The following is a 72089-nucleotide window of genomic DNA, read 5'->3' as shown; positions in this document are numbered from 1 at the left end:
TAATTAGGTTAAAGTGTTACAATATTAGTTGCTTTAATTTCTTTTAGTTATTTTTTTTTTAATTCATTTTAGTTTAAAACTAGAAAACAAAAGAAAGAGTGCTGAAATCGTTTTGGGCCAAAAGAAATAGGCCCAAGTCCAGGACACCAATCCAGCCCAAACACAGGCTGCCCGGACACGGTCCAAACGGCGTCGTTTTTGTCCCATCTAAGCTGGGCCGTTGATCTCAAACGAATCAACGGCCAGGATCACATCCCCTAAACCCGTCAAATTTTGACCCGATCCAGCCTTACCCGGTCTCACCCACCATCACACCCAAACGACACCGTCTTTCCTAAGTGAATAGATCCTGGCCATAGATCTCGTTTGATCCAACAGCCAGGATCTAAACCTCCAATGCATATATAAACCTAACCCTTTTACCCCACCCCCCTATCCAAACACCCACCCCCGTTCCTTCGTCTCTCTCAGAAGGGATCCCAAACCCCTGAAACCCTAGCAGCCGCCATGGCTTCCCTTTCACCAGAACCCGGCGGCAAGGATGCCGGCGACCACCCCCTTAACACCCCTGATGCACCTCACTGCCCTGAACATGGATCTGCTATCCTTGTGCTTCGAATCAGTCCCTAGTTTCTCGAATCTTCATTTGAAGATTCGAGTCGAACTCTGACCTACACCAAACCACACCATATTCGTACCAGACACTCCCCTGACCTCCCTCATGACCAAACCAAGCTTGGTTTGGTCCGAATCTACCCACAACTCCTAGAATCTCAAATCTGAAGATCCAAACCCTAGAACACCAGAACCTGGGGAATCTGACTTGTTTCATAGAGGGTTTGGGGTCTAATAGACTTCAATCAGGGTGTTCTCGGTTGAGAATACCCCGATTAAAGTTTATTCGGCTTCAAAAGGCCAAATCTGATTCGGACCTGGGTCGACTTTTTCTTAAAAAGTTTTCAGTAAGTTTTTCTTTTCTTTTTATGTTTTATTTGCATGCTGATTAAGTTTGTTAGCATGTTTCTGTTGTGATTGTTTGGTAATTTCTGATATTTTTTCTGTCAAAGTTCTTCCATCTCTGTCAAAGACCTTTTATTTGGTTGTTTGTTCTTCTGTATGTGTGAATACATCTGGTGATATACATGCTCGTCGATTAGATTAATCGTCAAATTAGTTAATTCATATAGGTTCCCAGTAATTGAACAAAAGTTGTCTGAAGTCATTCGGGACCCTGTACGTGTTGTTTATATGAACGACTGATTATTACCTGTTATATTTAGTATAGTCGACTTGATAAACGTCGTCGATTAGTTTCCTATAACTGAAGGGTCAAATATTCTAATTCATACAACTTCACGTAAGTAAACGAACCTGTTGATTGTTAGTTGGATGCTCTACATTGCCTGAAATTAGCCTATAACTGTATTACAAAACAACTGAAAGATTCAGTCTAGGAAGGCTTCGATTTTAAACCTTCAGAAGTTCAAAATGCCCCATTGTTGCAGAGGGTTAGTGCAATAATAACCAAGGATTAACAGGGGTAGTCTGGGGTTTGAAAAGAACAGAAAAAGCTTGGTTTAAGTGAGCTGACAAATAGGGTACTGAATTAGGATTAAATTAATGCCAATGGGGAACAAGACATAAGAGTATGGGAATTAAATGAATAATTAACTAAACCCATAACTCTTGATTAGATCAAGAGGACAGACATGGGGGCTGATAAGTTACTTCAAGAAAGATGCCTTTAGGCATGGGGGATCAAGGGGTATGGGCAGACTGCGACTTGGAGGAACCAAGACAGTTGGAATAACCTGGGGCTTGGCTTATAAATAAGTTGTTTTAGAACATAAAAGGGGTTGGACATTCTTTAGTCTTCATAGAGATTCGGTGAGTAAGAAAACTGAAAAGGAAAAAACAGAAACAAATTTCAGAATACTGTGAATGAGTATAGTCTGAAAACTGTATAAGAGTTCAAGGTGGTCAAGCTGTCTTTGTTGTTTGCTGTTGGTTGTTTGCCGGGCTTTTGTGGTTATTGGATTTCTGTTGCTGTTACATTCGATATCCTGGGCTTCCTGCTGTCTCTCTACTCTGTTTTCTAGGGTTGTCTGTTCATTGCTCGATCACTTGTTGAGCTTCATCACTGTGGCTGTTTGGTTATTGCTGTGTTGTGTTGTTTATCTGCTGCTGATGTGCTTGTTGTGTACCACTCAGTTGATCATTTTCCTTCTTCTTTTGTTTCTCTATACCAGGTACACGACTAATACTGTCCATGTAACTTGAAAGTTGAGCATGAATACGAAAGAGAAGATTTGAAGACGTCTATGTCCCCATGTAGTTGTTATATCGAGTATCATGTAGTGTGTAATGGTTTACAATCTTGCTTGGGTATTGGAGTTGGTCCTTTCATATAGTGAATGTAAATGTAGGATAATTTAATATCATATGGTGGGTAGGTTGACAGACAAGAGGATTGGCAGTATAATAAGCTACATCTTGGAAATTAGTTGTGTTTTTGTGATTATCATGTCCTTAAATGCATGTCAAAGAATAAAACTATCCATGTTAGTTAATTTCATTCCCCTTTGATAAACTGCCTCATTATAATTGTCGAACCACACCCTTATAACAAATAGCACAAGTCTGCGTTCCCCAACCTCATGAAGGTCGAGCCCAGGTCGAAACAGACCAAGCAGGCCCGCATCGGATAAACAGTGGCCCAGGTCTAGCCCATCCCGCATGAGCTGGATTTGGGCCCATAATGTTCGATCAGCTGTCCGTGTGCGCAGTCATGTTTTCTTATTCTGTAAAAGCATTTTGAATCCTGCTATAAATAACCTGCAAGCATGTAATTAACTAGGACTATCTCTGTTTTCAATTAGTAGAGACAAACGCGACAAGAAACGTAGTTGCTATAGGATATCCTTTTAAAATAAGGACGAGATGAGCCTCGACAAATAAAAACGCACAAGCTGCGGGGCCCTCGTTAAATGTATATATCGAAGCATTCAGTTTCCAAGGTGGGTCGTTTAGCAAATCTCACGACCCTCCCGGAATAATAACGCGATAGTCTCTTTAAGCGCGTATTTAATAATCTTACCTTCTTAAATTCAGGTGCACATTTATGTGACCCAAATCCAAATCTCGACGGATTAGAGATGTGTTTCTAATCACGGGTACATTGATTGTGACGTGGTTCGAGATGCGTGTCCATGACGTTGCAAATTCCTTTTAAAAATAAGAATGAGACGAGCCTCGACAAACAAAAATGTACAAAGCTGCGGGGCCCTCTAAATGTATGTATATATTAAAATATTTAGAATTCGGGATGTGCCGTTTAGCAAATTTTTACGACCTTCCCCAAAATAACAAGACGCTAGTTGCTTTAGGCGCGTCTTTAATAATTTAATTTTCTTAAACTCGGGTGTGCATTTCATGCGACCCAAATCCAAATTCTAAAACATCAAATAAAATATGTTTCGGATTGTGGGTGCATTTCATGTGACACAGTCCAAAGATATGTTTTAAGCGATGTTCACATTTCTTAATAATAATAATTAATAAAGCGGTTAAAAGATAAAATTTGCACATGGTTCATAATTGTATTAAAAATCAGATAAATAAGCCGAATATAACAGTTGAGCGACCGTGCTAGAACCACGGAACTCGGGAATGCCTAACACCTTCTCCCGGGTTAACAGAATTCCTTATCCGGATTTCTGGTACGCAGACTGTAATATGGAGTCATTCTTTTCCTCGATTCGGGATTAAAATTGGTGACTTGGGACACCCTAAATCTCCCAAGTGGCGACTCTGAAATAAATAAACCAATCCCGTTTCGATTGTCCTTTAATTGGAAAAAACTCCCTTGCACCCTCGCGGGTGCGGAAAAAGGAGGTGTGACAGCTCTGGCGATTCTGCTGGGGATTTTTGTTGTAGCCTTCACTGTTGACCCAGAACCACTGATTCAGGGTTAAGAATTCGAGCTTAAAATAATTGTTATTATTTGGCTTTATTTATTATCTGATTTTTACATGTTTTGAGCCTAATGTGCTAAATGCTGCTTTTACCGCTTTGATACTATTTGAACTGTATATAAATTGTGCTGAAACCTTTCTCTTCTTACCTCCGGGGATGTGCTTACTGGTTGAGACTCCCTATTCTGTTAGTGTCATACCCTAAATAAAAGAGGCTCGGAAAGTTTCTAAGTCGGCTGGCCTTTTGGTTCCCGGAAAGGAGCTCCTTCCTCAGCTCGAGTTGTTCGCTCGGGTACACTGTCTAGAACACTGACCCAGGTTTTGAACATAGAATAACGTGACTTCATGTCGGATCCCTAGTAGGAACGCTTGTCTGCATCATGTGCATTTTTGACTTAGGGGGCTCAATACAGGGGTTGGGTCCATCTAGGAATAGCAACCTGAAACAGAGAAGACCATCCTGATGCATCTTACTTGCTGCGTACATATATTTGTTTCAAACCTGCATGTTGACTGGTTCCTGAATCTTGGGAATGTTGATAAAAGGAAAAAAAGAGGAAACAAAAAGAGACCTAACAGTTAAGGTATTAATTGATTCGTTTATTTTGGAAAATCGTTTGTCGAAAAGAAAATGAAAAAAGAGTCTTTATTTTGGTTTGGAAAAATAGGTTATTTTATCTTTTTGAAAAATGAAGAGTTATTTTACCTTGTTTTCAAAAATGGTTTGTCTTGCAATAAAAAATGAAAAAAGAGATGCTTGTTCATTTAAATTGCCCGAACTACGCAGGTTTGATTCTCATAGGGTGTGAGATACGTATGCAACCTCCGCCGGGTCCAACCTCCCATTTTTGATAATCAATAAAAGTAGCAAAAACGCCAAGTACATTTTTCTGTCACAGGGTCGGGTGATGCCGCTTATATCAAAAATAGCCAAATGTTCCCAAAAGGAACTCCGGAAGGCTGCCTTGGTACAGACGGCCACCTCGTTTTTTTTACCACACAACCTTAAAAAATCTTCGTTCATGAAGTGCTGAGAGGTCGTGTTCAGAAATCCTTTTGAGAAAAATCGCGTATGTTTTTGTTTTTGTCAGAATAAGTTTCATTTGTTAAAATCTTATTAATAAATGTGCAGAATGAGCACGACTCCAAATGAACCCTTTTCAATCATGAATAAAATCCCCTTCCAATTGCGGCTCTGGTGGAATGATTTAGGCAAAGAAGGGCATGACGAAATCAAGAAGTATCTGAAAGGTCTCACAAGTTTGTTGGATATCAGGCCGCGGGGAGATATCATAAGGGCACTAGTCCCCCACTGGGATCCTGCGCACAATGTCTTCCATTTCTCGGACTTTGAACTTACCCCAACTTTAGAAGAAATAGCAGGGTATATCGGCAGCGCTGAGACTCCTTTGAGGCACAAATATCTGATTGCTCCAAGAGCTGTAGCAATACACCGGTTTCTGGACTCCTTAAAGATAGTCAGAACAATTCATAACCCTGACTTGGCAAAAGGTTTTTGCAGCATGAGTTTCATATATCAAAGATATGGTCACATAGGAGGATTCGACAAGCCAGAAAACCAGTTGTGCAGCAAAAGTAATCGTCAAAAGTGGGAAGAACATAGACGGATTGCTTTCATGATAACTTTCTTAGGACTCTTAGTATTCCCAAGAAAAGACGGGAATATTGACATAAAGATAGCAGGGGTCGTCAGTACGTTGCTCACACAGAGAGATAGTACGTTGGCGCCCATGATAGTATCTGATATGTTCCGGGCTCTCACGTCTTGCAAAGCCGGAGGAAGCTTTTTCGAGGGTTGCAATTTGTTGTTGCAAATGTGGATGACCGAACACCTATGTCACCGAGCCCAGTTTCTGAGCCATGGGTCCATTGAAAAGACTTGCATAGGGGAGTTCTATACCAGAGTTAATGAGACCTACCTACCTGAAGGAGTCGCGGCATGGACCTCATATTTCCGTACCCTCGACGCCAGTCAAATATAGTGGACGCTAGGATGGTTACCGATCGACGAAGTCATATACATGCCAGCAGCCAGGCCCCATTTTCTCCTAATGGGACTTAAGAGCATTCAACCATATGCGCCGCATCGGGTTTTAAGGCAACTTGGGAGGTGTCAGATAGTACCGAAAGACGAGGATCTAAGCACCCAGGTGATTGAGATCAGTCCCTATGGCCAGTTTTCTGAAGCAAGGGTTCGCCAAATTTGGAGTCAATGTCAATACTTAGAAGCGAATACCTGTGTAGCGAATCCGGCAAAAGGGGAAGTTTCACCCGGGTATCAGGCCTGGTACAAAGGGGAGACATCATCTGGAAGGCCGGCCAAAAGACCTCACCTGCAGGAATTTGCCAAGTCTTCACAAGAGCAGTGGGGCTGGTTGGCCAAAGAGCGGGAATATCTTGCCGAAACAGGCAAACTAAAGCAACAAGTTCAGGATATGAAGTTTGAATACCAATTACAGTCTGCCTCCCACAAGGGAGAAAAGAATAGATTAATCAGAGAAGGCGAGATCCTCAAAGCTCAGATCCGGAAGATGAAAAGGGAGGCCGACAATCAGCTGAGGAGCCGGGCGGATAAAAGATTGATAGCGGGGTTAAAGGATCAGGTTGCGGAATGCCAGAAAGATTTGGAAAGATCCAAGGCTAGCACAGCAAGATTGCGGACCAAGTGGGCAAAAGGTACAATGGCCCGGAGGCAGCGCCTGCAGCAAGTCATAAGGGATTATGAACTGAGCATCGGAACGTTAAAGGAAACGAATTCCGCTCTTCAAGAGCGGATCTTCAAGCAAACACGAGATGCCCAAGCCGACAGAAGGCGCTGTTATAATGCAATGACCAGAATGGAAAGGCAAATGGAGATGTTCCAGGATCAACTTGCCACCAATGCGCAAACACTAGGATTAAAGAACCGACAGATAAGGCAGTTGTTCACGGAAAGGGACAACATTCGAGGAAGGATCGACGAGATTGGGCATTACATCTACATGAGATGCCTGGCATGCGAGCAAATGCCTCGGAAGACCCTCCTTGTTTCCATCATGGGCTGCGTCCACCAGATCATGAATGAATTGAAAAGCTTGCAGAGAGACCTCACACCTAGAGCCGCGAAAAGGCCGAATGATGCCTCGCGGGCCCTTAAGTTGGAGAATTAATCTTTGGTCAAGTCCTGTTTATTTGGCTTTGTTGTTTTCCCATATGTTGTTTTAGTCAAACCGAGTTAAAAACTGTGGGGTCTGTACTATTGTTATTTCTTGTTTGAAGTAATTTGTAATAGTAAAATTTTGAGAATGAATTTAATGATTTCACAAGAATTTTGTGTGTCCTTACTTTAAGGCAGAACTACGCCTGGTCTGATTCGCGCGGGGACGTGATACGTAGGCAATCCCCATAAGATTCGACCGTTTTTAATAAAGAAAGAAAGAAAATACAATAAAACACAGGGTTTCCCAAAGTACTTTAAAAAGGGATAAATGAGCAAGCCGGGATGACGCATGTTGTTCGAAGCAAAGCATGTAGAAACGGTTAACTGCCTAGGAGCATTGCATCCTCTATGTGTTATGATCAAATCTATTAAGCTCTAACGCTAACAAAGTTTGTTGTTGTCTGAATCCAGACAGTTAGTTGTTAAAGAATTCTGGCAACACACTCTTACCAAACCAGATCCAAAGGACCAGTAGCAACAAGCATGACTACTTCAGAGAATAGTAACGAGAAAGAAAGGCCGATGAGCCAGTTGTTAAAAGAAGCAATGGAAAAGATTGAAAGGATGGGACTAGAGATGAATGCAATGCAGCTGGCTCTAGCCAAAGCACAAAAGAGCCCTGAGCCACTGGGGCACATGCCGGAATACTCTCACTCCGGCCCTTCAACAAGCCTCCCGAATCCCCGTTATCATCAGGAAAGAAGCCCACATGATTCCCAAGATCCACCACCCCATCAACCTCTCCCAACACCAAATATTCCCACTTTTGTGGGACCCACATCAGCCACCCTACAAAGAACGACCAGTAAGCCATTGTTTCAGGCTCACGATACGCAATACTATCCCCCTAAGAATACATTCCATGCCCCCGAACCACAGGCCTACAATCCGCACTTTGAGGTACCGGTAGAGACTGAAAAGCCTATTAAAGCCCATGAACAGGATGAGGTATTGAGAAGGTTCAAAATCCTGGAGCAATCCTTTAGGAACCTGCACGGATTGGGCAACCAAGTCAGCGTAGCTTACAAAGATCTGTGCCCTTTCCCGGACGTCCAACTCCCGGCTGGGTTCAAGATGCCTAAGTTTGATTTATATGAAGGGCACGGTGATCCCATGGCACATTTGCGGGGATTCTGTAGCAAAATGAGAGGGGCAGGCGGCAAAGATGAGCTGCTAATAGCTTATTTCGGCCAAAGTCTGAGCAGATCTGCACTAGAATGGTATACCAGGCAGGATTCCAGTAGGTGGTACACTTGGGATGATCTGGCGCAGGCTTTCGCAGGTCATTTCCAGTACAATCTCGAGATAGTCCCTGACCGTCTCACATTATTGAGAACTGGGAAGAAACCCGGGGAAAGCTTTCATGAGTTTGGGTTCCGCTGGAGAGAGCAAGCGGCCAGAGTCGATCCTCCCATGAGAGAGGGAGAGATGGTGGACTATTTCTTACAAACATTGGACCCAGCCTACTTTGGTCACTTGGTGACAACGGTTGGAAAATCCTTCAACGAGGTGGTCAAGATAGGGGTTATGATAGAAAAGGGTCTGAGGTCTGACAAAATCCTGAACTATTCGGCACTCAAGGCAACGACCCAGGCTATTCAGAACGGCACGGGAGGTGCGCTGAGAAGAAAGAAAGAAGAAGTTGCCACGATCGAGGCAGGCAGTTGGTCCGGGTCTGGCAGGCCACACTACAACCAAACCAGACCTCACAGGACAAATTACCCATATAACCCACCACATCACTACTATCCACCCCGAGAACCGCATTTCACCGTCCATCAAGCCCAGACATACACCAAACCTCCAGTTCGCCCACAATGGCGCGCGCCAGCTCTACACAATACATACCCAGCTCCACATAATACCTACCCACCACCACAAAATACTTACCCTCCACCCAGAGCATACAGGAACCCCCCTAGGGACAGGTTTTCGAGGGAGTCAAGCTGCTAAAAATGATAGGCTACAGAAACATAGAGCCTTTACCGAGCTGGGAGAGTCCTATACCACCGTATTCCACAAATTGAGACGGTTGGGTTTGGTAAGTCCGGTCGAACCCAGAGAGCAAAACCCCCCGCCTCAAAATGTGAACAGGACGATAAGCTGTGAATATTGCTCAGGGATGCTGGGACATGAAACTGAAAAATGTTGGAGACTGAAGCAGGCGATACAAGACCTCATTGATACTAACAAAATCGAGGTCCAGACACCGGAGGCACCTAACATCAATCAGAACCCACTGCCAGCGCACCAAGAGACGCACATGATCGAGTTGGTGTATGAGGGAGGAGAGTTGAGAAAAACCTCGCAAACAGTGATGATGATCCAGGCCGCTCTGAGAGAAGGATCGACCAGTGGAGGAGTGGGGGTACAGTCGCAGAAAGAAGGTGTCAAGCCAGTAGTGATATTGGGAAAGAGCCCGTCTGCCATAACAAGCAAGCCCGAGCCAAACAAGTTGGTAATAACAGGGACTGCACCCACGCCTGCAGTTGTGTTGAAAGGGGTGTGCAGGGAACTGGTCACTATAAAGCCTGTAGTCCAGCTGCCGATGATTGATAGCAAGGCTGTGCCTTGGAAATACGAGAAGGCAGTGGTGATGTACAAAGGAAAACAGGTGGAAGAAGTTAGTTGTGAAGCGCAAGGGCTGACTCGATCAGGTCGGTGTTTTGCTCCGGTGGAGCTAAGAAGAACCAACCCGGCTGCAACCAAGAAACCTGTGTCCGAAGAAGAGGCTGAGGAGTTCCTGAGAAAGATGAAAGTGCAGGACTACTCTGTGGTCGAACAGCTGAGGAAAACACCGGCCCAGATCTTGCTGCTGTCATTACTGATCCATTCTGAGGAGCATCGCCGGGCCCTGATAAAGATATTGAACGAAGCTCATGTGCCCAACGAGATTTCTGTAAACCACCTGGAAACCATTGCCAACAAGATTTTCGAGGTGAACAGGGTGACATTCTCAGATGATGATCTGCCGGTGGAAGGTACGGAGCATAATAAAGCTCTATACCTAGCTATCAAATGTGAAGACTCGGTGGTAACTCGAGTATTGGTGGATAACGGCTCAAGTGCCAATATTTGTCCACTATCTACCCTGAACCAGTTAAAGATCGACAACGGAAGAATCCACAAGAACAGCATTTGTGTCCGAGGGTTCGACGGAAACGGAACAGCCACTGTAGGGGATGTTGTACTTGAATTGACCATCGGTCCAGTCCTGTTTACCATGGAGTTCCAGGTGTTAGATGCCACAGTATCTTATAACCTTCTGTTGGGACGATCGTGGATTCATGCAGCCAAAGCAGTGCCCTCCACCCTACATCAGATGGTGAAGTTCGAGTGGGAAAGAGAAGAGGTCGTGCTACACGACGAGGACACGGCGTGCACCATGGGTGGCGCCATTGTACCTTTCATAGAGACCGATGATGGCAAAGGTCCTTGGGTCTACCAGATTTTCGATACAGTGTCGGCCAACAAAATTTCTGAAGGAGAAATCATCCCGCACCCTAGGGTAGCTGCCGCGACAGTCATGATGGTCTCGGAAATGCTGGGTAATGGATTTATGCCGGGAAAGGGCCTGGGAGTCGAGCTTCAGGGGATTGTCCAACCTGTCACCCTGCCTAAAAATCTGGAAACCTTCGGATTGGGGTTCAAACCGACCGCAGCAGATAGGAAGCAGGCGCGAAAAATAAAGAAGAGGGTCTGATTTCTGCCCAAACCGGTGCCACGTCTCTCAAGATCTTTTGTCAGAGCAAGCGCCAAAGGGCCACCAGTCCCAAAGATTCTAGGACCATTGATTGGTATGAATGGGGACCTGAATCAGAGTTTCGAGAGGCTATTCGCTGATGTCAGTATGGTAGAAGCTGGAGAAGGTTCCAGCAGAACAGAGATACAGTTTGTGGGGCCTGAGGCCAAAACCAACAATTGGGCAGTTACTCCTCTTCCTGTCCGAGGGGAGTCTTGGTAGTAGGCTTTGATTTATGTTTTGTGTGTTTTGTTTTGTTCGGATTATTCCAGGGTGTAATCCAAATTTTACTTTTGTTTTGAAAAAGTGTGAACCCTTTTATCCCGCAAGTTTAATAAAGTTCTCTTCTTTTGTCCCATTTTAATTTTGTTTTGTTCTTTTTTTTCTCTGAACAGTTCTCTTTTTACTGGTTCTAATGACATGGCATGCACAGCGGATCTTCGACCTAGTCTAATAAATCAATCTGAATCCGACTCAATGATGCAAGAGGTCGTTTGTGACGATGAATCTGAATATGACGAAGATAAAGCCTTCGAAGAGATAAACCGAGAACTGTGCCAATTTGAAGAAAAACCCAAACCTAACCTAAATGACACTGAGGCTGTGAATCTAGGAGACGCTGATAATGTCCGAGAAACCAAAATCAGCATCCATATTGAGCCGAATGTCAGGGAAGAATTGATCAAAACCCTCGTGGAATTCAAAGATGTTTTTGCATGGTCATACGACGATATGCCGGGATTAAGCACCAATTTAGTGGTTCACAAATTGCCCACTGACCCGGCATACCCTCCGGTCAAGAAAAAGCTAAGGAAATTTAAAACAGAAATGAGTGTAAAGATCAAAGAAGAGGTGATTAAGCAGTTGCAGGCGAAGGTCATTCGGGTCACTCGATATCCCGAGTGGTTGTCCAATGTGGTACCAGTTCCAAAGAAGGATGGAAAAATCAGGGTGTGCGTCGACTACCGCAACCTCAACAAAGCAAGTCCCAAGGACAATTTTCCGTTGCCCAACATTCATATCCTGATCGATAATTGCGCTGGGCGCGAGATCGGATCCTTTGTGGATTGCTATGCGGGATATCATCAGATCCTAATGGACGAGGAAGATGCGGAAAAGACAGCATTTATCACGCCATGGGGAACTTACTGCTACCGGGTAATGCCGTTCGGACTGAAGAATGCTGGGGCAACGTACATGCGAGCAATGACTGCTGTGTTTCATGACATGATACACAAAGAAATTGAGGTGTACGTCGATGATGTGATCATAAAATCTTGGTACCAGAAAGACCATGTCGCAGACCTAAGGAGATTCTTCCAAAGACTCCGAAGGTATGATATCAAGCTTAACCCGGCCAAATGCGCATTCGGGGTTCCATCAGGAAAGCTGTTAGGATTCATCGTCAGTCGACGGGGTATTGAGCTGGACCCATCAAAGATCAAATCCATCCGAGATTTGCCACCGCCAAAGAACAAGACAGAGGTAATGAGTTTGCTGGGTAGACTCAATTACATCAGCAGGTTCATCGCTCAACTCACAGCAACTTGTGAGCCCATATTTCGGCTTCTGAAAAAAGATGTTGCGGTAAGTTGGACGGCAGAATGTCAAGAGGCTTTCGACCAAATCAAAGGGTATTTGTCTAATCCACCCGTATTGGTCCCGCCTAAGCCAGGGAAGCCCTTAATTCTTTATCTGACGGTCCTGGAAAATTCATTTGGTTGTGTACTGGGGCAACATGATGACACGGGAAGGAAGGAGCAGGCCATCTACTATCTTATCAAGAAATTCACAATATACGAGGTCAAGTACACTCAACTCGAGAAAACATGCTGCGCCCTAACTTGGGTAGCTCAGAAGTTGAAGCACTACCTGTCCTCGTATACTACTTACCTCATATCCCGTTTGGACCCATTGAAGTATATCTTTCAGAAACCTATGCCCACAGGGAGGTTGGCAAAATGGCAAATTCTGCTCACAGAGTTCGATATCGTCTATGTGATGAGGACAGCCATGAAAGCCCAGGCGCTGGCCGACCATTTGGCAGAGAATCCCGTTGATGAAAAATACGAGCCTTTAAGAACGTATTTTCCCGACGAAGAGGTAATGCATACAAATGAGCTGGAGTTACCCGAGGAACTGGGTTGGAAGCTTTTCTTCGATGGAGCTGCAAACGCGAAAGGGGTTGGAATAGGAGCAGTGCTCATTTCCGAAACAGGACGCCATTATCCTGTTACGGCTCAACTACGCTTCTATTGCACCAACAATATGGCCGAATATGAAGCTTGCATTCTGGGTCTGCGTTTGGCTGCGGACATGGATGTCCAAGACGTCTTGGTCTTGGGAGACTCAGACCTCTTGGTACATCAGATTCAGGGTGAATGGGAAACGCGGGATCTAAAGCTCATACCATATCGACAATGCCTGCATGATCTGAGCAAGCGATTTCGATCGGTGAAGTTCAAACATATCCCGAGAGTTCATAACGAGGTTGCGGATGCATTGGCCACCTTAGCATCAATGTTGCACCACCCTGACAAAATGTATGTTGATCCTCTATACATCCAGGTCCGTGATCAGCACGCTTATTGCAACGCCGTAGAAGAGGAAGCAGATGGCGAGCCCTAGTTTCATGATATCAAAGAATACCTCAGAATGGGGACATATTCGGAACAGGCTATTGGAGACCAAAAAAGAGCCCTTCGGCGTTTGTCAAATGGTTTCTTCCTCAGCGCAGGAGTTTTGTACAAAAGAACCCCGGATTTGGGATTGTTGAGATGCATAGATGCCGGTCAAGCCACGACGGTTATGGCAGAGGTACACGCTGGAGTTTGCGGGCCACATATAAGCGGATATGTATTGGCAAGGAAGATCCTTCGAGCAGGGTATTATTGGCTTACCATGGAGCATGACTGTATCTCTTTCGTAAGAAAGTGCCATCAGTGTCAGATACATGGAGATCTGATTCATTCCCCGCCAACAGAGTTACACACGATGTCAGCACCCTGGCCGTTTGTGGCATGGGGCATGGATGTCATTGGACCTATCGAGCCAGCAGCATCCAACGGTCATAGGTTCATTCTAGTAACCATTGACTACTTCACCAAATGGGTTGAGGCTAAAACCTTCAAGTCGGTAACTAAAAAGGCAGTGGTGGATTTTGTGCACTCCCATATCATCTGCAGATTTGGGATCTCAAAAGTGATCATCACGGATAACGATGCGAATCTGAACAGCAGCCTGATGAGAGAAGTATGCCAACAATTCAAGATTACACACCGCAATTCCACCCCATATCGTCCCAAGGCGAATGGAGCGGTCGAAGCAGCCAATAAGAACATCAAGAAGATACTGTGAAAGATGGTGGAAGGATCTAGACAATGGCATGAGAGATTACCCTTTGCTTTGTTGGGTTACCGCACTACCGTCCGGACTTCCGTAGGTGCAACGCCTTATTTGTTGGTGTACAGAACTGAGGCTGTAATACCAGCGGAGGTCGAAATTCCATCCCTCCGGATTGTCACTAAAGCCGAGATTGATGACAATGAATGGGTCAAAGCTCGATTGGAACAATTGAGCTTGATAGACGAGAAAAGATTGGCAGCAGTGTGCCATGGTTAGCTGTATCAGAAGAGAATGGCGAGAACATATAATAAGAAGGTACGCCCCAGGAAGTTTGAAGTAGGGCAGCAGGTGTTAAAGAGAATCCTCCCGCATCAGGTTGAGGCAAAAGGCAAGTTCGCCCCAAATTGGCAAGGGCCTTATATTGTGACCAGAGTGTTGTCCAACGGTGCTTTGTGTTTGACAGATGTCGAGGAGAGATGTGTCGACATGGCTATCAATTCTGATGCAGTCAAGAGATATTATGCGTAATTTCTTTAATTATGGCAATTATTGGTTCGTTTGTTTGTATTTGGTATTTATTGGATAATGAGATGACGGAGGCAATTCTTTCTTCTATCCAAACACTTTTTACCCTTGTTTCCCCCTTTTGAGTCTTAAGTTATTCTTTCATACCCCTTTTTTGGAATCACTAAAAAGATATGAAGAGAGAAAGAAGAAAAAGAGAAAATTTTTAAGAGAAAATGGAAAAAAAAAGAAGGAAAAAAAAAAGAAAAAAAGAAGAAGATAAAAATCACAAACCGTGGGAACTACGTTTGACCTGATTCCTCAAAGAGGATACGTAGGCGCCTCACAGCTCGGTCATAGTGTGCCTAATGTCCATAAGTGGGCGTAATAGGCTGCGTAATGCATATATCTCAACATAGAGTAAAAAATAAAATCCCCCAGGCAAGAAAACTGGGGCAGAGGTTATGTTTTAAAATTTCAACAAAAGTTTGATTCCAAAAGTTGTAGCGGGTCACCCATCAAAGTTATTTCATTTTTGATAGCCTTTCTTTTTAACCCCGATCAAAACCCGCATCGACGTCCAAAAGACCTCCCGATCAATACCCAGGAGGTGCCAAGTCAGGCAAATAAAGCCGAGAATAGTACACTGATCCCCGGTGAAGAAGAGGATCATAAAACTGGAAATGAATTGATAGTCCACAGGAATCTCCACAAGAGAGGATCATATCGGCAGCACTCCAATCCTCCGTTGAAGAAATAAAATGAGAGAGCCTTGGCGGTGAAAACCTTCGCAGGCACCACAAAGCAACGAAAGATGAGGGATATAAAACGAGAGAGTCTTATCGGTGAAAACCTTCTTAGTTTAAATAGGCGCCCACCTGTATAACGAGAGGAATACTTTTCAGTCTTAGTTTAAATAGGCGCCCACCTGTATAACGAGAGGAATACTTTTCAGTCTTAGTTTAAATAGGCGCCCACCTGTATAACGAGAGGAATACTTTTCAGTCTTAGTTTAAATAGGCGCCCACCTGTATAACGAGAGGAATACTTTTCAGTCTTAGTTTAAATAGGCGCCCACCTGTATAACGAGAGGAATACTTTTCAGTCTTAGTTTAAATAGGCGCCCACCTGTATAACGAGAGGAATACTTTTCAGTCTTAGTTTAAATAGGCGCCCACCTGTATAACGAGAGGAATACTTTTCAGTCTTAGTTTAAATAGGCGCCCACCTGTATAACGAGAGGAATACTTTTCAGTCTTAGTTTAAATAGGCGCCCACCTGTATAACGAGAGGAATACTTTTCAGTCTTAGTTTAAATAGGCGCCCACCTGTATAACGAGAGGAATACTTTTCAGTCTTAGTTTAAATAGGCGCCCACCTGTATAACGAGAGGAATACTTTTCAGTCTTAGTTTAAATAGGCGCCCACCTGTATAACGAGAGGAATACTTTTCAGTCTTAGTTTAAATAGGCGCCCACCTGTATAACGAGAGGAATACTTTTCAGTCTTAGTTTAAATAGGCGCCCACCTGTATAACGAGAGGAATACTTTTCAGTCTTAGTTTAAATAGGCGCCCACCTGTATAACGAGAGGAATACTTTTCAGTCTTAGTTTAAATAGGCGCCCACCTGTATAACGAGAGGAATACTTTTCAGTCTTAGTTTAAATAGGCGCCCACCTGTATAACGAGAGGAATACTTTTCAGTCTTAGTTTAAATAGGCGCCCACCTGTATAACGAGAGGAATACTTTTCAGTCTTAGTTTAAATAGGCGCCCACCTGTATAACGAGAGGAATACTTTTCAGTCTTAGTTTAAATAGGCGCCCACCTGTATAACGAGAGGAATACTTTTCAGTCTTAGTTTAAATAGGCGCCCACCTGTATAACGAGAGGAATACTTTTCAGTCTTAGTTTAAATAGGCGCCCACCTGTATAACGAGAGGAATACTTTTCAGTCTTAGTTTAAATAGGCGCCCACCTGTATAACGAGAGGAATACTTTTCAGTCTTAGTTTAAATAGGCGCCCACCTGTATAACGAGAGGAATACTTTTCAGTCTTAGTTTAAATAGGCGCCCACCTGTATAACGAGAGGAATACTTTTCAGTCTTAGTTTAAATAGGCGCCCACCTGTATAACGAGAGGAATACTTTTCAGTCTTAGTTTAAATAGGCGCCCACCTGTATAACGAGAGGAATACTTTTCAGTCTTAGTTTAAATAGGCGCCCACCTGTATAACGAGAGGAATACTTTTCAGTCTTAGTTTAAATAGGCGCCCACCTGTATAACGAGAGGAATACTTTTCATGTTTTAGGTTTAAATATTTTAGATTTTGAGAGCAGCAACCCCACCGGAAGGCCGAAGGTTACAGCAGGAATATCCAGCAGGAAACAGCAAAAATCCCCCACACCGGGAAGCAGAAGGTTGCAAACTCAGGCGCACGAGTTGAAAGGACGCGTTTTGAAAGAAGCGGCTTGTGAACATTAGACCATGCCCAGCACAACAAATCTGATGAAGAAAGATGTACCACCGAAGGAATCATTGAAAAGCTTAATGAAGAAGGCCATATCCCCAGCGGACCAAGAAAAATGATGAAAACTGGTACTCGAAAGAGGAAAAGGCCAGTACCATACCTCAAGTTCACAAAATAAAAGCATCGGAGGAAAACGCAAGCCGACAAAAAAGCAAGGCGACAAGAACAATTTGAAGATAGAGGAGATCTTATGATCCACAGTCTAGCCTAGCTTTTTGTTTTTTCTTTTAGAACAATGTAACAAGGAGATCGGTAAGCGGTAACATCCTACAGCAGCATGTAGGCAGCACACAACAGCGGCAAACACTACAGTCACACGGTAGTCGCAGCTACCAAAATTTCCCGAACTACATTGATCTGATTCCTGTTCAGCCCAGGATATGTAGGAAACCTCTGAAGCAAAGGTTCGGTCAAATCTTTTTCAAAAAATGCTTCACACGGAGTACTCGGACGAGCAAAAATCGCTCGCTTTATCTTTGTGCGAAAACCCTTCGTGTCTTCGGGCAAAGAGGGGCAGCTGTAAGCACGTGATTTTTGCTTCACGGACAATCACTCCAAAAGAAATCAAAAATAATGGCAAATGGCCTCGCTGTACAATTTTTCGATTTTCACGTGACACGTGTTGGTAGTCATTTGTGGTTCTGTCCATTTTTCGTTTAATCTTATCAAACAAAATACAAAATATGTATGTCATTAAACCATAATTCGGTCATTAAAAGAAAATTCAAAAAATATATATATGCATCTTTTATTCTAGGTTGGGATTTAACCTACTTAAATATTTCCATATGTGTGTGATAATTAGGTTAAAGTGTTACAATATTAGTTGCTTTAATTTCTTTTAGTTATTTTTTTATTATTTTAGTTCATTTTAGTTTAAAACTAGAAAACAAAAGAAAGAGTGCTGAAATCGTTTTGGGCCAAAAGAAATAGGCCCAAGTCCAGGACACCGATCCAGCCCAAACACAGGCTGCCCGGACACGATCCAAACAGCGTCGTTTTTGTCCCATCTAAGCTGGGCCGTTGATCTCAAACGAATCAACGGCCAGGATCACATCCCCTAAACCCGTCAAATTTTGACCCGATCCAGCCTTACCCGGTCTTACCCACCATCACACCCAAACGACACCGTCTTTCCTAAGTGAATAGATCCTGGCCACAGATCTCGTTTGATCCAACGGCCAGGATCTAAACCTCCAATGCATATATAAACCTAACCCTTTTACCCCGCCCCCCTATCCAAACACCCACCCCAGTTCCTTCGTCTCTCTCAGAAGGGATCCTAAACCCCCGAAACCCTAGCAGCCGCCATGGCTTCCCTTTCACCAGAACCCGGCGGCAAGGACGCCGGCGACCACCCCCTTAACACCCCTAATGCACCTCACTGCCCTGAACATGGATCTGCTATCCTTGTGCTTCGACTCAGTCCCTAGTTTCTCGAATCTTCATTTGAAGATTCGAGTCGAACTATGACCTACACCAAACCACACCATATTCGTACCAGACACTCCCCTGACCTCCCTCGTGACCAAACCAAGCTTGGTTTGGTCCGAATCTACCCACAACTCCTAGAATCTCAAATCTGAAGATCCAAACCCTAGAACACCAGAACATGGGGAATCTGACTTGTTTCATAGAGGGTTTGGGGTCTAATAGACTTCAATCAGGGTGTTCTCGGTTGAGAATACCCCGATTAAAGTTTATTCGGCTTCAAAAGGCCAAATCTGATTCGGACCTGGGTCGACTTTTTCTTAAAAAAATTTCAGTAAGTTTTCTTTTCTTTTTATGTTTTATTTGCGTGCTGATTAAGTTTGTTAGCATGTTTCTGTTGTGATTGTTTGGTAATTTCTGATATTTTTTCTGTCAAAGTTCTTCCATCTCTGTCAAAGACCTTTTATTTGGTCGTTTGTTCTTCTATATGTGTGAATACATCTGGTGATATACATGCTCGTCGATTAGATTAATCTTCAAATAGTTAATTCATATAGGTTCCCAGTAATTGAACAAAAGTTGTCTGAAGTCATTCGAGACCCTGTACGTGTTGTTTATATGAACGACTGATTATTACCTGTTATATTTAGTATAGTCGACTTGATAAACGTCGTCGATTAGTTTCCTATAACTGAAGTTCAAAATGCCCCATTGTTGCAGAGGGTTAGTGCAGTAATAACCAAGGATTAACACGGGTAGTCTGGGGTTTGAAAAGAACAGAAAAAGCTTGGTTTAAGTGAGCTGACAAATAGGGTACTGAATTAGGATTAAATTAATGCCAATGGGGAACAAGACATAAGAGTATGGGAATTAAATGAATAATTAACTAAACCCATAACTCTTGATTAGAGCAATAGGACAGGCATGGGGGCTGATAAGTTAATTCAAGAAAGATGCCTTTAGGCATGGGGGATCAAGGGGTATGGGCAGACTGCGACTTAGAGGAACCAAGACAGTTGGAATAACCTGGGGCTTGGCTTATAAATAAGTTGTTTTAGAACATAAAAGGGGTTGGACATTCTTTAGTCTTCAGAGAGATTCGGTGAGTAAGAAAACTGAAAAGGAAAAAATAGAAACAAATTTCAGAATACTGTGAATGAGTATAGTCTGAAAACTGTGTAAGAGTTCAAGGTGGTCAAGCTGTCTTTGTTGTTTGTTGTTGGTTGTTTGCCGGGCTTTTGTGGTTATTGGATTTCTGTTGCTGTTACATTCGATATCCTGGGCTTCCTGCTGTCTCTCTACTCTGTTTTCTGGGGTTGTCTGTTCATTGCTCGATCACTTGTTGAGCTTCATCACTGTGGTTGTTTGGTTGTTGCTGTGTTGTGCTGTTTATCTGCTGCTGCTGTGCTTGCTGTGTACCACTCAGTTGATCATTTTCCTTCTTCTTTTGTTTCTCTAAACCAGGTACACGACTAATACTGTCCATGTAACTTGAAAGTTGAGCATGAATACGAAAGAGAAGATTTGAAGACGTCTATGTCCACATGTAGTTGTTATATCAAGTATCATGTAGTGTGTAATGGTTTACAATCTTGCTTGGGTATTGGAGTTGGTCCTTTCATATAGTGAATGTAAATGTAGGATAATTTAATATCATATGGTGGGTAGGTTGACAGACAAGAGGATTGGCAGTATAATAGGCTACATCTTGGAAATTAGTTGTGTTTTTGTGATTATCATGTCCTTAAATGCATGTCAAAGAATAAAACTATCCATGTTAGTTAATTTCATTCCCCTTTGATAAACTGCCTCATTATAATTGTCGAACCACACCTTTATAACAAATAGCACAAGTCTGCGTTCCCCAACCTCATGAAGGTCGAGCCCAGGTCGAAACAGACCAAGCAGGCCCGCATCGGATAAACAGTGGCCCAGGTCTGGCCCATCCCGCATGAGCTGGATTTGGGCCCATAATGTTCGATCAGCTGTCCGTGTGCGCAGTCACGTTTTCTTATTCTGTAAAAGCATTTTGAATCCTGCAATAAATAACCTGCAAGCATGTAATTAACTAGGACTATCTCTGTTTTCAATTAGTAGAGACAAACGCGACAAGAAACGTAGTTGCTATAGGATATCCTTTTAAAATAAGGACGAGATGAGCCTCGACAAATAAAAAACGCACAAGCTGCGGGGCCCTCGTTAAATGTATATATCGAAGCATTCAGTTTCCAAGGTGGGTCGTTTAGCAAATCTCACGACCCTCCCGGAATAATAACGCGATAGTCTTTTTAAGTGCGTATTTAATAATCTTACCTTCTTAAATTCGGGTGCACATTTATGTGACCCAAATCCAAATCTCGACGGATTCGAGATGTGTTTCTAATCACGGGTACATTGATTGTGACGTGGTTCGAGATGCGTGTCCATGACGTTGCAAATTCCTTTTAAAAATAAGAATGAGACGAGCCTCGACAAACAAAAATGTACAAAGCTGCGGGGCCCTCTAAATGTATGTATATATTAAAATATTTAGAATTCGGGATGTGCCGTTTAGCAAATTTTTACGACCTTCCCCAAAATAACAAGACGCTAGTTGTTTTAGGCGTGCCTTTAATAATCTATCTTCTTAAACTCGGGTGTGCATTTCATGCGACCCAAATCCAAAATCCCAAAACGTCGAATAAACTATGTTCCGGATTGTGGGTGCATTTCATGTGACGCAGTCCAAAGACATGTTTTAAGCGAGGTTCACATTCTTAATAATAATAATTATGAAAGCGGTTAAAAGATAAAATTTGCACATAAGTTAATATTTGTATAAAATCAGATAAATAAGCCGAATATGACAGTTGAGCGACCGTGCTAGAACCACGGAACTCGGGAATGCCTAACACCTTCTCCCGGGTTAACAGAATTCCTTATCCGGATTTCTGGTACGCAGACTGTAATACGGAGTCATTCTTTTCCTCGATTCGGGATTAAAATTGGTGACTTGGGACACCCTAAATCTCCCAAGTGGCGACTCTGAAATAAATAAACCAATCCCGTTTCGATTGTCCTTTAATTGGAAAAAACTCCCTTGCACCCTCGCGGGTGTGGAAAAAGGAGGTGTGACAATCTCTTCTTGTAAAACTGTTCAAATCTCTTTTTCATGAATTTCTGCCTTCTCTACTTATCTTTGAAAATTTTCAACTTGGTCGCAATCTTATGTGTGAATCCTTATTTAAGCCTTGATTGTTTACTTGTAAAGTCACAATTGCAACATGGCCAGGAATCACACTAGTAGATCTTGAGGGGTGCCTAACACCTTCCCCTCGGGATAATTTCTCGCCCTTACCCTAATATCTGGTCTCTTCATCTCAAACCCTTCTTAAAGTGTCCTAATGCACTATAATCATTAGGTGGCAACTTTTCAACTTCCAAACCCAATTCTCGAAAGGTAATAGAGTTGTCCTCCCAATGTCGTATACCCGATTTCTGACCCCACGGTTAGAGGAAAAGGGGGCATCGACAGTAGGTTCCTCTCAAACCGATCAGTATCAGAAATAGTGCGTCCCTAGATCAGGCGATGAAATCTTCAGTAGGGAACCACTCGAACATCCATTGTATTTGATCCTCAATTATATTTTCAAACAGCTCCACCCACCCCTTGGCATCTTCTGGATGAGCAAACATGTTGGGCATGTAGTTCATTCGCCTTGGTTGATGGAAGGCTATATGATCATCCCAGTATCTACGCTGAATCTCTTGCCGATATTCACCCCTTTGAAGATGCTCCATGAGCCAGAGCTGGAGTAGCAAGTTGCAGCCCTCGAAGTGTGGGGCTCCTTGTTGACACTTTTCCAAGGCTCGGTATATCTCTGCGATGATCATGGGCACTATGCTAAATGATTGTCCACCAATTCACTCCATCAAAGTTTTGGTGACCATGGCTAGCCTGGTATGGATCCTTGCTTTCTTCATTGGAAACACTATCATCCCCAAGAAGCAGAACATGAAGACAAAGACCCTTCGGTGAATATGCCCCAATGATGTAAGGGCGAACTCATCCGGATATGTACGGTAGGATTTGTTGTGACCGTATCTCTCGTACAAATAATCAAAGGGAATGTAGGACTCCTTCAAACATGTCAAGTCTGGATTCTTCTTTAGGCCCATCATTTTGAGAAAACCTCTACCCTTGCGATTTTCCGGCATTAACAAACCCGGGGTCTCCCATGGTACACCAGCCAATCCTCCTATTTCCTCTAGCAGGGGTGTCATCTCAATCTCTCTGAAGTGAAACACAGACCTATCACAATCCCAGAACAGAGTAGCAGCTTCTTATGATTTTGTTGTTGGGTTGGTCCTCCAGGAGGGAAGGTAGATTTCCTAGGTATTTCCGGACAAGAGTCTGATCACTATAATGAAGATCCTCTCACCAGCTTAGCAACCTTGGGTGGATATTTGTGACCATGCCGAATCTGGGGACTTCGTGCCTCATGTTTCTGCAAGACAAAAGGGTTAGGCCCTTACCCCCACCAGACTCGACTATTAAATACCAATAATTGGCATAAAAGCATTTAGTTCTCCAAATAAATGCACAAAACGTGACAGTGTCCATTTGGGTTTTTGGGAAACCTAGTGGACTTTGGACAAGGCTATCTTAAAGAGTCATTATGCGGACAACATAACTGACTCGGCTAGGTTTGACCATGATGCATGCACAGTTTAAACAGAGTAAGGTTTCTACGGGGTTTTAGACTGGTACCCTTGAGCGGACAACTCAAGAGGAAAAGGCACAGAACCGTCGACTACACCATTGATCGACTGGTTTTACCGCAAATACGCCTTTGCCGGATTTAAAAGGTGATAATAGGAAGAGCGCAACCACTCATTATAAGCGTTGCTATGGTATTTCTTTGGTACGAGTGGAATATGATGTTGGAAACATGCATATGCAATAACTAAAACAAGTCATCACGTATTTGCACATTTATAAAGTAATAATTACAATAATTTAAAACAGTAATAAATGAGTACAGTAAAGGAAAGCAGTGAAAGAAACAAGGGAAAGAAACAAGAGACAAGTTAGTTTTTTGCAGTAGAAGAGGGAATTAAATGCTTAAAGATTTTAAACAAATAAGGCACATAAGAAATGTAAAGTCACAGTAATAGCTTGAAATGGTAGAAGCCTAAAAGATATCCCCAGCAGAGTCACCATGTCGTGGCGACCCCTTTTATTCGCGAAATCGGGTTTATGACATTTGGGAGACAACTCGTTCCCGTTCGGGAACTGGGTTTTGAATTGAAGAGTCGCCACCTAATGATTAAAGTGCATTAGGACACTAGGAGAGGTTTGTTTTGAGTAACCAGAGATTGGGTAAGGGCTTGAAATTATCCCAAGGGGAAGGTGTTAGGCACCCCTCAGGATCCACTAGTGTGGTTCCCGGTCAAATTATTATTGTGACTTAAGTGCAAATAACACAGGCAAATAAAGGCTTCAAATAAGAGGGGATTTTGACGTAATGGTTACAAATAAACAAAAGTAAGAAAAAGGAACTAAAAAGAGTTGATTCTCTTAAAAGAAATGGTTTAAAAAGATTTAAAAGAAACAAAGAAAACAAAGGGAAGGGGGTCCTACGTTTATTAATAATATGGATCACCCCACACAACATCCGATACTCACTCCTTAGTGAGGGGCTACACGTGATATTATCGCGTGGTCATCATATCCATGTCTACCCTTTCCCACCCCATTAAAGTATTAAAACGCGGAATCGTCTCGTTTACTTATTGCATGCTATTACCCGCCCCAATCCTATTAGCCCCAGAGGCACTTGGGACTACTAATCCTAGAGGGAGGAGGTATTGGGATTATTTGTGGTTTCAAAAGGTAAAATACTAAGGTGACAAACAAAACACATATAACAAGTTTGTGGAAGCATATAAACAAATAAAAGGGCTCAAACAGACCTCCTTTAAACCAAAAAAAGCACATAATGTAGCATGACTTGCATGTACTTAGGATTTGATTAAAACTTAAATGGTGGGGGCAGATTGATTTGTTACATAGCTCAGATAAGAAGCCCGAATCAGGCCTGCCTGCTGGTTGTAGCTGATAAAAGTCTGATTCAGTTTATAAACTTTCACTCTATGGCTTGCCTAAATGTTAGACGAAGACCCTTATAGGCATGATATCCACTGATTCCAGAAACAATAAAACAAACATGAATACATACTAATTTGAGAAAATCATCTGTTATTAAAGAAAGGCGAGTTTTAACAAAAGAGCATGCGTCATTGTTACTGGTTTTAGACCTAAAGCGAGTGAAATGATTCAGATTCGATTAAGGCTCCTATAGGCATTCTTTCTATGTGTTGTCGATTTTGGACACTCTTATAAACGTAGTAAAAAATGCAGAAACCTTATACGCATGCCATCTAGATGCTGAATTTTGTTTAAAGCCTATGAACATGATATCTAATTGCAGTTGGTTATTTAAGACCTACGAACATGTTTGCCTGATGAGGAATGCATATGCAAGATTTAGAAAGAACTTATAGGCAGGATATCTACATGATGTGCAGAAATTCAAAAATTCCTATAGGCAGAATATCTATACGCTATGCAGAAGTTCAAAAATAAACTATAGACATGGTACCTATATGAGAATGCAAGATTCCTATAAACATGGTATCTATGCAGAAATTCTTATAGACATGGTATCTAGACGCGAATGCAAGATTCCTATAAACATGGTATCTATGCAAAAATTCTTATAGACATGGTATCTAGACGCGAATGCAAGATTCCTATAGACATGGTATCTATATGAGAATGCAGAAATTCATAAACTCCTATAGGCAGGTATCTACCCCTTTTTGCATACATAGTTACCCTACCTCTTCACTGACCATCCCCGAGAGTTTTATTACAAAATTATTACAACCTAGAAAAAGTAAAGTAAAGGAAAAATACATCACAAATTTAAAAGTACAACCAAGGAGAGCCTGATTCAGATTTCCTGTCTAAAGTATGAAGTAAATCAACTCCAAGAGATCATATTTCAAAGCCTTTCTCCTATTTGGGGTGCGTCAGAGTTCCCTAAGAGTCTTATATGAATTCCGGGCAGTTCTTACACCCAAATGTATCATGGATTAAGCCATGGTACAGTGTGGAAGGGTCATCCCTCAGGTGTCCAGGTTCAGAAGGAGCTCGAGGTCCCAAGGCAAGGCTCACTAAAGGGGGGCAGAACTTAGGGACTAAGAGAGAGTGCAAGTGTAGAAGTAGGATTCTGAAAGGGGAAAAGGGAAAAGGGAAGCAGCTCACATCATTACACATAAGGGTATAGGGGAATGGGAAGTTCTAAGAGGCAACAGAAAAGCGGGCTGAATGACATACCCAGCAATGGGAGATGCTGTCACACCCTCTAGCCTGTTTGCTTAGAGGTCAAGACCCCAGTGGTTCAAACTTAATTCATAAACAACAACTTACATTGCCATGCCTTAAGTCACCACTCAAAACACATAGGGGTGATAGAGGAATGGGGGTTCATAACAAAACACACATAAGGAAATCAGCATACTAATTTAAGTGCTGAGATATACAGAAATAGTACATGAACATGGATACAAAAACAGTAATTACACATTGTTGTGGTGCTAAGAATTAAATCAGGACATACAAGTTTTTCAGGGAAACAAGTAAAGGAAAGCAGTAAGTCTTGTAAAACAAGCCACAGTGCAGTCAAGAAGAGAATATTATTATGAGAGAGTGTGAGTTCAGAAGGATTTTGATGTTGTGGTATGTGAAGAGGGTCGTGCCTTCTATAGTGTAAAAATCAGGCAGAAATAAGGCAAGAAAAACAGTTAAGGAACTGATTGTCAATCAATTACATAAGGCTTCCCTTAATTAAGGGATTCAGATTCAAACGTGTGAACACCATTTAAGGAAAGAAATTGAGTAAGCACTTAGTGCACATCATGCAATTAGGGGCAAATACATAAAAAGTTATTTAAGGACAAGGTTTTAAAATACACGGTTTGTGCAAATAAGGTAAGCAAATCAATTAACAAACAGTATATCAAAAGAGTCTGAGATTTTGCATGAATGAACCGAGTCAGAAAAGGTGAAGAAGGGTTTAAACTTAGGCAGAGTAATAGGGAGAATCAGCAAACAACGGAAAGAAATCAATCAAGCCATATTCAGAAGGAAGTTTGAACTAATTGCAAATTTGAAAAACCATTTAGAGGAAAATTCATCATATATAAGGAGCATGTGAGCATGAAAGAAGACTGCCGTGTAAATCAGTAGAAAAATCCAGTGTAGAAGATTTTAGCAAAAAGTTCAGCATTGTATGAAAACAAAGATGTCCAAACTCAGTTCAGAGACTCAAAGTCAGTCTGAAAGAGTTAAGGGTTCTAAAATAAAACCCTAGTTCAATCAAACCTCTGCAGAACCCCCAAATTCTAGGGTTTCCACCTTGAATCAAGTACAGAGATGGGGAGGCAAGTAGTCGAATCGAAACATGTTTAGAGGTTTCAGAAAAGAACTAAGACTTCTAACATGCTTCTTCCAGCAACAGAACTCATGAATAGCATGTAAATACAGTAGAGGGGTTCAAGTCAAACAGAGTAAAGAAACTAATTCGAAACATGATGAGAAAAGACTGATAAGAACAGTAGAAGAAAGCATGCTTAAGAAAATCCTTTTAAAAGAAACTTAAACAAAGTTCAATAGAAGAAAAATAGTAAGAACACTTAAGAACACGGTAGAAGAATACAGTAGGCGAAACATACCAGAATATAGTAGAAGAAAATAGCAGGACATAGTAGAAAAGCATACAAGAGCATAGTATAAAAAGCACAATAGAAGAACATACAAGAACGGAACATAAAGCACAGTAGAAGAACATACATGGTATAAGGAAAACATAGAACACAGTAGAGGCAAATACACACAAAAGAAAAGGAAAAGAAAGTCAGAGAAACACTTACGCATTTTTAGAAAACCCTAAATCGTAAAAGAAAGACTTTGAAAAGTTATTTTCAAAAGAAAAGTTAGGGAGATTGTTTGAAAACTCAAAGAGAGCGCAGATACACAACAGATCTAAAGAGATCGGAGAAAACCTCGAAGGGTTAGGGTTTTAGAAGAACCTTAGAAATGAGAAAGGCTTTGAAAAGGTCACCGATCTGAGTCGGAGAGGTCAGAACCAGGCTCAAAACACCATGGTACGCTGGAGCAAGGCCGGCGATGACTCTGGAACCTTGAATCGGCAGAGGTCTGGGTGCAAAGCTTCAAGGTCAGGCCTTGAATCTTCAGAGATCAAGCGTGTAAGAGTAATATGAGGTAGGTATAAGACTAGTATAGCCCTGGAAACCATGGATTGAGGTGGCTTTCAGGGTGGAAGCGGTGAGAGGCGGTTAGGGTTCTGAGAAGATTCGAGAGAGTTTGAGAGAGTGCATGGTTTCAAAGGTGACTGGGGTTGTGAAATGGTTAGGGTTAGGGGTAAGTCGGGATTAAAAAAGGAAAGGGTATTTGGTGGTCGTTGATCATTTTGATCAACGACCTGGATTAATTGAGTAGGTGGGGTGGTTTAACAGGGTTGGGTTTGGGTCGGTTCAAACAGGGATTGGGTCAGGGTAATTAGGTTTAAAATTGGGTTCAATTGGAGGTTCAAATAAGGCTAAAATTGAAATGAACGGGGCTAACATTTAAATAGCCATTTGTTCCTTATTTATTTTATACAAAATAGTAAAATAATTTCTGAAAATAAATTAAAGGTACTAAAATAATTAATAATACAAATTATCAAATTAAAAATAGTGTAGTTAATTTTATAATTATGAAAACAATTAAATCTTAAAATAGGCTAATATCGCAATTATACGCAATTTAGCTTTAAAAATACTAAACAAATTTGTAAAAATATGCAAAAATTATGCCAGCTATATTTTAATATAAATATGAGAATCCAATAAGTGAATCACCCAAAATGATAATTTTGGGGATAATTATTGGGGTTTTCTTGATAAAATAGGGCAATAAATAGATTTAAAAATCTATAAAAATCAAGAGAAAAATAGTAAAACCTTGGGACATACTTATATATGTGTATACCTGCTTTTTTGAAAGTATTTTGCATGTTAAAATATACAGGAAAAAATTGGGTATCAACACTCGTCTTACATGGCTGTAATCCAATCTGCATCTTTCAAGGCTTCCTTGATATTCTTGGGTTTTATCTGGGAGAGAAAAGCTGAGAAGGCAAGTGAATTTCTGGCTCTTGACCTGGTTTGTACTCCGAAATCTAAAGTAGTAATAATATTGTCCATCGGATGAGAGCTTTGGTGTCTCCAGTTAGAAGTCTGAGGTTCATTTTAAGAGGATGTGGGTGCGTTTGACTGGTTTTCCTGCGTTCTTCTGTCAAGTACTAATGGAGTTCCCTGAACTACATCAACCACTCTTTCATCGGATTCAGTGGTTGTAATTGAAGTATTTGGTTCCATTGGAGATGAGGCATTATTGTCTTCACTCATCTCTTTCACTTGACTCATCATATCTACCTTTCCGTTTGTTATGTCAATGTCTTCACCAGGGACTAGTAAGGGTTCTCCATCTTGATCTTCTTCAGCACTCTTCTCACAGGATGGATAAGACTCATCAAAAATAACATGAACACTTTCCTCAACACATTGAGTCCTCTTATTATATATCTTGTAAGCCTTGCTTTGAGAAGAGTAGCCCAGAAATATTCTTCCATAACTCTTGGCATCGAATTTACCAAGTTGATCCTTTCCATTATTGAGAACATAGCATTTGTACCCAAATGTTCTTAGGTGATTCAGCTTGGGCATCCTTCCATTCAATAATTCATAGGGGTTTTTGTTCAGAAGTGATCTGATCATGCACCTGTTCACCAAGTAGCAGGCAGTGTTGACAGCTTCAGCCCAGAAGTTCTTTGCAATTCCACAGTCGATTAGCATTGTTCTTTCCATCTCTTCCAGAGTTCTGTTCTTCCTCTCTACTACTCCATTTTGCTGGGGAGTTCTGGGAGCTGAGAAGTTGTGAGTGATGTCATTTTCATTGCAGAACTCATCAAATTTGACATTGTCAAATTCTGTCCCATGATCTGATCTAATGCATGCGACTCTAGACTCCATCTTCACCTGGATTTTCTGCACAAAAGCCACAAACACTTCAATGGTTTCATCTTTAGTTCTGAGAAACAAAGTCTATGTGAATCTGGAGTAGTCATCCACAATCACAAAAATGTATCTTTTTCCTCCTCTGCTTTGCACTCTCATAGGGCCACATAGATCCATATGCAGAAGCTCTAGTGGCCTTGAGGTGCTCATATCCCTTATAGACTTAAAAGAGGACTTCACATGTTTTCCTCTATCACAGGCATCACAGACATTTTGCACCTTGAATTTTGACATGGGCAGACCATGGACCAGGTCCTTCTAAATTAGTTTGTTCAGAAGAGAAAAACTTGCATGACCTAGCCTTCTGTGCCATAGTTCAGCATCATCATCAACAGCTTTCAGACAACTCAGATCACCACTTTGTAAGGACTTGAAATCAGCAACATAGATGTTCTTGTATCTTTTGGCCATAAGTACCACTTCACCAGTTACCAAATCAGTGACTATACATATTTTGGACAAGAACTCCACCCTGTTTCCTTTATCACAGATTTGAGAGACACTCAAGAGAGTGTACTTAAGGCCATTGATATAGTACATATTTTCAATAGAATGAGTGAGTGACTTCCCGACTTTTCCAACTCCAAGAATATACCCTTTTTTCCCATTTCCAAATGATACACTCCCTTCTTGCAGGGCTTTTAGTGAAAGAAAGTCCATGGTGTTCCCAGTCATGTGCTTTGAACACCCACTATCCATGAACCATTGTTGACCGCTTCTTTTCACTGTTCCCTCCTTGTTGTCATCGTCTTCATCATCATCTGATTGGGCCATCAAAGCAAAGGTTGAGTCATATCCATTTTCCTTGCCTTCAACTACCATCATGGAACTATCACCAGTATTAGTTTCATCTTCAGACTCACCAGAGGAATATCTCCATGCTGCAAGAGCCTGTTTCATCACATTGTCAACAGATCTTTTTCTTTTGAAGTCCTTGAAAGGAACCGGGTTCCTCTTAACTGCTTTTTCAGGGTTGTTCTTGGAGAATTTTGCTTCAAGAGAGGACAGTCTCTGATGAAGTGTCTAGGCTTTCCACACTTATGACAGAGATCATAGTTTTTTAGTTTTCTAGAGCTGCCCCTTTTTAGTATTTCTCCATTTCTTCTAACCATCTTCTGAAATCTTTTGGTCATGTAAGATATGTTAATGTCTTAATCACTTGAGTCATTGCTATCAACTTTGTGTACCAGATTCTTTTCTTTCTTTGGTTCTCTTCTTTCACTGTCTATTTTCTTCTTCATCTCATAGGTCTTCAGATTTCCAATAAGCTCTTCTGACGTCATCTCCTGCAAATCTTTTGATTTAGTAATAGCATTCACCTTACTTTCCCATGGGCTAGGCAGAATACTGAGAATTTTCCTCACTAGCTTGTTTCTAGGAATGGTTTCGCCAAGTGAGTGTAACTCAATTATGATGGAAGTGAATCTTGTGTGCATATCTTGAATAGATTCATCGTCCTTCATTCTGAAGAGTTCATACTCGGTAGTGAGCATATCGATCTTAGACTATTTTACTTGGGTAGTTCACTCATGAGTTGTTTGCAAAGCTTCCCATATCTCTTTGGCAATATCGCAGGCGGAGATTCTATTGTATTCTTCAGGGCCTATTCCACATACTAGAATCTTCTTGGCACGAAAATTCTTCTCCACAGCTTTCTTGTCTGCGTCAGTGTATTTTTTACTAGTTTTGCCATTAAAAATGGAAGTTCTTCCAGTACCTTTGTTGGAACATAGGGGTCATCACATATGATATCTCATAACTCAGAATCCTCAGCCATGATGAAATCATGCATTCTTGTTTTCCACCACCTATTGTATTGTCCATTGAACCTGGCTGGTCGGTATGTAGATTGACCTTCTTCAAAATTTGGTGGAGCAGCCATAAAGATCCTTCCTAGGTGTTAGCCTGATAGGAGGAACCTGCTCTGATACCAATTGTTAGTTTGTATGAGTCCACCAAACAGTAGAGTACCTGGTCCTCTACAAGATTCTGCTGAGAATGCTAATAAACTGTAAGTAAATGAGACACGGGATTTTTACGTGGAAAAATCCCACACAAAGGGACCCAAAACCACGACCTACACCAGTAGGCTTTCAATTTCACTAACTTGTAAAAACCTATTACAAGCCACTTTGTAATGACTCCATTACAAAGAATTCAACTCAACTAACTTGTGGTACTCTTATCACAAGCCACTTTGTGACTCTCTAGTTACAAAGACTTTTACTAACTCATGATGCTCTCACCACAAGACACTTTGTCACTCTACAGTTACAAAGACTTTTGCTTATGACTAAACCTAGTCACAACATAAACTCAAAGAGTTTACGGATTTTACAAGAGGATTCTTAATCAATGCTTCTAGCTAAGCAATTTAGGAGATACAATAAGTACAATCACAAAGTTACAACTCAACCAAGGACAACAATATGCTAACTTTAGGAACTGGTCCGTAGTCACGTTCAACTTTGTTCTTCAAGCTCGTGAGGATTGATTTCTCTGTTTTTTGCAAAAAAGCTTGAATGAGAAATTGAAACATTCAAGTAATGTTTCAATATAAACTCTTGTTGGTACACCTTGATCACAACTTGAAATGATGTGAGCACTTTAGTTGGTCAAGAAGTGAGCGGGCGCTGGAAACAGTGCAGTGCGGCAGAGAAGTGCAGGCAGTCACTTCATTTTCAGTTGTGTTCAACTGACTTTGTACTGCTATGAGGGAATTACAAGAGTATCAGGTCCTTGTTTAGTTTCCTAGCTCCTGAAGCTGTAGCAGTTCACATTTAGCTGGAATCCGTTAAATGCAATATAGTCCAAGTGAGTCAGGTTCCCTATCTGGTCCTCGACATTAAGTTTGTTAGATCAACAAAATACAAGGCAAAGATATTGAAAACCTATCAATTACTGATAAAACTCAGCTTCAAAGATTTTTAGGAAACTTAAATTATATCTCTCTATTTTTATAAAGGATTTAGCAAAAAAGAAATTCAGTTTTATACGAGAGATTGAAGAAAACCTAAAGCCATGGAATGATAGTCATACAGAATCAGTCAAAAGAATTAAACAAAAGGTTAATAACCTTCCATGTTTAACTCTTGCTAACCCAGGTTGGGCCAAGATAGTAGAAACTGATACCTCAGATATCGGGTATGGGGAAATATTAAAGAAATGATTCCCAATTGATAAACAAGATTATCTTATTCAGTTCTACTCAAGGAAATGGAATAATTCTCAAAAGAATTATGCTATTGTGGCTAAGGAAATTATTGCTATAGTCAAATGTGTGTTAAAATTCCAGATTGATTTATAAAATCAGAGGTTTATAATAAAAAATGATTGCCAAGCAGCAAAGTCTATCTTTAATAAAGATTGCAAACATGATGTATCTAAATAAATTTTTGCAAGATGGCAAACTTTACTGACACCATTCGATTTTGAAATTATTTACAAAAAAGGGAAATCATTTTTGCAGAGGGAATATCCTTTCCTAGATTAGAAACCAGCAACTAATAGCTGCTAATATAGCAGGAACATATGGTATTAATATCGAACACTCAATGTACAAAGAATTCTTGGATTTTATGAATACTTACCTCAAAGCGCGATAATCAACACTCTAAAAAGCCTCTCCCTCGCGAATCGACCTCCAAACAACTCAAATCTAGTAAACGATAACTCAATAGCATCAAACTCGGCTATAGAAATCGATTTCAAGTAATAAAGCTCCAATCTTTATCGAATATCCAAAAGTCAACCGAAAAGTAAACCTAGCCTCACATCCTAGAACCAAACAAAAGTCACAAATCCCGATCACATATTCCAACACGAGTCCAAATATGCAAGTTTCATCCAAATCCGATTCAAATCGGGATTCAAATCCCAAATAATAACTCTCCAAAATTTACTCACAAAAATCTCATTTTTACCCTCGAATTTCATCAACCAAAAGCCAAAATCAAAGATGGAATAATGAAATAAAATCAAATCCAATTAAAGAACATTTCCCCCAATCTAAGTGGGCGAAACTCGCCTAAAAATTTTTCCAATCCGAGCTCTCGATCTCAAAATATAATTAATAAAGCTAACCCTCAATAAAATATAATTTGCCCAGCACATTCGCTTTGCGACCAAAATTGCCTCTTCTGCGACGTCGCTTTTGCAACCAAAATGCTCGCTTCTGCGAGTTTCACTTAAATCCTTGACCTCACGCACCTGCAGACATCAACCGCTTCTGCGTTACCGCTCTTGCGGACAAAACAGCGCACCTGTGGTCCAAACCACGCATGTGCGGAAACACCAGCATCAGAGTGCCTTCAGACCTTAAAAGTGTTCTAAGGCTCATCTGCAACACTCTGAGCCTCCCGGACCTCTTCCAATCACACCAAATAATCCCAAAATATAATACTGACCTACTCAAGGCCTCAAATTACAAAAATAATATCAAAATTACAAATCGCACCTCAATTCAAGCTTAAACTCATGTCGAACCACATCTAACCAACTCGGAATATTCTCAAATTTTTGCACACTAGTTTCAAATGATATAACAAACTTATTCCAACTCTTGAAATAACAATATGACCCTCAATAGCCTCAAAGTCAACTCCCGATCAAACCTATGAACCTTCCAAGCGTTTAATTTTTCAACTTTCGATGATTAGGGCCAAATCAACTTATGGACCTCCAAATCCAAATTCGGACATATACCTAAGTCTAAAATTACCATACTGACTTATTGGAACTATCAAAATACCATTCCAAGGCCGTTTACCTAAAAGTCAAACATCGATAAACTCTTATAACTTAAGCTTCCAACCTTGGAATTGAGTATTCCAGTTCACTCCAAAACTTCGCCGAAACTAAACCAAGCATCCCCATAAGTCACAAAATAATAAAGAAGCATTGGAAAATATTTATTTATTCATCTTGTGCTTAATTATTTGATTTTTGATCACCAATTGAATATTATCTACAAATCCAGAATTAAACTCATGAGAGAAAATTCTAGATAGGAAATATGGTTGAATAGAGCAAAATCTTGAACCTGAACCACGAGGAATGGATTCGCAGTTAGGATAGACTTATACCTAATCGCGTTGCTTGGTTGATGTATAAGAATTATTAATGCGTTCTTGATAATTCTAATTTTATAGGATTATAGGTGTTAGGTTAGCTTGAATAGGCGACTAATACTTCAATAGAACGCTACGAGTAAGATTAACCCTGCTAATAAACCATATAAACTAATTTGATAATTTAAGTGAAAAACTCAATCGTATTGTTAGCTGACCCACAACTTTGGTATTTTCTCTTATTGAATTTATCTCTAAGCTTGCCACCTTATTTTCTTTAATTTTTTAGTTTACTACTCTAGATTAGTTTTAGTTAAAAAATCAAACTTTAGAAAATTGCTTGAATAGATTAATTTTTTGAGCTTAATTTAGTTGATAGGTAATCACAAGTTCTCGTGGGAAACGATACTCTATTCACTACTTTGTTACTTGTAGATCAAGTATACTTGCATGTGCTTTTTGGAGCAATTATTGGAGTCGCATTCGCGGAGGCTAGGGCAGTGATGCATCACGTTCGCTAGGGAGCATGTCGCGTTCTCAAAGAGGTGAGGCCGATGGCTTTCGCGTTCGTGTGACTCCTATCGCGTTCGCTAAGGAGGATTTTTTCGGAGGCTTATTTGTACTCCGCAAATGCGAGGCTTGGACCGCGTTCGCGAAAGACACCCTAGGAAGTACATATAAGTGGAAATTTTGGGATTTATACCCATTCTCTCATATTTTAAATCCTATATATAAGACTAAAGGGTAAGTGATTTTTACTTATTTGTGATTTTTAAGAATCTAAATGGTGTACTAACATATTTTGGAATTTTAAAGTGAAGTTTAGGGTTTTGCCTACAACTTAAGAGACTAAAAATTGAGGTTTTGAGCTATAAATTAGACTTGGATTTGAAAATTAAACACATATCTGGACTTGTGGGTTATGAGTAAACAGGATCTACACCTAGACTCATGTTTTGGCGATGTGGGCCCAGGTTAACTTTTGTTGTCTTTTTTGGGAATTGACTAAGATTAAAGTTTTATAATCTGAAATTGATTACCAGGATGTTGTTTGACATTATTGAGTATTATCTGACTAGATTCGAGCCGGTTGGAGGTGCATGCTAAAGGAAATGGGATTTTAGAAGGTTGATTTGACTTGCTAAAGTTAGTATCTTGCTTAATCTTTGGTTGAGGGAATATCCCTTAGGATATGACTTTGTTTGCTTAATTGAAATGTGTGAGAAGTGATATATATGCGAGGTGACGAAGGTATATACGAGTGCTATGTATGATTCATGGCCGACTTAGACTTTAGGATTTTTATTATGCCTTGTTTGTTTGTGCGCCTTCCATGATTTATGCTTAAATCAATTGTAACTACGCGAGCTTACCCTTTCATGCTAGTAATCATGTTTAGGATTACTATCCTTAATTGACCAAGATGGACTATTTATGAAATTGTTGTTATACTTTATTTAAACGTAGTTATGCTTTACAACTCATGCACATATCCACACCTTTATTACTATGTCCTTGTACACCTTATTGATTATTTATGGGCATATGCCTCTAATAAAAAATATTATTTAGAATTGCTATGATTATGGCACATTTGGACATATTGAGCAGATTGATTTGGTAGTGGTACGAGGTTTTTGTTGTACGTTATAATGATATTATTATTATTGTTATGTTACGAGAACTCTATCAGGCAACAGATGGATACGAATCCATCCCTATAGAGTCTCCCTCTCATATTTCTCTCTTGATGGCGTACACATGTATTGTGATAAATTGACAGATATTTGGTTGATTCTGATATAGAAGCTTTGACCATTCAAGTGAATCCCTTATGAATTATCATGCATTTTACATGTTTTCTATGTGTTGAATTCTAATAGGCTACTTGATGCCTCTGTTATATAATTTTGACTTTTTAGTTGATATTGAGCTATCCATGTTGAATTGACATCTCTTGATATGATCTTTGGCGATATTGTATATCTCATCATAGTCTTGTTGTGAGTATCTATGAATTATATAGGTTTGTTTGATTAATAGATATCACATGACTTGAACCTCGTCACAACTTCATCGAGGTTAGTTTTGATACTTAACGAGTACATATTGTCCCGTACTCATACTATACTTTTGTATATTTTTGTGCATATCTGGGCGTTGATAGCAACGGACTTTAGGATGGAGCCTAGTAGCTGTCAGAGAAGACTTGAGGTAGTGCTGCATGATCGCTTGCAGACCCTTGGAGTCCCTTTCCCCTATTTTTGTATTGTTAATTACATTCAGACAATATTGTATTATTGAGATATTCCGTTGTATCTTATTTTAGAGCTCATGACTCCGTACTACCAGGTTTTGTGAGATTTGATGTTGTAATATCTTATGCTTTCTATTGTTTGAAAGACTTATTTTGATATTTATATTATTTCAGTTATTATATACCTTGTTATGTTTGGTTTGATCTATGTTATATGTTGGCTTACCTAGTCTGGGGTTAGATGCCATCACGACTGTTGGAGGAATTTTGGGTCGTGGTAGTAGCCATCTTTGGCGGGAAAAATATTATTTTTAATCGTTATTAGTGCACCTTAAAGTCTAAAATATTCTAAAATTTTACGGGGCTTAACATAGAATTCGTAGTAGTCAGCTTTTTCTCGACATATTTTATATATATAAAAGAATAATGTCTCAGTTAATAATTGAAAATCGTCATTGATAGACCACAAGTTTCTTAATAAACTTTGATTGCACCAAGTACAATAGTTAAATAAAAATTCGAAGAATATTTGGTTTTATAAAACCAATAACAATGGGGGAAGTGCACGGTTAGCCACTAATAACACATGTATTTACTTTTAAGCCACTGTTTAAAATGTCTTTAATCGTTAGTCACTGCTTTAATAAACTTTAACTGCCCGGACAAAAATATCCTTCTGCTCATATCCTTAACTTTTGAACTTAACTTCAGGACTATATGTCCTTAACTTTTGAACTTGTAACTCTAAGTTCAGGACTTCAGGACTACATGTCCTTAACTTTTAAATTTGGAACTCTAAGTTCACGACTTCAGGATACATGTCCTTAACTTTTGAACTTAACTTCAGGACTACATGTCCTTAACTTTTGAACTTAACTTCGAGACTTCAGGACTACATGTCCTTAACTTTTGAACTTGTAACTGTAAGTTTAGGACTAAATGTCCTTAACTTTTGAGCTTGTTAGTCTAAGTTCAGGACCTATTGTCCTTAACTTTTGGGCTTCTTAGCCTAAGTTTAGGATCTATTGTCCTTAACTTTTGAGCTTGTTAGTCTAAGTGCAGGACTTCAGGACCTATTGTCCTTAACTTTTGAACTTGTAACTGTAAGTTCAGGACCTATTGTCCTTAACTTTTGGGCTTCTAAGCCTAAGTTCGGGACCTATTGTCCTTAACTTTTGAGCTTGTTAGTCTAAGTTCAGGACCAAATGTCCTTAACTTTTGAACTTGTAACTCTAAGTTAAGGACTACCTGTCCTTAATTTTGTGCTTATAACATTTTCATATGACTCTTTGACATGTGATTCTACATGGATGTTTATTATTCATAATTAGTCAAATTAGTCATAGTTGCAGCAGTTAACTCATGTTAGGAACTTATAATTTGTGAAATAACACAGTGTGTAGTCTAGATGTTTATTTGGATGCATGTTATGAACTCTCGAGCAAATAGCTTTAGTAATGCTCCTCTTCTCCAGTAGCAGTGAGCGAGATTCTACAGAAGTTTCGCCCTGCAAATGAAATGAGAGCACAGGGGCTCCGAGGAACATGAAGATTTGAATCTCTTTGGTTATTCTACTTCTTCTCAAACTTCAGTTCCGCCCAATCGCCCAGACAAAACTGAGAAGTGAGAATTTCAACTATGAAAAAAGCTTTTGAATTTTGTTGCCGACGACGAAGCCATCTCAACCGGAGTTCCGAGTTCAAAGAGAAGCGAGGGTTTGAGAAGAAAAGCAATGGAAGAAAGGTAAAAATATCTTTTCATATTTATTTTAATAGATTAGTGACTATTTTTGCTCAACATTAGAATTGCTGGATAAAAAATAAATATCACCTTTAATAGTGGCTACCACACGCCATTTTTACACAAATAGCATCAACACATGCATTTCACTCCAAAGGCCTTTTTTAAAAAAAATAAAATCCAATATCACACAATTGACAAAATACAACAACGGCAACGTCAATGAGAGTGAAACATTATCGGTTGCCTATAATTTTTGAAATCTATATATAAATATAAATATAAAGGAGGGCTATTGGCAAGGTGATGTGGCACCTTTTATGTTCAGCAATTATATTTATCTTTTCTCTCATTTTTTTGGCATATTTACCTTCTTTCTTCTCATTCATTTATTACATTTTAAAAAAAATTGTATTATAGAAGAAGCAACAGTTGCCTTTAAAAGTTGCTTCGGTTCTTTTACTGGACAGTCCAAACGTTGCTTCATATCAAAGCCCGAGATAAAACAAACGTCCCTTCCTCAAATCTATCCTCTATGCCGGACATAACTGTACACCACCCAAAATATAAGACAAGAAAAATTCAACAAGGCAAATTCGGAGCCACTGGTGGCAGACTTCCAATTCTGATTCCCTGTCGAAATCAGCGACCACCAATGTTATTGCTTAGAAGCACTCAAACGCTTCATGAATAAGAGATTTTCTGGCTTCCTATACCTTAATTTATGTTCTTACAGTGTTACGCCAAGTTAATTGTGTTTACTTTGTTCACGTACGCTTGATTTTCCTCGCTTACAGTTATATCGATACAATTGAAAATGAAGAAGCAATTGTCTTCGTTCACACTTGATTCCTTAACATGCAGTTTTAATTTAATACAATTGAAAATGCAGAAGCTATTTTAATGTATGCTTTTCTTTTTTCCCTTTGTGATGGTATCTCTAAACCATGGCTTACTTGAAAACAGTATATGAGAATTTACGTTTATTGCAAGCACTGTCTTTAGGTATCATTGATTCCTATAGTTATTGTTGTTAATCCTTTATTTAGTTCATTTGAACATAACATATTACAAGTTGTATCACTATTTTTTCCATCTTTTCTATCAGGTTGTTAAAACCAATATGTATACTGGATATATTTTTTGGAGATGTGATCAATATCGGCAAATTATGCAGTTAATCAAGGAGTTGAAAGAAATAAATTAGCTTTGATAAAGTCAGTCCTTTAATTGTTGTGTACTTATTTTATTGTAATGCTACATGTTTCTTTATGCGATCTGCCTCGATTTTATTATGATTAGGTAAATTATCCTAATCCATTTCGATAAAAAATTTGCTCAAACGTATTTTCTTTCTGCATGCTTTTTACACGTGTTATTGTTTGGATTAAGATGGAATGTGGAAAGGTAACCTTACAGGCTTATTTTTTTTATTTTTTATGTTAGTGTCGATTCTTCTATTCCTAGCCGTTTATTTTGTATTCTCTAATTAATTTGAATAATATTAATGTTAACACAATCTTAATACATTCATTAGATTATACAGCTTTATGTAATACATAGAGTTTGTTGCTTTGATAATTTGGATTGGCCGACCAAGTAATTATTTGCAATCAAGTTTACAACCAACTAACCAAGTATTTGTTAACAAAGAACTAGAAAAATATATGTGATTCTTCTTTTTGGATTTATTTTTCTATTTTATTTTGTACAAGGTGTATCTTTCTCTTATATATTATTTCCCGTACATACATATTTGGTTTTTAATTTTTTTTTTTGGTATTTCAAATAAGTCTTAGATTAACTTTTTTTTTTAGAATAACTAGAGTGTTTATAGTATAGGTGTTTTCGCGTGGGTTAATTAGCTAGTTTTTAAAATAATACCCGCCCCTCACATAAATAATTAAACTGACACTTAAGTATTTCTCGACCCAAAAATAATTGGCAAAAGAAGCGAGCAAACTTCATTTATAGCCCATCGGCCCAAACATATTTCACCCGATAGCCCAAAAACTGCAACATACATTTTATAGCCCAAAAATATTCTAGTGGCTAGCCCAAAAGTACTGAGGCTCAAATCTGTAAAGACAGATCGCGGAAAAGAGAGGCGACCATGCTATGACTACAAAATCACCGATTGCATCCAAAGAAAAAACCTTTGAATCGTTGCCTGTCCGGTGATTTGCTAGGCCAAGATACGAGTTGGATAGTTTATATGCCTGATCCAGTTAGCCCAGAATCCATATAAAATATCATCATTGCCTCAACTGTTATGTACCAAAAAAAGGAACTAAAATCACAGAAACAGAGAGAAAGAAAGATATGGTGGTTGTTGATTGATGCTGAAGAAATGACTATATAGTAGTACATATTTCTAGGAATTCAAGGGCTGTTGATTTTGTTTTAAAAGTGGAAAAGAAAAATCATTAGCTAAAGAGAGAGAGGCAACCACTCTTTGAATAAAAATCCCAAGCTCTCTATTATTGCCTAATTTTTTCTGGGCTAACTTTCTTTGCTAGGGAAATCCTTTGGGTTTCACCAAATAAATTTTCATTTCCACATGTATGTCATTAGTTGATTTTGATGGGAATTATAATTTCAGGCCCACCATTAGTATATATTTACATGGATATTTATGTATTTCTTTCAAAAATAGATTTGAATATTGGTATATTACAAAATATATACAACATCAACTGTTACTATACAAAAATTATACAAAATAAACTGTCACTATACAAAATTAGACTGTCAATATACAAAAAATATACAAAACAGACTGTTACTATACAATTTATTTACAAATAGAGTGTCACTATAAAAAATATATACAAAAATAGAATTTCATTATACAAAAAATATACTAAATAGACTGTCATTATACAAAATATGTACAAAATAGACTATCACTATATAAAAATATACTGTCACTATACAATTTATATACAGTTAGCTCTCACTATACAAAATATATACAAAATAGACTGTCACTATACAAAGTAGACTGTTACTATACAAAAAATATACAAAATAGACTGTCACTATACAAAATAGACTGTTACTATACAAAAGATATACAAAATAGACTGTCACTACAAATAGACTGTTACTATACAAAAAATATACAAAATAGATTGTCACTATGCAAAAAATATACAAAAATAGTCTGTTATTATACAAAAATAGACTGTTATTATACAAAAAATATACAAAAATAGACATTTTGTATATGACATGTATTACATATTTCATTCAATTGTTAGCTAATACTTATCAGATCCAGAAGTACATTTAAAAAGGCAAAAACGGGTTGCTCTACCGCACCAAGTAGGGGTCGAACCTGCGACCTTCAACTTAGGAAATAGGTGTTTTATCCACTGAGCTACAAGCGCTTGTGTTGTCATGCTTATTCCTTTCGGCTACTATATGCAATACGTTTGGGTCGAAGGATCATTTTTTGTAAGTAGGACAAAACATGGGCTATTAAAATTTTGAGGGGCTATAGAGGGTAGTTTTTTTGGAGGTCATTTAATTGATCCAAACTTGAAGAGGTCCCTAGATCATTTTTTTTCTCCTTTCTGTCTCGGAAAATGATATTGTTTTGGTATATATTTTACCGAAAGAGAATTTGAAAATGCCTATAATGTAATTTATATCCCTCGTTAGTAAGATAAGGTCCCATCGGAAGAGGCGGATCTAGCACTTCTAGTACATGAGTGCATTACTAAAAGAAGAGGAAAAATATATTAAGTGAGAAATGATCCCTATTCCTCTTTGTAAATAATTAAACCTTCAACCAAGACACCATTTTAACCTTTTTGAGTTTGAGTGACAACACTTAATATTATACCAACAACAACAATAACAATCCGGTAAAATCATACAAGTGCGGTTTGGGGAGTGTAGTGAGTACGTAGACCTTACGCCTACCCCGAGGTAATAGAGAGGTTATTTCCGAAAGACCATCTGCTTAAGAAAACGAAAAGAGACAATATATCAGTACCACCAACAAAAAGCATATAAATAATAACAGTAACATAAGAACCAGAAAATAGATGAAAAACAATAACAATAACAAGTAAATAAGGTCTAGTACTATAAAAAATAGAAGAATATTGTGAACACAACATTAACCACTAGCAGTATAGGACAAAACCCTATCATAATAACCTCATACGAAGTAGAAAAATACTCAACTACCTCCTAAACTACAACTCTATTGCTTGATCTCCACGCCTCCTTCTTATTAAGAGCCATGTCCTAACAAATCTGAAGGCACAATCTCCAAGACTCGCTTCGCATATCTTATCATCCAAACACCGTACCCCGCAAAGTTAAAAAGAGCAAAAACCGGAGATCTAAGAAGCCCACCGACTAATCCTCATGACCTCATCTAACGTCTTTCATTTTTTCCCTCTTACTAGTAATAATTGGACAGTGTCATTTCCTTTTTTCCAAACTCGAAACAAACAGAAGCACACACGTCCTCCTCTCATTTTCCCTCCCATCTTTAGCTTTACGTAAGCATTACTCTCTCTCACTCTTCTCCGGGTCATTTTTTATTGAGTTACGCATAATCTCGATTCCTTTTTATGCTTCTGAATTCTCTGTTTTATTTTTTGCTGATTAGTTCTAAACAATAGCTGATTGATTGATTTACATACAGTAAGAAGAAAACGTAAGAAATGGTGGCGTTCAGGGTTACTCGCGTCGGAACGACGCCGTTTGATGGCCAGAAACCTGGAACATCTGGTCTCCGGAAGAAGGTAATTGAATAAAAATAAATAGAAACAAAGCAATGCAACTCACGTTTTTAAGATTTCGTTCTTATGCCGCATTCCTGTAGGATTCACGTTGATCTCCTTCTCTTTTTGCTAAATCAGTGACATTGTTTTTGCTCAATTTTTTGTTCCAAAGATTTTCAGTACAGGTGCTGAATTCGATCTGTTGTATTGAATGCCTTTTGTTTCATTGCTTATATTTCTGACATTACTGATCTTTCTGCAAATCTTATGACTGTCGATCAGCAGCAATAAATCTAAGGGATATGTGTACATTAGCTAATGGGATCTGTATATGTGGAATGATGTGAACTCTGTGGATGAATCTGATAATTTTGTTGTTTGATGTAAAATTGTTTAATTTTTTAAGTTTCTTTGTTTTTTCAGCAGAGTTTATGTACTGTACATGCTAATACAATTGACATACGTTTCATCTGTTTGATACCACTGAAGTAATTATTTTAAAGCTTCATGCTTGCCCTTTTTTTTTGTGTGTGTGTGTGTGTTTGTATATGATTATCTAAGCTGTTTAAATTTGAATACCGACTCTCTCTTCATGCTTTCTATATTGCGAATCAATCAGTATATGATTTTTAACCAGTTTATGATTTTTTCAGCAGAGTTTATGTACTGTACATGCTAATACGATTGACATACGTTTCATCTAGTTGATACCACTGAATACAACAACAACAACAACAACAAATACCCGGTAAAATCCCACAAAGTGGGGTCTGGGAGGGTAATAATATGTACGCAGATCTTACCCCTACCCCGATAGGGCAGAGAGGCTATTTCCGATAGACCCTCGGCTCAGAGAAGAAAAAAAAGAAAGAGAAAGAGAAAAACAATTCATTAGTAACTCCGGTAGAAACCGTAATAGTAACAGAAGCATAACAACCAAAAGATAAATGACATACAATAACAGTAACCAGTAACTAAGGCCCGAGGCTAAGATAAACAACAAGGATAGTGTGGATTCAACATGAACTGCAAGCCATCTAAGATCAACCCTAATCCAACCCCGCCTTACCCTCGGTTATAAAGTAAGGAAAGCTCTACTACCCCCTAACCTACAACCCTAATGCTTGACCTCCAAACTTTCCTGTCAAGGGCCATGTCCTCGAAAATCTGCAATCGTACCTGATCACCTCTCCCCAATACTTCTTAGGCCTCCCTCTACCTCTTCTCGTACCCACCACGGCCAACCGCTCACACCTCCTCACCGGAGCATCAAGGCTTCTCCTCCGCACGTGCCTGAACCATCTGAGCCTCGCTTCCCGCATCTTGTTATCCACAGGGGCCACGCCCACCTTCTTTCGAATATCTTCATTCCTAATCATGTCTATCCTAGTGTGCTCGCACATCCACCTCAGCATCCTCATCTCTGCTACCTTCATCCTCTGGATATGAGAGTTCTTAACCGGCTAACACTCTGCCCCATACAGCATGGCCGGTCTAACCACAGCTCTATAAAACTTACCTTTGAGTATTGGTGGCACTTTCTTGTCACACAAGACTCCAGATGCAAGCCTCTATTTCATCCAGCCCGCCCCTATACGGTGAGTGACGTCCTCGTCGATCTCCGCCCCCCTTGATCATCGACCCAAGATACTTGAAGCTATCTCTCTTGGGGATGACCTGTGATCCAAGTCTCACGTCCCTGCCTACTTCCCTCGACTCAGCGCTAAACTTGCACTCCAGGTACTCTGTCTTAGACCTGCTCAATTTGAAACCCTTAGACTCGAGGGTCTGTCTCCAAACCTCCAATCTCTCGTTAACACCGACCTTCGTCTCATCAATTAGAACTATGTCATCAGCAAATAACATACACCATGGCACATCCCCTTGAGTATGGTGTGTCAATGCATCATCACCAAGGCAAATAAGAACGGACTAAGTGCAGAACCTTGGTGTAATGCCATAACAACCGAGAAATGCTCCGAGTTGCCTCCACAGTCCGAACCTTAGTCTTAGCTCCATCATAAATGCCCTTGATCGCTCTTATGTAGGCTACCGACACGCCCTTTGCCTCAAGACATCTCCAGAGCACCTCCCTAGGGACCTTGTCATACACGCCCTTTGCCTCAAGACATCTCCAGAGCACCTCCCTAGGGACCTTGTCATACGCTTTCTCCAAGTCAATAAACACCATGTGCAGATCCTTCTTCTTATCCCTGTGCTGTTCCACCAACCTCCAAATAAGGTGGATAGCTTCCGTAGTTGAGCGACCCGGCATGAACCCAAACTGATTGTTGGATATAGACGTCGTCTTCCTCACCCTCACCTCCACCACCCTCTAACTTAATTATTTTAAAGCTTCATGCTTGCCCTTTTGTGTGTGTGTGTGTGTTTGTATATGATTATCTAAGCTGTTTAAATTTGAATACCGACTCTCTCTTCATGCTTTCTATATTGTGAATCAATCAGTATATGATTTTTAACCAATTTCAAAGTTTTTACTAGTTACAAGCAATAATCAAGATTCAAGTAGGCTTCTTGGCCGTTTCAAATATATGATTGGTAAAAAAATATTTGGAGACAGACATAAAGTATGCTTCTAGTCTAGCCTCTTCTTCTTTAGATTCCTTTTTCACAAAATTAGTATTGTTTGTGCTCGTGTCAACACAAAGAAATGAATATATTTACGTATTAAATATTAAAAGTGATCTAGATAAAATGGTCAAAATTCTGTTTTATCTTGTTAACTTCTCATGATTATGTCCTAACTTGTACAGAATTAACAATTGTGTGACATAAGCGCTTAGCGACTATCATTTCTCTTGTATTCAAATTGCTTTGAATTGTTGAGTCTAACATGAAGCTGCATGAACTGTTTCAGGTGAAGGTGTTCACACAACCTCATTACTTGCAAAACTTTGTTCAGGCAACATTCAATGCTCTTGGATCTGACAAAGTCAAAGGTACGAAATTCGATATCCTAATCTTTTTCATGAATTTCTTTAAAGGTTTATATGGCATGGGAGATTAGATACATGCTACTCTTGTTAGTCCCCTTCTTGGTAATTTCATTTTTTTCATCTCTAAAGGTGCCACACTTGTTATTTCTGGTGATGGCCGCTACTTCTCCAAGGATGCTATCCAGGTAAAGTTTTATCAAAAAATTTTCAAAGGAATTCTTTGGTTTTAACTGTTATATCTTCTTCATAATTAATATACTGAATTTTTTTATAATTTCCTCTCCTTATAGTACATTCTGAAACTGAAACACAGTTTCTCATTTCATGTTTTTTTTATGGAGACCCCATATTTCACTAGCACAATAATTAAATTTGGAGTACTGATGAGTGTAGGGTGGTTTTTGTGAAGAGCTGTTGACAACTTAACATGTCTATATCTGCTTCATTACAGATCATTACAAAAATGGCTGCAGCAAATGGAGTAAGACGTGTTTGGGTTGGTCAACATGGACTTATGTCCACTCCTGCTGTATCAGCTGTTGTTCGCGATAGAGTCGGGGCTAATGTAAGCTCTCTGCCGCTAAAAGCTAGATCAAATTTTTTGTCTTAAATGTATGTATCCCTTACATCATTCCACGATCTGTTAATGCCTGATCCTGAACACAGGGGTCTAAAGCTAATGGGGCATTTATATTGACAGCAAGTCACAACCCAGGTGGCCCTCATGAGGTAGCTACCAGCAATATTTTCTTTATTGATATTTCTTCGATTCTAAAGTATTTGTACTTCATCTTTGTTTTCACATTATCAAATGAAAAAAGGTGTCGATCGAAGGATCTGACTAGCTTCATGGTCTTTCTAGGAGCCCATATTATAGACAATTGTAAAGGATGTTTTGCATTCTCGTTTCACTTTGAAGCTTGTGGCATCAAATTTTGCTCCTGCTATAACTTGCTTGTAGTCCCTTTTTTCTTTTTTTCTTTTGGGGTATAATAATCATTGCATGTAATTCTCGTTTTGTCAGAATTCAAAGTGCCGTTGTTAATTACAGAAAACTCATTTTCGGTCAGCCTTTATACGTTTTATTATTTTGCTTCAGAGGTCTTCACATGGATATGCTTTAATATATTTTTAACATGGATTTTGAGTCACTGAGTGTCTTTCTCTATTGGTGAAAACTATTGCCGATTGAGTCTAATCGTTAAATCAGTCTCTGCAGTCTTAAATAGCTTTATAGTTCGAGTAATTTCCAATCCTTATGTTACAGTGTTTTATCTTTCAAAGAGGAAGTTGTATCTTCTCTTTTTGCTTCTTTGGAGACCCATTTGTCTTTCATGCCAGGGATTTTGTGGGTTGGGGGGGGGGGGGGGGGAAGGAATCACACAAAGTGTTGCTTCAACTGTAAGTGGCTGCATGCAACTTGGTACATGCTATCTAAACATGTTTATTCTGAAGGGGGAAAGAGAGAAACGTGGGAAGATGCAGAACCATTGTTTGCAAATTAATTGTAAATTCTCCTATTGCAGTTTCTTGAATAACTTGATGGATAACTATTACCAGCTTTGACTGATGGTTCAAGGTTCTTTCCATGTTTTCACTTATAGGATTTTGGAGTTAAGTACAACATGGAAAATGGTGGACCTGCGCCAGAAGGTGTTACTAATAAGATCTATGAGAACACTACGACAATAAAGGAGTATTTGATTGCAGAGGGCCTGCCTGATGTAGAACCTACTCTTTAACTATTATATTTAAATGTGCATTTAAGTACTTATTTTGATTGATCAAGGTACTCTTCTAACAATGCCCTATTTGAATTGAGGCGGACATCTCTAAAACTGGCGTTTCAAGCTTTGAGGGCCCAGATGGGAAATTTGATGTTGATGTCTTCGATTCAACTATTGATTATGTGAAACTGATGAAGTATGAATTAAACCCCCCGCCCTCTCTATTATTTTTTCTTTTGGGCATATCATTCAATATGTGTCTGTCTTCTTTTAGTTCGGATGTATGTCAAATATGTTCATGTCAAGTTCAAACGATAATTTAGAGCAGCCATTATACCGATGTTGCTGAATGTGTAGTTCCCTTCCATAGTATTAAGGGTGCATGATGGAACTACGGGTTGATGCGTGCATCTTCAATTTTTTAATTATACGGGAAGCAGTTGTTTTGTGATTGCCAGAACTCACCTTATCATCATTATCATTTATTTGATAGAGTAATATCTTATTCTTGTAAAATTGCCAGTGATCCAGGTATTCTTAATGGTTGCACTTCTGATTCAAAACTTGATCTGTCGCTTCTATTTCCAGGTCAATATTTGACTTCCCATCAATCCAGAAGTTGCTTTCTTCTCCAAAATTTGGTTTCTGGTATGCATGTAGAGACCTTGCGATGCAATGTTGCAGCATATCATCTCATAAGTTACCTATTCCTGTTAAATGTATCTGCTGGGTACTAACATCTTTATATACCATAGTTATGATGCACTTCATGGTGTTGCTGGATATTATGCTAAACGCATCTTCGTGGAGGAGCTTGGTGGAAAAGAAAGCTCTCTACTGAACTGTGTTCCTAAGGTCATTTCCTTTTCCCTGCATTGTGATTCTTCTTCTCAATGATATGTTGTCTCTATGTTTTCCTCTTAACAACTATTTCTACCATCAATCCTTATATTCTAGATGTACCGGGGATCACCATAATGGGTGTGGGTTTGATTCTCACTGGATCCTTTTCCTCCCCCTTTCCCAATGTAATAGGAAGAGATTTAAAGAAAAAAGTTATATTTCTGACATTTTTCTGTATAACTAATTGAATCAGGAGGACTTTGGTGGAGGACATCCAGATCCTAATCTGACCTATGCAAAGGAGTTAGTTGCACGAATGGGATTGTCTAAATCACATTCTGAACCCAATCCACCAGAATTTGGGGCAGCTGCTGATGGAGATGCAGACCGTAACATGATTCTTGGGAAAAGGTAACTTCCTTTTGTTTTTATTTGTTGAACTTAACTCCTTGCTTGGAATTTTATCTTTTAAAATTTTTGTTTTCCCTTGTTCTTTTCGGTCAGATTCTTCGTCACTCCGTCTGATTCTGTTGCTATCATAGCTGCCAATGCTGTTGAAGCCATACCTTATTTTTCTGGAGGTTTAAAAGGAGTTGCCAGGTTTACCATCTTATGGATCTTAACTTTCTATTACAACGATGTCATCATCATTGCCATCATTTTTGTTGCTATTGTTATTGAAGATTTCAAGAAGAATGAAGCTTCTTGTATTTTTGTGTATCTTTACATTTCAATGAGCATTAGTACTTATACAGAGGTTCCTATGGCTAATTTAGGAAGGAAATCAATTACAGCTATTATACAAATCAATTAGAATATCCTATAATAAAATCAAATCTCTTAAAATTAAGTTTCCTACAATGAAGCTAGTCAACAATCAAATCTTCTAAAATTAAGTTTCCTACAATCAAGCTAGTCAGCACTCCCCTCAAGTTGGTGCAAAGATGTCACACACGCCCAACATGCAAATCAAAGTATGGAAGGTTCGTCTGTTAAGACCTTTTGTAAACACACTAGCTAGCTGTTTCTCTATGATACATGAAGCAAAGTCAAGACACTAACTGTAATGAAGTGTTGATCAATTTCAACATGTTTCGTTTGGTCATGTTAAACAGGATTATGAGCTATGCTGATTGCAGCCATGTTATCACAATACAAGGAAAGTTTTCCTTTTTCAGACAATTTCAACCCGTCTAGTAGCTTTTGTAACCACAAAAGTTCACAAACACCTTGGGCCATAGCTCTATATTTTGCCTCGGCACTTGATCTAGCAACTACACTTTGCTTCTTGCTTCTCCAAGTAACCATTCCCTTCTACGAGTGTATAGTAACTGGATGTAGATCTTCTATCATCTAGAGATCCAGCCCAATCTGCATCTGTATAAGCTTCTACCCAGAGGTGACCATGTTTGGAGTAAGAATACCTTTTCCTGGAGCAGACTTTAGATACCGCAAAATGTGAAAGACAACTTGCATATGAAAATCTTTAGGATCATGCATAAACTAACTTACCAAGCTATCTGAGTAAACTATATCTGGCCTAGTGTGGGAGAGATAAGTGAGTCTTCTAACCAACCTCTGATATCTCTCCTTATCTACACACTCCAACTCTTATTTGTAACTTGTGATTGCTTTCAAAGGCGATTCTGTTGGTTTGCATCCTGTCATACCGGTTTCTTTCAAGAGATCCAAATCATACTTTCTTTGAGAAATAAAAATTCCCTTTTTCAATCTGGCAACCTCAACTCCCAAGAAGACTGCAATTTTTCGAGATCCTTGATCTCGAATTACTGCACCAACAACTTCTTCAATCGAACAATCTCCTTTTTGTCATCTCCTATCATTACTATATTATCAACATAAACTATGAGCAGAGTGACTTTACCGCTTTGATGTCTTATGAAAAGAGTATGATCGACATTGATTTGTTGGTAACCAAAGGAGATCATTGCTTTGCAGAATCTATCAAACCAAGCTCTAGGGGATTGCTTCAATCCGTACAAGGCTTTCTTCAGTTTGCACACCCTTCCTTGACTCTATTCAGTATCAAATCCAGGAGGAATCTCCATTTTTTTTTTTGGTAAGGTCCAGGAGGAATCTCCATATACACTTCTTCTTCCAAGTCTCCATGAAGAAAGCATTCTTCACATCAAACCGTGGTAAGTCCCAATCAAGATTGGTTGCACAAGATAAAAGAATTAAATAATGTTCATTTTAGCAACGGGGGCAAATGTTTCTTAATAGTACACACCATTAGTTTAAGTGAATCTCTTAGCCATCAATCTTGCTTTGAATCTTTCAATCGAGCCATCAGTTTTGTGTTTCATAGTGAAGACCCATTTGTAGACAACTAACTTCTTATCGGGGGTTGATGTGACAAGCCCCCAAGTGCCATTTATTGACAATGCCTTCATTCTTCAATCATAGCTTACTTACATTTAGGATCTGCAAAACCTTTCCTCCAATTCTGGGGAATAGACACAGAAGAAATAGACAAGGTAAAGGCTGTAAAGGACAATGACAAAGAATTATAGGAGAAAAAACTGGATAAAGGGTGTTTAGTGGTGTAAGATCCGATTCTTTTTTTTTGTGAGCAATAGGAAAATTTAACTCATTAGGAAATGTAGATTACTCACCAGTAAAAGAGGGATCGGCAGAAGAGGATTCAGCTTCAGTAGATTGTATGATGACTTCTTCCCCTCTATTTCTACTTGTGTAAGTTATCAAATTCCGTCTTCCTTCTTATAGCTCTCCCTAAAGAGGTGATAGTGTAACACTGAAATAGGGCTCAGATTCTCGAAAAATAACATCCATTCTGACAAAGGATCTCCTAGAGGGAGGATGATAGCGTATGTACCCTTTCTGTGTTGGAGAATACCCGATAAAGACACATTTAAGAGCTCTAGGATCAAACGTCCCAAAGTTTCTAGCGTGAACAAAGTGGACACCCTAACACCTTGGAGGAACAACATAGTCATTTTTACCCTTTCAGTCTTCCAGAAGACTCTGAAAATTGAGGGTTTTAAGTGGCATTCTCTTGATAAGATTTTGGTGGATTCATTTCATGGTCAGCATGAAAGATCTTGTCACTTCTAACAAATGCCTATTCTTCTTTTCAGCAACCCCATTTTGTGCACTATTATAAGGACAACTTGTTTGGTGGATTATCCTGTAGGAGTCCAAATAAGCACCAAATTTTTTATCCTATGTATTTGTGCCATTGTCAGTTCGTAAGGTTTTTAGCTTAGTCTCAAATTGATTACAAATCATCTTATGAAACGACTAAAAGTAGGAGAGAATTTCACTTTTGGTCTTTAAAAAATATACCCAAGCCATCCTAGTGCAACAATCAATAAAAGTAATAAACCATCGACTACCAGACAAAGAAACTGTTTGAGTAGGTCACCATGCATAAGAATGACAACAACAATAACGATCCAGTAAAATCCCATTAGTGGGGTCTGGGGAGGGTAGTGTGTACCCAGATCTTACCCCTACCCCGAGGAGTAGAGAGACTGTTTCCGAAAGACCCTCGACTCAAGAAGATGAAAAGACACAATATCAGTACCACCAACAGATACCATAAGAAAAAATAACATCATGAAAACCAGAAAATAGGTGCAAAGCCAAAGCGCTAGCCAGTAAATAGACTCGGCCCTATGAAAACGAAAGAGTAGTAAGACACAACATTGCCACTAGCTGTCTCAGACAAAAACCCTACCAAACTAGCCTAACAAAGGTACGAACTAAGGAAAGACTCAACTATCTCCTAACCTACAACCCTAATACTCGACCTCCACAGCTTCCTATCAAGGGCCATGTCCTCGGAAATTTGAAGCCTTGCCATGTCCTGCTTGATCACCTCTCCCCAATACTTATTAGGCCGCCTTCTACCTCTTCTCATGCCCTTCAAAGCCAGCCGCTCACACCTTCTTACCAGAGCATCTGGGCTTCTCCTCTAAACGTGCCCGAACCATCTGAGCCTCGCTTCCCGCATCTTGTTATCAATGGGAGCCATGTCCACCTTCTCCCGAATATCATCATTTCTAATCTTATCCATCCTAGTGTGCCCACACATCCACCTCAACATCCTCATCCCTGCTAGTTTCATCTTCTAGATATGTGAGTTCTCCATACATCAGAATGAATAATCCAAAAATGAGTTGTACTTTCATTATCACTCAAATGATAAGAGTTTCTAGTATGCTTGGCAAATTCACAAGTATCACAAAACAAAAATTCAAACTCAGTTCTAGAAAACAAACTAGGATATAGTTTCTTCAAAGCAAAAAATGATGGATGCCCCAACCGTATATGCCACTGTATTATTTTTTGGTTGACATCCTTATTTCCTCCAAAAGAGGCCTGTCCAAAGTTTTGAGGTCCATCAATTAAATATAAGTCATCATGCAATCTACTACTGCTAATTATCTTCCTTGTTGGAAGATCCTGAAAAAACATAATGATCAGGGAAGAACTCAATGTTACAGTTTAGTTTTTTGGTCATGGCACTGACAGATAGTAGGTTAATAAGAAACTCAGATACATGGAGAACGAATGATAATATAATATCAGGAGTACAGACAACATAACCTATTCCAGAGACATGAGTTAGGGAGCCATTGACTATTTTGACATAATTCCCTTTGAAACTAGGAGAGTAATTTTGAAAGCCTTTAAGAGCTTGTCATGTGTCTATTCTCACCAGAATCAATAATCCAAGAATTAGAGTGAGCATTAAAGGCAATAATTGGAACTGGCAACATTATAATGGTCAAGTTTTTTTAGGAGACGACGAAGATGTTGAACTTCGTCCGTAGACAGGTTCTCCTGCATCTCTGGATGTTTCCACATTTTCTGCAATATTAGCATGACTCTGATGGACTTGCACGCTTTCCTCCACGACCTCTAGTTGGTCTACCATGTAGTTTCCACCATGCCTCTTTTGTGTGCCTTGGCTTTCCACAATAATCACAATGCATGTGATCTTTATCACAAGTGATTGCCTTTGGTTGCTCATGAGATACACTTAACCCGGATTTCTCCATTGATGCTGAATAAAGCATGGCCCCTCATCGGCTCTCTTCTTGTTGAACATTAGAGTATGTATCCTCAAGAGCAGGAAAATGAACTTTACCGAGAACTTGAACCCTAATTTGATCATATTCTTGGTTCAAACCAGCCAGAAAATTATACTCTTTCCTTTTCAACCAATTACTGAAAGATAACTGCACCATCTGTACACTTTGCTTGGAGGTTCTGATAGTAGTCAATCTCCTGCCATAACCCACTTAACTCGGAATAATAATTAGTGATAGTCAACTTACCTTGGTTAGTTGCATGGATTTTATTTCGAATCTCAAAGATCTGGTTCCCTTGCGAGAGTAAGTGCGCCAAGCGGAATTCTAGATCTTTGCAGCTGTATCAAGCAATAAATATTGCTTATAGATTTAAGGGGCATAGTGTTCAAAAGCCATGTCATAATAAGGGAATTATCAGAATCTCATTAACCATAGTTCGGGTCAGTCACAATACGTGTTTTTTTTTTTTACAGTAATATAACCAAGCAACTTTCTAGACTTAATAAAAAGTTGAGAAGATCTTGACCAAGCAAGATATGTACCAGCCCCATCCAATTTAACAACACTAATTTGAGACAAAGAATTATTATCTATTTTTGTATCACCCATAGTTTGAACAAGTAATAATCTTTACTGATAAAAAAATCGAATAGGCATATTCAGAAATACAGAAATAACCTTCCAGAGATAGAATCTGCCTGATTTCGTCGGAAAAAGGCACTGGAAAAATTCTGTCGGGTCGGAATCTCCAGAACATTGGATGGGAAGGGTCGGAATTTGCTTGCGACCCGAGATTTGGAAAACTTTTCCCGGAAAAATTCGTCGGAAAGCTATAGATCTCGTCGGAAAGCTATAGATCTCGTCGGAAAAGTAGTTGTCACGCCGGAACTCAGAAGAAGTTTGTGTTGCGGATAGCACCAAGGGAGAGAAAACTCGACCTCTTTGATAAAACGGAACCCTAGTGCTGCGAGAAAGATAACTCACCTCAAAAATGTAGTAATGACTCTGATACCTTGAAAATTTCAAGAAGAAAAATGAAGCTTCTTGTATTTCTATGTATCTTTACATTCCAATGAGCAGTAATACTTATACGGAGGTTCCTATGGCTAATTTAGGAAAGGAAATCAATTATAGCTATTATACAAATCAATTAGAATAAAATCACCCAGAATAGAATCAAATCTTCTACAATCAAGGTTGTCAACAATCAAATCTCTTAAAAATGAGTTTCCTATAATCAAGATAGTCAACCGTTATTATTTTTATTATTGTTCTTATTTCTTATTATTGTTGTTATTTCTATTTATGTTTTCAAAGTGGCTGTTGCTTGGCTGTAAATAGTGCTTAGCAAAAGTATCGTATATGAGCACAACTGTTTTATCTTTTGGGGAACTCATTAACTATCTGGTTTGATTTCATGTAATCATAACCTTTCTGCAGGAGTATGCCCACATCGGCTGCTCTGGATGTTGTAGCTAAAAGTCTGAACCTGAAATTTTATGAGGTACTATATTACTGAGATAACATTCATTTCATTTTCTTTCTTCTGTTTTAGGGTAGGGTGATTTGGTGTTTGGGGGGGGGGGGTGGTACTGATGGATGCAGAAGTTCTTAGTGTTCTCTTTTTCTGTCTTTACCTGCATGCTTAAAATGTTTTGCTTATTTAGGTACCCACTGGTTGGAAATTTTTTGGTAACTTGATGGATGCTGGAATGTGTTCAATTTGTGGAGAAGAAAGTTTTGGAACTGGTTAGCTTTTTTGAGTTTCAAACATTTAACTGATAGGGCTAAGCTACATAATATTCTAATCAGACACATAAAAGTACTTAATATCTTTCGTTATGTCTTCACAGGCTCAGACCATATTCGAGAGAAAGATGGGGTATGGGCAGTTTTGGCTTGGCTCTCTATTCTTGCCAATAAGAATAAGGATAACCTTGGGGGAGAAAAGCTTGTGAGTGTTGAAGACATAGTTCGCCAACACTGGGCAACCTATGGACGGCACTATTACACTCGATATGATTATGAGGTATCTGTAGAATCATGCTTCTTATTCAACGTTAAACGAGTTCTTCTGTATATGTTTATCATGACTCCTGTTACTCTGTTGGTATTATTTATTCCAGAATGTCGATGCGGCTGGAGCAAAGGAGCTAATGGCTCATTTGGTCAAGCTGCAATCCTCCCTCGATGAAGTGAACAAGTATGCTACTCTTTTTATGTCAATTTCTCTCTGGAAGATGAAACATTTCTCAAACTCGGCATTGATATTTGCTGTTTGTAGCATGTTTCACATGTTTTATTTCTTTTATTTTTGAGGTATTCTGCTTTGGTTTACCATCTCTTACATGACGCAAATCCAGGTATAACCAGCTTAAGCATTGGTTAGTAGGTCTTCTTTGCATGGTATTACAACATAGTTTAAACTAGTACTATAAGTCAATGACATGTTTTAGCATTAAGCAGTTACTTATGGAATCTCAGAACTATGGTTCTGCAAGAGAGAGAACGGACAACAACAATGAAGACCACTAGTGAAATAGTTTCCGTTTCAACTTTTATTATTGTTCTCTGACTCAGTTATTACTTCTACAGTGTATCCTGTAAGTAGGCTGAATGGAGAACCAAATTATGTCAATTCTATTAGGTAGGCTGAAAGGAGAGCAAATCAGGTCATTAGTCAGTAATTCTTGTCGCTTTCTTATCATGATTCCTTCCAAGAGAATGAAAGCCTTCTTTAGAAGGAGAGTGAATATGAAAATAAGAGGATCGTAGATACCAGAATCGACATCTTCTGGATGTGTTTCATGAATTCGTATAGTGTCTAAAGTTTGAAATCTTCTTTAAAGCCAAAGCCTTGTTATTTGGCTGCAGTCTAAAACTTGCAGCAACTTTTACCAATTCTGAATCACCTGGTTCTTCATTGTGGTGATGGAATCAAATCTGTGTATTCAAAATATCTTCCATCTCTCTTGTCAAAATGGGCGTTTATAAAGAATGATTCTTTCAAATTCATGGTGCATATACCACAAAAGAAGAATTTCTGGTCCCGTGTGTGACAGTTGCTTAGTTTCTTGTTTCTAGCGGGGAAAAAGATTCTAGCGAAGTAAGCATCTTTGTTAAGTTTTGTCCTGGTTTTTTCTTTCCCTTTTTGAGGTCTCTTCTTTAATGGTCCCTTTCTAAGGTATCAGGGTCTTTGCGTTCTTTATTGAACTTCCTTGTATGTGTTGATTGGTTAGTGAGCTTGGCACACTCTGGTGGTTTTTCCGCTGTCTTTTACATTGCTCCTTTGGTGAATGGTAAAGAGCTGGGTTTTATTCTTTAATTTAATACCTCGTTGTGTCAGCTGATTTACATGTAAAATTAGTTTAGTTTGTGATAATTAAATGTCTTAAAGGAAACCTAGAGAAACATTATGTTATCTAAGTTTCTCCGACATGGCAGTTTAGGTGCCGCACCCGTGCCAACACGACACTAGTATGGGTGTGGGATCCATACCGGATTTTGTCAAACAATTTTGGGTACTTTGACCACGACAGACGAAACAATTCGAGACGAGATACAATTTGATTCCGGAAATCAAAACCAGAACTCGGGTACATTTGAAGAAAATAACACCTTATCTAGGAAATCAATCATTTAATTATCTACAACTTGAGAATAAAAAAAGAAATCCAGCTATACGTAAATATTCTACAAATTTTTTCATAATTTAAAGGTATTTTTATATTTTTATATTTTTTAAATTATTTTTAGCTGAATTCCCGGACACGTATCCGTATCCCCGAATCTTAGAATTTACATCTCGAAGGATCCGACCTCTAGATCCGCATCCGTGTCGGACACCCGCACCCATGTTCAAGCAACTTAGCATGTTATAACATTGGATGCCTCCTTTTATGATTAGAAGAATGTGGCATCCTAATTTGGTAAATTCTAGTTATCAGAGATATCACTGCTCGAGGTTGATACCTATGCATATTTCCTTTGTTCTTGCACATTTATTATTAACCATATTACTTGTCAAATAACTCCTCAAAACAGGTCGAAACAAATTTCTGCTGCGCTTTTGTGTCTTGTGGATTTTCGTTTGTTTTGATCGGTTTAGTATAATGAAGTGGTCCTTTGTGCAATAATTTGCTATATGATAGGAGGAAAATTGTCTTAAATGACATTTTAAATGTCTGCTGTTAGTTAGTTAGTTGTTATGTAAATAAGCATAGCCCTACATGGAATAGGAGTAGTGTAGGTATTGTGTATTGATATAAATAGGGTACTTGTATCATAGTGAAAGTACATCAATAATATAATTTTTCGGTGTATTATTTCTCACATGGTATCAAAGCGTGAGTGAGACACATTAGAAAAAAAAGTTGGACAGTTGCCGTGCATCAAATTCCGGCAACTTTCTAGGCTGATTTACGTCAGATTAGTCTCTGTAGGTGTTGTGCGAAAGCCAACACCACCACATGGTCCCTAAGTCTTCCGCGACCAAACCCAAGAAACGATCTCCGGCAACCGACCCTTCACGGCCCTCACGCGCGCATCAGAAGTCAGTAATTTCGTCGAGATCTACTCCACGCATCGGCGTATGTGGCCTTTTTTCGGCCAGATTTCGAATTTTTTCTTTTAGACAGCTTGTTCGCAAGGCTTTTCCGAGCCTACCCATCCAAGTTTCACCAAAATCTGATGACTTCTTTATTTTCCGGCAAAAAATTCCAGATTCCGAATTTATCGGCAACATTATCCAGATTTTCGCTTACTCTTCTATTATTTGCTGATATTTTGCTAGCCCTCTCTTCAATCTAACCATGTCTCTCAGACTTGTTGGTTTTGGTTCCAAAAATAGTGGAGTTTGGAAATTCAACCTTGATGATTACTTCTGAACCCCTACTTGGGAGTTCAAATTATTTATCTTGGGTTTCGTCTGTGGAGTTGTGGTGTAAAGGTCAAGGTGTTCAAGATCACTTAACCATAAAGGCTAGTGAGGGAGATGAAAAATGCCGAAGCACAGTGGGGAAAGATCGATGCTAAGTTATGTAGTATCTTGTAGTGATCTATTGATTCTAAGTTGATGTTTTTGTTCGTCAATTCCAGGCATGTTATTTAGTTTTGGAAAAGGCTCGTACTTTATACAGTAATGACATATCTCGTTTCTATGATGTGATATCGGGAATGACAAGCTTGAAGAAACAAGAATTGAATGTGTCTACTTACTTGGGACAAGTACAAGCAGTCATGGAACAATTTGAGAAGTTGATGCCAGTCTCTGCTAGTATTGAAAAGCAACAAGAGCAACGCCAAAAGATGTTTCTAGTTCTTACACTCGTTGGACTTCCTAATGACCTTGATTCAGTACGTGACCGGATTTTTGCTAGTCCAACTGTCCTTACAGTCGATGAACTATTCTCTCGATTACTTTCCCTTGCTGCAGCACCAAGTCACCCAGTGATCTCATCACAGACCCTTGACCCCTCTGTTCTCTTATCCCAACAGTGGAAAATCGGGCATCTCAAGCTATGGAGAATAGACGAAGAGAAGGTCGTTTTGGAATATCTAGACCCAAGTGTTCTTATTGTCATAAACTTGGACACACTCGTGAAGTGTGCTATTCTTTACATGGTCGACCGCCCAAAAATGCTTATGTTGCTCAGACCGAGACTACAAGTAACCAAGGATTTTCTTTACCTGAAGGGCAATATAATGAGTTCCTTCAGTATCAAGCAAGTAAGCAGACATCTCCACAAGTAGCCTCGGTTGCTCAGACTGATACTTCTATTTCTGGTAGTTCTTTTGCTTGTGTTTCTCAGTCTAGTACTCTTGGACCATGGGTCATGGACCCAAGCGCTTCTGATCATATCTCTGGTAGTAAATCACTTTTGTCAAATATTGTGTATTCACAGTCTCTTCCCACTGTTATTTTAGCGAATGTGTTTCAAACTAAAGCAAAAAGAGCTGGACAAGCTAATCCACTATCTTCTGTCACTCTAGATTCCGTTCTTTATGTCCCTGGCTGTGCTTTTAGTCTTACATCTGTTAGTCGTTTGACTCGTGCCCTCTATTGTGGTATATTTTTTATTGATGATTCTTTTATCATGTCGGACCGTAGTATGGGACAAATGATTGGCACAAGGCGTGAATCAGAAGACCTTTACTACCTTAACTCACTCAATCCCCCCACAACATGTCTAGTTACAGATCCTCCAAACCTAATTCACAGACGTTTAAGACATCTGAGTTTATTCAAGCTTCAAAAGATAGTGCCTAGGTTGTCTAGTTTATTTATATTAGATTGTGAGTCGTGTCAGCTTGGGAAACATACCCGAGCCTTCTTCCGCGTAGTGTTGAGAGTCATGCAGAGTCTATTTTCTCTTTAGTTCATTTTGATATATAGGGTCCTAGTAGAGTCAGTTCAACCTTGGGATTTCTTTAGTTTATTAGTTTCATTGATGATTATTCAAGATGTACTTGATTTTTCTTAATGAAAGATCGTTCTGAGTTATTTTCGATATTTAAGAATTTTTGTGCTGAACTTAAAAATCAATTTGGTTTTTCTATTCACACTTTTCGCAGTGATAATGCCTTAGAATATTTGTCCTCTCAGTTTCAGCAGTTTATAACCTCTCGTGGAATTATTCATCAGACATCTTGTCCTTATACCCCTTAGCAAAATGGGGTTTCAAAGAGAAAGAATAGGCACGTCCTTGAGACTGCTCGCACACTTCTCATTGAATCTTATATTCCGTTCCCTTTTTGCGCCGATGCAGTTCTTACAGCTTGTTATTTAATTAATCGGATGCCTTCATATCATATCCAGAATAAGATTCCGTATCCAGTATTGTTTCCCCAGTCACCCTTATACTCTCTTCCCTCTCGTGTTTTTGGGATCATATGTTTCGTTCCTAACTTAGACCCTGGGAAAGATAAGGTAGCTCCTCGTGCTCTTAAGTGCGTCTTCCTTGGTGATTCTCGTGTTCAGGAGGGATATCGTTGTTACTCACCTGATCTTCGTAGGTATATTATGTTAGCTGACATCATATTTTTTGAGTTTAAACCTTTCTTTACCTCTTCTGACCATCTTGATATATCTGAGGTCTTACCTATACCGACCTTTGAGGAGTTTGCTATAGCTCCTCCTTCACCTTCAGCCAGCCACATAAGTCTTACCCATTCCAACCGTTGAGGAGTCTAGTGTTGCTCTCTTAGATCCCCAGCCACAAGAACACCACTCTCGACTTATCATCGTCGTCCGCGCCCAGCATCATACCCAACCGATTCACGTCCTGCACCTGACCCTGCTCCTACTGCGGACTTGACTCTTCCTAGTACACCGATTTTATTTCAGAAAGGTATACATACCACACTAAATCTTAATCCCCATTATGTCGGTTTAAGTTATCATCGTCTGTCATTACCCCATTATGCTTTTATATCTTCTTTGTCCTTTGTTTCCATTCCTAAGTCTACAGGTGAAGCATTGTCTTATCCAGGATGACGACATGCTATGATCGACGAGATGTCTTCCTTACATACGAGTGGTACTAAGGAGCTTGTTCCTCTTCTTTCAGCGTAAATCTACTGTTGGTTGTCGTTGGGTTTATGTGGTCAAAGTTGGTCCAGATGGCCAGGTTGATCAACTTAAGATCCGGCTTGTTGCCAAAGTATATTCTCAGAAATTTGGGCTCGACTACAGTGATATTTGGGCTCTATCCATGTCTGATGTTCGCCATTGGCCTCTCTATTAGCTGGACATTAAGAATGTTTTTCTTCATGGTGACCTTGAGGATGAAGTTTATATGGAGCAACCACCTGATTTTGTTGCTTGGGGGAGTCTCATAGCCCTGTATGTCGCTTTTGGTGGTCACTTTATGGTCTAAAGCAGTCTCCTCAAGTCTGGTTTGGTAAGTTCAATGTAGTTATCCAGTAGTTTGGCATGACTCATAGTGAAGCTGATCACTCTGTGTTTTATCATCATTCTGCTTCAAGTCTCTGTATTTATCTGGTGGTCTATGTTGATGATATTGTTAATGCCGGCAATGATCAGGATTGTATTACTAAATTGAAGCAACATCTCTTTCAACACTTTCAGTGATGACACGCTAACGGACTCAGACGATTCACCAAGTAGAGGGGTCAAGTTTGCTAGCAAGGCTAAGACCACGGAGGGCAGCCAAATAGGGAGTGGAAGCATGGACCTGATGCTTGAGAAGCTGCTAGAATGGGTCGAGTTATGGGGAGATTCAAGCCAAGAGCAAGGAGAGGCATCCGATGGGCGTAGGATCAAGGCCATCATTGCTAGTTGTCCAAAGTACAAACAGGACAAGAAGAAAGGTGACATGTACCTTGTGACATGGGAAGGCGAACCGCTCCATAGAGCATCATGGCTAATGGACAAAGATTTCCGGTGCACCAAGGCGAGGTGTGCGAAAACTCCAGATATTTATGGATTTGGTAGGAAGAATATTTGGAAAGCCTTGGAATGTTCTAGTCATGTAGAAAATTCTAGAGGGTGTACTTATTTGTAAATATGGAAAGATTTGTGGAACAATTATTATTTACACACTAGCCCTAAGGTGACTAGTATAAATAGGGGGCATTCATTCGTAACTCTTCAAGCAAAACAATCAAGTTATCTATAATAAAAAGCTTCATTTGGCAAATTTCTCTTGTCTTTCTTATGTAACATTCTCTTAGCGATTTTGAGCCTAATATTTTAGGCTGATTTGGCATAGCAAGATCATGCACGAGTTGTGCAAGATCGTGAGAAAGTTGTCTAGTACTGCACGTGCGATTAGTTTAAGAGTAAGGACGTGACATTTGGGATGAAATTGGTCCAAACGGACAGGATACCGGTCTAAGGCCATATGGGATTCGTTATAGAGTATTTTGGGAGGAGACTTGCTTTTTCTGTTAGATATTAAGGATTCATGCAGCTGATCCTACTAGTTTGTTTTGAGGCATAGTTATGTTGTGATGGTGTGTGCTTTCATTGTTAAATATTTCTTTAACCCTCGGCTTTTTGTAATACAGGATAATAAAGGGAATACATTCAGATGTTTCAAGTGTTGTTCATGGTGATGAATTCGAGTACAAGGACCCAGTTGATAGTTCCATCTCAAAACATCAGGGTATCCGGTATCTGTTTGAAGATGGCTCACGATTGGTAAGGGACATCACTCGCCCTCCCCATAGCTTATGTACTTTAGAGAACACTTGGTATCAATGAAGGTTGTGCAGTTCTTATGCATAGAGAAGTTTGAGACTTTAGAAAGTTAAATGGATTTCTCATATATTAACAATTGTAGATGGAGGTCCCATTCGTGTGTTATAAAAGAATTATCTAACAAATAAATAAGAAATGCAACACATTTTGTAATCCCTTTATTCCTTTCTTCCGAATACGTCTCCCCCCTCCTCCCTCTTTGTACGATAATTACTTTGAAGGATTTCTGACTAACTTCTGGTGTTGTGCAAGGTTTTCCGTCTCTCTGGAACTGGCTCAGAAGGCGCTACCATCCGTGTTTATATCGAGCAGTACGAGAAGGATCCATCTAAGATCGGGAGAGATTCTCAGGAAGCACTTGCTCCATTGGTAAGTTAACGGCGTTTTCTCCCTTACCTCTTTTTTTTGGGGGTTTTTCCTGAATCAACTGTCTGGTAATAGGTGGAGGTTGCTATTAAGCTGTCAAAGATGCAGGAATTCACTGGCCGTTCTGCCCCAACTGTAATAACATAAATACATATTGCCTCATGTAATCCTTTCTGTACTTTAGAAATAAGTGGTCCTAGTGTCCTCATTCAAGGACTGCTGGAAAATGCACCATATTCAATAGTCTTTCAAAAAAGAAGATGCAATGTATCAGTTTTTTGAGTTCTGTAGTGAGTTTTTTTTTTTCAGAATAGACAAGCAGCGAATTTATCGTATTTTCGATGATAATGGTTCAAGTGAATCTCAACAATCAGTACGGGTTTTCATATTTTTCACTTCATAAATGTTTCTTCTATCGAAATGATGAACTCCTTTCTTGTTAGATTGAAGTTTTCTAAGTTTTACCAGACATGGTTTAGTCGGTCCGGCATGACACTGGATTTTGCTTATTGATGGTTCGATATAAATTTCACTTTAAAAGCACCGCACTAACTCTGTTGCTTTACTAAGAAGGTGTTTGGCTAAGCTTATAAGCTGGTCAAACTGGCTTATAAGCTGGTTAAACTGGCTTATAAGCACTTTTTGGCTTATCTACGCGTTTGGTAAATACCCAAAGCACTTATAAGCTAAAACTCGTTCATTGGCACGTGCGTCGCACGTGCATGCCAAATCATGTAATACGCTGTTTTGTAAAATAATATCAACAATATTTGAATAAAGAGTTGAGTAAAAACTATCCACGAATGAATAAAGTATAAGTTTATTATGTGAATGATCAATATGAATCATTACTTGTTTGCCGAAGTTAAAATGATTGTACATAATATGAATCTACAAAGATGAACAACCAAAGTTTAATTAGATATATTTGACTTTTTTTTTAACTTGTTTTAATTTTATGACAATCATGTAATTAAGTGTATCTCACCTGATACTTCCTTATATATGATATTCTTGTTTTATATTCCTTTCGGCCGTCCCAATTATAATTATGTTGGGTTGATGTTGTCTTCTTCAAAATGTTTGATCTTCTGGATTCTTATGTATGCGTTTATCTCTTCATCTGCAATTTCTATTACACCAACTTTTCCAACTTCATGTAGCTTCTTTGCAATTAAACATTTTGCACCTCGACAAGAGGGATTGCTCAGATGGTCAACACTCCCACCTACAATTCTGGAGTCATGGGTTTTGACTTTTGAGTTACCAAAAGAGCAACAACTCCAACAAAGGGGATTAAAGGGGAATCAAAGGGGAGTGAATAAATAAAAAAAATCTTGCACCTCGATCTTATGAAATTTTATATTAGTTTTGATTAGAAAGATAAAATCTTTATCCTTATTCAACACCAATTTGTAAAATAAATTTAGATGCTTTATGTGCCAAATTTTAATAAATAACTTGTTTTAATTTTATCACATCATAAAATAAAGTGTATATTACCTAATACTTCTTTAATATGATATTCTTATTGTGTATTCCTTTTCATCGTTCCTAATGATAATTATATTGGGCCGTCATTGTCTTCTTCAATATATATTTTTGTTCTTCTTGATTGCTATCTCCGTATTTGTCTATTCATCTTCAATTTTTATTTCACAAATTTTTTTAACTTTGTGTGTCTTCTTTGTAGTTAAACGTCTTGTAACTCGATCACCTCAATTTTTTTGTGCCTATTTTGACAAGAAATGTGAAATCTTCATCCTTACTCAACACTCATTAGCGCATAAAATCTTCCTGCTTCATGACTTCTACATGATTAAAAGTTTCTGTAGTCCATTTCTTCCTTAACAACTATGGATTTTGTTTGTATAGTCGGTTAATCGGGTTCTGCTCTAAAAAAAGTAATCTGTTGGACAATGTTCTCTGATCCTGCAAGACTTTTCGAGTAAGTGCATTAATGAATTGTAGTATTTCTCTAAAGCGCCAATGACCAATTATGAAATTTGGTGACTAAATAAACGGTAATATTATTTATATCAAGAGTCAAAAGATATTTTTTTTACATCTTGGGAAACTTCACGCCTAATGTTTATATTGTTTGAAATCATAGCCTCAATTATATGTTTCGGTTTCTCAAACAGAAATGTATAATTTTCTACAAAACGATCGATTAACGCTAGCAACTACATCTCTTATTTGGATCCAACTCCACTCAATTAGTATTGTTCGCAATAAATCATCTTCATAAAATCGTCATCCTTACATAAACATACATAAATAAACTAATAATTCATTTACTGATATATGAAAAAGTAAAAAAATAATTAAGAATATGAGTAATTTATCTTTCCTTGTAATCAAAATTTTCGATGCTACGACAAGGACGTGTTGCAATATTATTTACAAAGTCTATTTTCTTGTATTTTTTGTAAGAAAATTTCTTGGATCATCTTATTTGTTATATTTTTTATTTTCGCGTTGAATCTACAATATATATACTAAAAATAAACATAAAATAGCTTGCCTAGATTGGATAGACTCTAAAAACTACAAAATATTAAAGTAGTTGAAAAAAGTAGCTCTATATAGTCAAATGAATCATGACGTGTCAATCTTCACGTTTTTGGCCTCGTTCTTTCACATGATGATTGTTATTTAGAAATTTAAAATTAATAATGGAAGAAATGAAAGCAACCTCATTATATCTAAAACAATTGATGACCGTTGGTGAAAGGGAATATTCAAGCATCCTTTGGCAAATAATTCAAATGGCACCTGTAACTTTTAAATTGAAGCATTGTATCCTTTGGCAAGTAATCCAAATAATCCTTTAATTTATAAATACATCTATTTTATTTTGTTTTATTAAATAGGATATTTTGGTAAATAAGAAGCGCATTTAAGTAATTTAATTTTTATGTTCTGAATTCCCTACTTTTAATAGGGTGAGTTACACTTAACTTAAAGGAAAAAATGCAAGCTCAAAGCTTTAAAATGGTGAATGATGAGTTCATTCTCATTTTTCTTTTGATAATATTATTTAACAATCGTTAAAAGAACCAGGCTTTACGTGAAATATTTTTGTCATCTTCGATACTTAATTAACAATTATCACAACGCTAAATGATGCTGGATTTCCTGAATGTTTATCGCTCAATGGAGAAAAGAAAAAATATATTAGAGCTCTAACAATGGAGCCAATCCTTTTAATTTAATGTAAATTATATCTAAAAGAAGAAACTTCGCCCGTTATGAGCTCGTTTACATTGCCGGTCCCAACCCTGGATAAAGGAGGAAGGTTGCGGAGGCCGGAGGGTCAATCAAAAATATCCTCTTTACTATATAAAGCAAGGAGTAAGACTGCGTACATCTTATCTTTCTCAGACTCTACTTGTGAGATTTGGGTTTGTTGTTGTTGTATATATCTAAAAGATGAAAAAAGAAACAAAGAAAACAATCCAAACAACATTTGATAATCAACTAATCAAGTAGTACATTAGCTTTAATATCCGCAAATGTATTAATCATAGTCCATATATACATGTTATTGGTCTTATGTAGACATACACATAGAGACTTCCTTTGTCCACCACAAGTATGATCAAAATATACCTGATTAACAACAAAGTTGAAACTAATTATTTAGAAAATAATAAAACTGCCCATCATAAATTATGTGCATAGGGTTTTTCTTACAAAAAGTTTATATATATATATAGGCATCAAATGGTAGCAATTAGCAGAAAACAAGCTTCTTTTACCGGAAAAAATAAATTTACGGCGTTGTTGCTGGAACTGAGCAAAATGCAACAAACAAAACAAAGTACTCCATATTTTATGGAGAAAGAGAAAAAGAGCCAAGTGATTTGGCACTATGGTATCTACTTATATAAGGTGTAGACTAAAAACTATGCATAAATAATATCGTAACAGAAGAAACTCAAAGGACCAAGCACATATTTGGATGTGAAAAGTTGTATTTTAAATAATTCTTTAAGAAAATTTGTACATTTATAGCCTACAATAATTACTTGGTATATGAAACAACCCCCCATTTACCCGTTTAATGCAGCTGGTTTTATTTATTTGATTTAATAATAAGGTATCTTTTCGGTTCAAGGGTAAAACAGCCAATCTATTTTTGATGGCTAAAATTGTAAATTAACTTTTAACTAAAAAATGTTCTCACTTTTAATATAAATATATGATATGATTAGCCATAAGTCATAAGCTGGTCACCCCCAACTTATGGCTTTTTAGCTTATAATCACTTTTAGTTTGACCAAGACTTTTACTAGTTTATCCTTAATAATATTTTCTAATTCACAAAATATTTTTTCCAAAATAAATTTTCTATCTTTCTTTTCATTTCATATTCGTTTTTCATCTTTTTCTTTACAAAGAAACTTTTTAATTTATAATCTTTTGTAAAGTTTTTAAGGATATTGTAGTCATTTTAATAAAAGAACAACTTATTAGCACTTTTCTATCAAACACATCAACCGTTTATTATCAGTTTCAGCACGTCTATCTAAACACGTAAATACTTATTTGAAAAATCAGCTTCATCACTTAAAAATGCTTTTCAAGCTTATCGGCTATTTACAATCAGCTGATCCAAATAGGCTCTAAATCTAAATCAAATCAAAGTTTGTTTCTTCGTGCGTTGGTTTGTCATAATTCTGGCTGTTTAGTTTTTTACTTTTTTTTTTCCAGTCACATGAGACGTAAATTCAATCAATTCAATCTGCTAGAGAAACATATGCGGATAGTAGGTCTAATATAATCAAATTAATTGCACATCAGTTTGTAAACTATGACAATATATAATTATTGAACTCAAGCGTAAACGCAAGGAAAGTAACAATCAATAATTGTTTAACCCCAAAATCTAGCAACTAAAAAACAATCAATAATTTTTTGACCCCAAAATCTGGTAATCCCCTTGCAGGTTATTCTCATATATAATTTTTTAATAGATCTTGTGAATTTTCTGTAACGACCCGATCGGTTGTTTCGAGCTCTAGTGCATCATTTGACGGTTTGAGGCCTTGAGTAACTTCACTTCATGTTTTATGACTTGTACGCATAGTTGGAATTGAATTTCGGGAAGTTCACAGTTGATTCAGATGGAAAATTCTCAATTTGGAGTCTTTAAGTTGGAAGAGTTGACCAAGGTTTGACTTTTGAGTAAACAACCTCGAAATCGGGATTTGAAGGTTCCAATAGGTTCGTATTGCCATTTTTGACTTGAGCGTATGTTCGGGTTCAGTATCAAGTGGCCCGGGAGCATTTCAGTGCTTATTGTGGAAAGTTGGCATTTTGAAGGTTTAGAAATTCCTAAGTTTGGTTTGAAAGGGGCTTTGGTGTTATCGATGTCCGTTTAGGATTCCGAGCCTTGGAATAGGTTTGTATCGTGATTTTTGACTTGCACGTAAAGTTTGACGGAATGTTTAAGTGTAATTAGGACACATTCGTCGAAGATTGAAGGTTTGAATGTTGGAAGAAGGATTTTGATCGTCGACTTGTGATTTTGATGTTATTCGCGGCGTTTCAAGCCTTTGAATAAGTTTGGATAAGGTATTGAGACTTATTGGTATGATTGGACGGGGTCCGGGGAGCCTCGGGTGGGTTTCAAAAAAATTCCCCTTGTTTTATCACTGCTGGTTTCTGGTGTGTTGGGTGTGCATCGCGATCGGGAAGGGTGGTCGCGATCACGAAAGGCTAACTGGACTAGTGTCTTTTTGGTTCATTGCGATGGCGTAAAGGCAATCGCGATCGCGGAGCTGAAACATGTTGTTCTTCGCGTTCGCGTGAGAGAAATCACGAACGATGGGTTATTGAGGTTGGCCTATTTGGGGTAGCTGTTCTACGCGATCACAAATGTTTTCATGCAGTCGCGAATAGGAATTATGCTGAGGCTATGTTTGGCCTTCGTGTTCAAGTTATGGGCTAGCGTTCGTGGAGGCTTGGGCAGGCTGTGATTCGCGTTCGCGAGAAGGACCTCGTGCTCGCATAAGAGTAATTTCATGGGCGAGGCTGGTTGGCCTTCGGGATTGCGAGGAGTTTTCCGCGATCGCGAAGAAGGGTCGCTGGGCAAAACACTTCTTAAAAAATTGGGGATTTGGCTCATTTTCACCTCATTTCTTCCATGGGAGTCGACTTTGGGGAGATTTTAGAGCACCATTTTCATCATCAATCTTGAGGTAAGTGATTTCTTCACCTTGTGAGTTAAATACATGGTTTATATGTTGATTTAAACATGAAAATTTATGAAAATTGTGGAATTTTAGGAGAAAACCTAGAATTTGGTATTTTGACCACAAAATTGGACATGGAATTGGGAATAAATTATATATATTTGAGTTTGTGGTATTATGGGTAATATTTATCTTCAAAAATATTCGAAATTCGGGCATGTGAGTCTGAGGATTGACTTTGTTGACTATTCGAGCAGAGTTGAAGACTATTATAAATTATTAAATTATAAGCATTGGAGTGTATTTTTGATTGATTTGCACGTTGTTTGGCTAGTTTTAGATCGATGAATATTGGTTGAGGTGTTAGAGAGGCGTTGGAGCCGGTTGTGAAACTTCAGAGCGAGGTAAGTTTCCTGGTTAATCTTGTGAGGGGGAAACTACCCCGTAGGTGTATATTTGCTATGTGCTACTTGTTGTGGGGGCCATGTACGCACGAGGTAACGGGAGTCTGTACGTAGCTAATATCATGTTATGTCTGGGTAGACTTAGGACTTTATCATGCGATATTTGTATTATCTGAATTCAACTTGTTAGTTTAATTACCTAAGACTTATAAATGAAATATGATTAGAGATCATGTTACATCAAATCTCATTACCTTGAGTTGTTGGCAAGATATTCGAAAATTGGTAAAAGTCACGATTACCAAACATGTAGCTCGTAAGTCGAGAAGTTTCTTCTCTTCTTGGGAATTGGGCTGAATGCCTCAGCAGTATATGTATATATGAGATGCACCCATGGATCGGGCCGTACATCCTCGGCAGTGTATGTACACGACTATATAGATAGGGCCAAACGATCTCGGCATAATTCGTGCGTAAAATCACTAGGAGTCTGAATACCCATGAGATTACCCTCCTGATTGGGACTTGGAAATTACACGATATTCCCTTGTGACCTAAGATCAGATATTTATTTGACGATTCTTATTTGTTGAGATGGAATGCGCTATGTGAAAATTTTAAAATGATATTTCGTTAAAGGCTCACGTTGATTGTTGTTTCTTATTTTAGTGATCCTGTTGTAGTTTATGCCTGCTTATGGTTCCTGCATCTTATTTATTGGACTACTAGTAAGTGTCGATGTCGACCCTTCGTTACTACTTCTCCGGGGTTAGACTAGATACTTACTAGGTACGTGTTGATTTACGTACTCATGCTACAGATCTGTACTAAATGTACAGGATCTGACAGGTTCATTTGAGGGTCATCTTGGCGCATAGGCGCAACTGCTGAGGGGACTTTCTGGTGAGCTGCATTTCATGCTACGTGCCGCAGACCACAGAGTCTCCATCTTATTTATTTACTTTATCATGTTTATTTTATATTCAGACAGATGATATATTATTATAGCACTCTTTAGTAGATGCTCATGCAATTGTGATATCGGGTTATGGGATGTTCTAGAATTTGTTTATGGTTTTGCTTAACATTGACACCCTTTTACTCTATATTTTATCCAAAATTTATGTATCTACGATTTTTAACGCATTGATTTCTCTATCTAATAAGATTCATGATTTCAAAAATAATAAAATAAATAATTAAGCTGGTAATTCACTATTGGCTTGCTTAACGGCGACATTGGGCCCCATCACGACCTATAGGGGGTTTTGGGTCGTGACAACTTAGTATCAGAGCTCTAGGTTCACTTGGGTCTCACGAGTCACGAGTAAGTCTAGTAGAGTCTTGCGGATCGATACGGAGACATCTCTACTTGTGTTCGAAAGGCTACAAGGCTGTTAGGAGCACTTCCTTTATTTATTCCTTGTCTCGCGATTTGATTCCATTGAAGCTTATGCCTTAATATCCTTGCTACTCATTCTTATACGATGTTGAGGGCTTATTATCAATTGGGCATCGAGGAGTTGTAGTGGTACTA

General features: G+C 38.9%; 2 protein-coding genes across 3 annotated transcripts; one reads left to right on the top strand and one right to left on the bottom strand.

Annotated features, from left to right (window-relative positions):
- Nucleotides 1–29109: 29109 nt before the first annotated feature.
- On the bottom strand, nucleotides 29110–31400 carry LOC138873680 (uncharacterized). The gene is made up of 3 exons (XM_070152157.1): nucleotides 31125–31400; nucleotides 30225–30960; nucleotides 29110–29786 (listed from the first exon to the last, which is right to left on the bottom strand). Exons 1-3 carry the CDS (start codon nucleotides 31398–31400, stop codon nucleotides 29110–29112), a joined length of 1689 nt encoding a protein of 562 aa, XP_070008258.1.
- Nucleotides 31401–43386: 11986 nt separating this feature from the next.
- Nucleotides 43387–64387, top strand: LOC104232136 (phosphoglucomutase, cytoplasmic-like). 2 transcript variants are annotated; one of them, XM_009785250.2, is made up of 19 exons: nucleotides 43387–43523; nucleotides 43670–43769; nucleotides 46627–46708; nucleotides 46835–46890; nucleotides 47157–47270; nucleotides 47372–47434; nucleotides 48310–48429; nucleotides 48528–48628; nucleotides 49021–49080; nucleotides 49188–49287; nucleotides 49529–49686; nucleotides 49780–49875; nucleotides 55797–55860; nucleotides 56024–56105; nucleotides 56210–56385; nucleotides 56483–56559; nucleotides 63387–63519; nucleotides 63832–63948; nucleotides 64021–64387. In XM_009785250.2, the coding sequence occupies exons 2-19, from the start codon at nucleotides 43689–43691 to the stop codon at nucleotides 64090–64092; spliced, it is 1752 nt and encodes a 583-aa protein (XP_009783552.1). In that variant the 5' UTR covers nucleotides 43387–43523; nucleotides 43670–43688; the 3' UTR covers nucleotides 64093–64387. The 2 variants fall into 2 exon arrangements, with proteins under 2 accessions (XP_009783552.1, XP_070006677.1); XM_070150576.1 differs by lacking the exons at nucleotides 63387–63519; nucleotides 63832–63948; nucleotides 64021–64387 and adding an exon at nucleotides 62446–63016 and having other exon boundaries at nucleotides 43435–43523.
- Nucleotides 64388–72089: the final 7702 nt, after the last annotated feature.

The sequence above is a fragment of the Nicotiana sylvestris genome, chromosome 7 (assembly GCF_000393655.2).
Source record: "Nicotiana sylvestris chromosome 7, ASM39365v2, whole genome shotgun sequence".
In the NCBI taxonomy this organism is placed as follows: domain Eukaryota; kingdom Viridiplantae; phylum Streptophyta; class Magnoliopsida; order Solanales; family Solanaceae; genus Nicotiana; species Nicotiana sylvestris.
This window is presented reverse-complemented; position numbering and strand designations above follow the sequence as displayed.

Excerpts from the sequence above, each read along its gene's own strand:
- LOC138873680 (XM_070152157.1), bottom strand. The coding sequence starts at position 31,400 with ATGAAGGACGATGAATCTATTCAAGATATGCACACAAGATTCACTTCC. Across the intron at positions 30,961-31,124 it reads CAAAGAAAGAAAAGAATCTG|ACACTTCATCAGAGACTGTC; the intron begins GTACACAAAGTT and ends TGGAAAGCCTAG. Across the intron at positions 29,787-30,224 it reads CAGAAGGCTAGGTCATGCAA|CTCCCAGAACTCCCCAGCAA; the intron begins GTTTTTCTCTTC and ends ACAACTTCTCAG.
- LOC104232136 (XM_070150576.1), top strand. The coding sequence starts at position 43,689 with ATGGTGGCGTTCAGGGTTACTCGCGTCGGAACGACGCCGTTTGATGGC. Across the intron at positions 43,770-46,626 it reads CATCTGGTCTCCGGAAGAAG|GTGAAGGTGTTCACACAACC; the intron begins GTAATTGAATAA and ends GAACTGTTTCAG. Across the intron at positions 55,861-56,023 it reads TGAACCTGAAATTTTATGAG|GTACCCACTGGTTGGAAATT; the intron begins GTACTATATTAC and ends TTGCTTATTTAG.